The sequence below is a fragment of the Nannobrachium achirus genome, assembly GCF_963921795.1.
Source record: "Nannobrachium achirus genome assembly, chromosome: 16".
In the NCBI taxonomy this organism is placed as follows: domain Eukaryota; kingdom Metazoa; phylum Chordata; class Actinopteri; order Myctophiformes; family Myctophidae; genus Nannobrachium; species Nannobrachium achirus.
Genome location: NC_137823.1, coordinates 16,752,891 through 16,824,979, shown reverse-complemented (window position 1 = coordinate 16,824,979; position 72,089 = coordinate 16,752,891). Strand labels below are relative to the sequence as shown.

Sequence of the window (72,089 nt, the reverse complement as noted above, 5' to 3'; positions counted from 1 at the left end):
AGCAATTAATCAACTACTCACTGGTTGAGTGGTGACACATAGTGTGTCCATGAGCATGTTATGCAACTTTGGGAGAGTTGAAAAGGCTTTGGTGGTGTTCAAGAACTTCAATCAAGTCTATAATGTTTGTTTATATGGGTTGGTTGTTGACCGTGTGTGCATTCCTTAATTCCCATGGCTTGACTTGAAAACCTTATAATTTGGTACATATCCAAAAGTTGAGTGTTATTGATCCATGGAAATCTTCGCCTATATATATAGAGAGAGAGGCTTAAAGTACACAGGTGAAATTATCACTTGTGTACTCAGACAGTGTCTTGAAAAGCCAGACAGCATTATGTTGCCCTGGTACGCTCCAGAAAGACCACTTTCAACTTTTTCTGAATTTAGAGCACAATTTTATCCTTTTGCCTTAAAATACATTTCCACAACAATTACTTTATGAACGGGAGTAGTAGGGGGGAAAAGGCATTGCTGTGTTTTGATCAATGTTGTAAATTTAGATGAAATACATTATTGGTTTATTCATATTGTGATAGTTTGGTTCTGTGGTACAGTACAGCCAACTGGACCTCCCAAAAAAGACTTACAGTATGTCACCTAACTCCCATTCAGAATGACCTAATTTGTCTTTTTCAGGGGAGGGGGTCTAAAGAAATCTGATTTGCAATAAAACTGTACAAGCTATCTCCACACAACCACTGGTTATTGTTTAGTGGCATCTTAGGCAATGCAGTAACATCTTATTTGACATAATGTATGTTTTTTCTTGTAAATGAGAGAAAGTAAAGTCCCCACCACAAAAGTACAATTTCCGCCTAAACTAAAGGTGTGTTTAAAGACTAATATTTCAGCATTTCTTTAGGTAAATTGCATTCTGACTCTTTGCTGATGTAGGGTAAACACCTGGTTCACATCTCAGCAGATTTTATGAAGATAAGAGTAAGCATTCTCAAGTTATAGGCATTTTTGTCATCTTTGACCTGGGCGGATTTGCCATTTTCAGAGATTGGGGTAGGTCTAGAATAAGAATAGCCAAAAAAACACATTTCCGCCAAAAGTACAATTTCACAACAATCCATTTAATTAATGGGAGACCCTAAACATAAGAAAAAACATGGTTGTGTTTGGTTATACCTCGGGTAGGGGTATCTCAAAAACTAAGGCCTTTTTTGAGGGCTTGCTGCAGGACTACAAGCTCTCAACACCTCACGCTGCGAGGCGTTGTGAGCTTGTAGATCGGCGATTTTTGGCAGGGTTAGGGTTAAGAGGTTTTGTGTAGGGAAAAAAGTACAGAGAGATAGGTCAAGTTTATTTTGTATGGACGGTTCAAGTGGTTAAATATCTGGAAACACATATTTAGAAGTTTATCCAAGCAGCAGCATCTCTGGTGTGTTCCCAGCCTGTATTCACATGATTTCCATCCCCCCACGTATCTCTCTCTCTCTCTCTCTCTCTCTCTCTCTCTCTCTCTCTCTCTCTCTCTCTCTCTCTCTCTCTCTCTCTCTCTCTCTCTCTCTCTCTCTCTGGCGCAGTCACATAATCTGCATTCTGCAGTGATCAGAAGAGTGTAATTCTTCTCCTTAATTTGCACATTGTGACACATGCTGGTGCCAGGGTTATAGTTGGTTAATGTAAAAACAAAGTTCCTTTCTTGCACCCAAAGATTTGGTTCCCCCCTGTAGTAACTCTGAGGACCCCCTGTTGAAGAACCCTGTAGTAACTCTGAGGACCCCCTGTTGAGTTGAAGACCCTTCGGGCTAAAGGACAATACAACCTCTTTATCTCCCACAAAGCTATGAGACAAAAGCTGCTCTTAATGCTAAGCATTATGTTGCTTAGCATTTGAAGCATTTGAATGCTTAGTTATTCAACTTATTTATGTATGGGTAGTTGGGTACCAAATCTTTAGGTGAAAGATAACCAATACATTGATACATTGACCAATTGAACCCTATCCCTATCTTCAGCATTAGTGTCACAATGCAAATGAAGGAGAAGGCATTGATTGGATCAAGACAGGCCTTCTGGCCAAGCTGTGTAGTTGCTCCATGCTGGAGCGTGTCGATATTTCGACATAATATTTGTTCGACATTCCATTTGTTAGACGCAGAGAGCCGGAGACCTGTGCTCGGAAGAGCACTTCTTCTGGTTCTAAATTCTTCACAGTTATGCATGATTTTTCAAAACGTCTCAGCTTGTAGACCTGCTGTTTTCCAATTAACTAAATATCAAATATGTTTAAATTGTTCCTCGTTTTGCCGGGGACCCCCTTGGAACTTTGAGAAGCAGTGCTCTTTGGAACATGGCTAACTCCACCTCCCCTAAAAGTGTGCCACGCTAGTCTCCACGCCTCCATCCAATGAGAAACAGGAATACTATATCTGTCACTCCCCCCCTTGAGCGAACCAATCAATTCAATTCAATTCAAAGGAGCAATCAATGTTAGGGTCTGAACATCTAAATAATAGGTGTTGTGCTTGTAGTTGTCTTCAGAATCCCGGTTTCACCATGAAGGCTGCTTTGCTACTCTGCCTCTTCTGTCTGGCCGAGGCTGATGACCTCTACTGGAGGGTCCAAGCGCTGGCGGAGAGGGTGAGCCAGCTGGAAGGACTGAAGAGCACCTTTGGAGGAGAACATAAAGGTTAGTGCCGCGTTTTTTTATTTACTTTTTGAGCGGTGCAAGAGCTCCTCATTTTGTATTTCTCTATGAGTATACTGATACGCTGCAATAGCGCTGTGTGAGAGCCGAGAGGCGAGAGTCAAAGGAAGGGTGGCCAGATGTCCCCCTTTGCGTGGGACAGTCCCACATTTCCATGACCTTTCAGGCGTCCCACAAATTGAGACACTGTCCCACATTGTGACTGGCAGGCTCCAGTAATAAATTAATGGGCGGTGTTACTGTTGATAGCTGCACTGATTGTTGGTGAAGCCCTTAACGAGAGCTCACAGCAAGCTAGACTTGGACCACACTGGACACAACACTGCTCTAGAGTCTAGCAGCACCTGAATACATTTATAGGCTATGCTTTTATTGAATAACGCGGTCACGGACACATTTATTTTGTTAAGAGACAATATTCAAAGGAAGAGTTATTTGCAAGCTTGTTTTAAAAGTAACGGTTCAAAATGAAACAATGTAATTATTGTATTTTCAACCTATCCCAATCCTCCTAATAGTTGTCTTCCTGTTGTAAATCTCTCTCATTCTTTTCCTGCAAAATGTTGTTAAGCCTGTTAAAATCCCCTAAGCTACAGTATGTTAATAACAATAGGCCTAGGCAGTATTGGCATATGTTCGAACACCAGTAGACTCCCTAATCGGGAGATAAGCGACCGTAGGTGGCTTATCTCCACAAATAGGGCAAAAATGTGTTTTTCCAAAATCTTCCTGATCCATGTTGATGACATGAGTGTAGACATGCTGTGTAGTGATATTCGTGATTTTAGGGCAAAAACTGTAGGAGCAGTGTCCAAAAATGTGTTTTAAAAATCGGCCTGAAGGTGGCGCTAGCATAGGGCCATGTGAGAAATGAGGGGTGGGGTCTCTGCGTTGCCTTGGCGGATGAATAGGTACCGGCCCCGGCTCTCCCGGACGCTCCTAGCCCGAGTTACGGCATTTTATGTGCGCTGCAGTGGCAGGGGGTCCTCCACTGGGGGCGCCACCACTTTTGCATCCGTTCTGGAGCACCAGGAGTCGGTGGTCCCCGGGAATTCCCCGTGAGCAGCCCCGTTGGGGTGGTCATTTGGTCATTTTTGCACATTTGGTCATTTTTTACATCTGGGGGTCCCCCAGGGACCTGGGGGTCCCTGGGACTCCGGGGGTCCTTGGAGGTTGTAGTTTGGCAGGCAAGGAGTGTGTGTGTAAAATCTGGCATGGATCGGGTCAACGGGTGCGGAGATATAAGCAGGGAAAAAGTGTGACGTGTGACGTGTGACGGACTCACTGACTCACTCACAGACAGCCTGTGGAGGTAGTCTTCCTGTTGTAAATCTCTCTCATTCTTTTCCTGCAAAATGTTGTTAAGCCTGTTAAAATCCCCTAAGCTACAGTATGTTAATAACAATAGGCCTAGGCAGTATTGGCATATGTTCGAACATGACATCAAGGCATTTTGTAGCAACCAATACATTGATCCCTCCCACGCACCCGGCCCGCCCGTCCCACATTGTCCCACACAAGCGGTACTGTCCTTGTCAGCGTGCGTTCAGCGCGAATGTAAGCCATTTACCATGAGAGGGAGTGGGTTGTTGGCTGATTTACCACTGTTTCAGGGTTGTGGCACGAGGCGAAGCCGAGTGCCAAACAACCCTCGAATGCTTTTCTACCACTTCTACCATATAAATGAAAGAAAACACAGTTGTAACTTGCAAGGTTATTTAGTTACAATCAACTGCAACACAACAGTGGGCGGGGTCCATGAGCCAACTCAAGGTTGTTGACTGATTTACCACTGTTTTAAGCCAATCAGAATCCAGTATCTGAACATGTGACTACAAAAAGTGGTAGAATTTGCTGTAGACGGGCTGCACGCAGTTCTCCATTGGAAATGAATGGGATGCGCATGCTCACACACACAAGTTGACACAACACGCGCTGTGTCTGAATGAGCCTTCGGCCTGCTAGTGTGCGCTTTGAGGATCTTGTATCCCTTCACCCTGACTTAAAATGAAGACTTCAAGAAGTTGTAAACGTACAACATGAAATGTGTCTCAAATATTTCATCATTTCACATTCAGTTTTCTCTGTGATTTTCAGATATGCTTTCCAGACTGTCTGCGGGTGAATCCAAGATAGAAGAGCTCCAGAAGCTAGTGGAAGAATTGCAGGAAGACAAAGCCGGTATTGAGAATATTTAGCAAAACAAAAAAGTCTGATGTGATGCTGTCAACAATGATATTCCTCAGATACACATAGAAACTATCTATCTGTCTCATCTGCACATGTCCACACATGTTATGTTACTTCTACAGTTTGTTACTTCTACAGTATGTTACTTCTCCACTGTTCAGGCATCTTCTCGTCGTCCATGATTTTGTCTAAAAAATAGCTAGCTACGGTAGATCAGCTATTTTCACAACAGAACCATGTTATACAAAATGTAATGCCTCAACTCTTAGTGCTCGTAGGGTGGGGGCTCCCCAGTTACAAATATGATTATTCTAGGGGTCACGGCCTGAAAAGGTTGAGAACCACTCATTTAGAACACAATGATGTTCAGTGGATGCAGGCAGGAGAATGTTGACAAATTACTGAATTTGATGTTAATTACCTATGTGAGTCTTTATGAATGATGTATCCTGTATTGATTTCAGCCTGTCGTGCTCAGCTGTCCACCGTACAGTCCCAAGTGGCCACCGTACAGACCCAAGTGGCCACAATACGGACGCAAGTGGCCACCACAAAGACCCAAGTACAGGAACTGAGGAGTAAGTACAATATATTTAACTAGTAAGACGCCTCAGGGCGACAAGCGACTTCGCCCTAAAGGGGTCGCGCCATGTCTTGGCCATCTGGCCAGTGATGTATATCGGAACAGTTACCCATATATAGAGACATCTGGTACCCATATATAGAGATCCATGTACCGTATATGGAGATATGCTGTGAGAGACTTGAGTGTTTATCATAATTAATTATGTCGTATTATTAACAGCTGTTTTATGTTCCTGTGTTGACAGACAAACCACAGGTGGCCTTCTCTGTTGGTTTGGGTCTTCAATATGAATCAGTTGGACCATTTAGTTATGCCACCACTGTGGTCTATAAGAAAGTGTTCACCAACATCGGCAACGCCTACACTCCATCTACAGGTAGGTGGTGATTTTAACATTAACTCCATATAATTGGTCTTCACTAATGAACAGTACTAGTAGTACACTTTTTATATTTCTTAAAATGTTTGAATTATTTTAAAATGTAAGAAATGTATTAATAACAATATTAATATTATATTATATAATATTATATATATTAGCAATAAAAAAAACTAAAAAGTTGAAATGTGGAGATAAAATGTTTCTGGATTTTATTTATTATTATTAAATTAATACAGTCATGTAAGTAGATCTTCAACTGTGTGTTTCACATTGAAATCAGAATATTCTCACTGTGTGTGTGTGTGTGTGTGTGTGTGTGTGTGTGTGTGTGTGTGTGTGTGTGTGTGTGTGTGTGTGTGCGTGTGCGCGCGCGCGTGTGTGTGCGCGTGTGCACGTGTGTGTGTGTGTGTGCATGCGTGTGTGCATGCATGCATGTACGTGCGTCTGACAGGTATCTTCAGAGCTCCTGTTAAAGGAGTGTATCACTTCAGGTTCAACGCCGCGGTCTATGGGAAATCACCAGAGTGGGTGGACATCCAGATGTTTAAAAATGACCAGCAACTCATGTGGAGCGCCGGGTACAACAACCATGGGAAGTGGGAATCCATTTCTAATGGAATGATGGTGGAGCTGGAGGAGACTGACAGGGTTTGGATGAGATTGCCTCCTAACAAAAGGCTCTATGATGACCCAAACAACCTCAACATGTGGAGTGGTGTTCTGGTCTATTCTATGTAACACTGTTACTGTTACTGCTACCGTTACGTTTCCAAGGACCCCTTAGTTGAGAGAGATGAAGCAGGGACCCCCGCAACCTTTTCAGAGATTCCATATAGTTTAGTTTCATCTTTGGACAGCACAATCATCAGTGTATTTTGGGTTCATCTAAATTTGTGTTTCCAGATATTTAACCACTTGAACCGTCAATACTTAATAAACTTGACCTAGCACTCTGTACTTAGTCTGCTCTTTTCCCCCTCTACATAAAACCTCACAGTGCGAGGCGTTGTGAGCTTGTAGATCGGCTATTTTTGGCTAAAGTTCTCAGAATATGGACGCTAGGGTTCAAGTGGTTAATTTAGAAAAGGAGAACAAATGCTTCTATCACACAAAGATTTGGAGGACCCCCTGTAGTAACTCTGAGGACCCCCTCGGGGTCCCAGACCCCCAGTTGAAGACCCTTGTTATAGAGTGTATTTTATGTAAGACTGCTACTGGTACCATTACTACTGTACCATTTACTTTTTGTACCATTGTAGTTTACACTGCAATAATACTTTATATTGTAGTAGTGTTGTTGCTGGTTTGATTTCTCATGAAGGCATTTTATTAACCTCCAGATTGTGATCAAGAAAAACATAAAATTAATGAAGGAACAGATTTTAAGGAAGACGTCCAGAGAGCAATGTCTGCATTTTAAGGTTTGTTTTATATACATGTATGTTTGTTTTATTCTTCTCATTTAACCTCCCTGCAAGCCAAATGACGTCATGATGACATTATGATAACGTCCTCCGGTGGCTCCAGTGACGTTCAGAACTAGGCCAGATCACAGCCCATATGGGGATGATGTTGACGTCATTACCAGGACGTCATAGCCTATGGACCTTTTTGTTTGACAGGATTATTGTTATTGTTTGTAATGTTAGTTGAAATATGAGCATGTAAGGTTATATTCTGGGACATATCTGACCAGTTATGATATTTATCTGGCCTCGATCGGACCCTCTCAGATTAATCCAGGACGTCCAGTATTTAATAAAACAATGCTTTTGTTGGTATTAATACAGGGTTTTCAATACTAAATATAACGTTTTCATGATATGTTGTTAAATGGCATGGATCAATGATTCATTAGCATGTGTCAAACCCATAAACAGGGGAGACATGACACAAGAATGTGTAGGAAAACAGAATCTCACCAACTGTTCTGTTTAAGTGACGCTTATGTCTTTATATTTGGTGCAGTGTTGATTTTGTCTAATAAAACTGATGAAAAAATAATAGTTTTTTTTGTATCACTGATGAAAACGAAATAACTAAGCTATGATGACTGTGACTAAATATATGGACAATTTCATCAACAAATTAAAACTAGTAGCACTGATCACTCAGACTCTCAGTGCTGAGGTTCCAGGTTCCAATCTCAGTCCTCCTATGTTGCTGCATTACTTGGACCTTTTCCAAGTTTACAGGAAGAACTTATTACTAAATGGTGAAGTTAAACTGACTTTATTTAGTTCCGAATTTTAGCCTTGGAAAAAAAAGGTCAAATAACTCCAGGATGAACTGTATGAAGACTGGGATTCGAACATAACCTCTGAACTGAGAGTCCGATTGTTAGACCACTATGCCATCTCTGACTAGAAAAAGTCTCTGGTGCTTTTGATTAATTCTTTTGAACTTTAACTCTGTGGTTGCATGATGTTGCAAGGCCAATCATTGGTGTCAGGTTATGACATTAAGGCTTGTTGCTATATTACTTGGACCTTTTCAAGGCTAAAATACAAAATAATTACTCAAAACCACCAGAAAATGGTGTAGTGGTCTAAAGCTTAGACTCACAGTGCAGGGGTCCCATGTTCAAATCTCACTCTTCCTCCATTGCTTTAGCATTTCCTTCAAGGTTAAAGTACTAAAGAATTATTATGCAAAAGCACTGGTAAATGCTTCAAATGTGTGATGGTCTAGTGGTCTGTATTTAGATATTGATATTCATTTAATCAGACCCCAACCCCATAGGCCTACCCCAACCCCGTAGGCATATCAATACATTCAAAATATCACAATGTTTGAATATTCAAATAAAATATCACAATGTTTGAATAAACGTTTATTTACATAGAAAAGAGGAGGAATTTGACTTCTTTCAAGCCTATTGAACCAATCATCATCATCCCCACAAAGTGGGCCTACTAGTCTATAGAATAATAGGCTATTCATGTTGTTGTATTTTGTGTCGTCGTTGTGTTTATTTCAATGGTCCGCCGGACCGGTTGCAAGCCAACAAAATGCCTGTATTGTATCGACGTCATATGAACGTCCTCTGGTGGTGAGGTCTGAGATTTCAACGTCTGACTTGGACGGCGTATGCACGTCGTATAGACGGCGTGCGTCCGCTGGCCTGGTTTGGCTGTTTTTTTGTGCGTTTCCGATACAGAGGTCTGACTTGGACGTCGTATGCACGTCGTATGGACGGCGTCGCCCGCCGGTCGTGTGAGTGGGCGGAGGACAGTCTTTAGAAAAGGCGTCACATTAACAACGTATTTTATTCGTCTGTCATTCAATGTTATATGAGATACTTAAAGGGATATAACACTTTCAAAACTTTTTTTTCGTCTAATCAGGCTTGTATGAACACCCTGAACAGTTTTTAATTTGCTTCATTCAGTATTTAGATATTTGATGTAAATGTTACCACCTCCAACACGCCCAGGCCCTCTCCACATACACACCCATTGTAACTTCAAACTCCATTTTAACCATGATAGATTCATTAAAAACACCCATTATTTTTTCTGGTGACTCATAATACCCTCCTAATACGTGAGCAGACCGTGTTTTTTCAATAACCTTTTTCTTTTATTTTTAATAATTCTTTGGGAAAATGGAAAACATTAAATACAATAATATTTTATTGAAAATAAATGAAAAAAGTTATTGAAAAAACACGGTCTGCTCACGTATTAGGAGGGTATTATGAGTCACCAGAAAAAATAATGGGTGTTTTTAATGAATCTATCATGGTTAAAATGGAGTTTGAAGTTACAATGGGTGTGTATGTGGAGAGGGCCTGGGCGTGTTGGAGGTGGTAACATTTACATCAAATATCTAAATACTGAATGAAGCAAATTAAAAACTGTTCAGGGTGTTCATACAAGCCTGATTAGACGAAAAAAAAGTTTTGAAAGTGTTGTATCCCTTTAAATGGTTTCCTGTGGAAATAAGCTTAGTCTCTTCTAGGATCTCCTTTTAGTAGACCTTGTACCAGCTGAACTGTACCTTTTCCTATGCAAACCTCTAATACATTCTTCAATCAATCAATTGTGCAACATTTAATGGCTTTTGGATTGAAATTGAAGTATTTAGATAGCTGTAGCCTAAGTAACACATGCATGAAAACCAGCGATATTGTCTTGATGCCAAAAAAAAGTAGGCTAATGATCATGAGGATTTGAACATGGAATCTCTGTTTTAAGAGTCGCTTCATCAGACCGCTAGACCATGATAGCTCAGTCACACTGGACAAAAGCATCTTATTAATTTTCAATTGTTCATCTGTATTTCAGCCTTGAAAATATGTAACAGATGTTTTCTGTAGGACTGGGATTTGAACACTCACTCATTTGTTTTACTCAGTCAGAGTCTGTTCTTTTTTTCTTCCCAGATTTGTTTTGGGGCTTTTATACCTTTATTGATAGAACACTAGAATGGAAATAGGAAATGAACCAGTGCCACTGCCAGGCATCTATGCCTATGTAGCAATGCCTACCTGGTAAGTGTCTAGACCAGTCGGCCAGCCACACCACCCCAGAGTCTGATCTAAACCTCTAGTCTACTCTACACCATCACACTACCTAGTGCAGACTCTTAGTATTGAACCCTAACCCAGATAATGAATAGCATATCCATGCATGCACACTGCACAGTACACATAGAAGGGTTAGGCATAGGTTTTATTGAAATAACCACACCTGGTTACAGATGGACTGCTTTTTTGCATGTGCTACGTGCATGCATACTTGCATAGTGTGTCTGTTAATTGACACATACCTCATTTCAAGCTGTCTTCGTCGATATGTATACCTTGCATGTTGATACCTAGATATCGATACATTTTTGATATATTGCCCAGCCTTACTGACCATACTAGTCCTTATTCTGACGGTATTTCTCCCAACAATTTTCTCGGATCCCAGCATTCTTCTCGGCTCCCGGTGGTGGTGCAACCCACGACTTGCGTCGGCACAAACACACTTGCAATTTTCCCAACATTGTAAACTACAGTTCATTGGGAACAGGGAGCACAAACTCAGTTTGGGTCCCGGGCAAACGTCTAATGTCTCTTTGGGTCACAAGCTAAAAAATGTAAAAGCTCACTAAACCCAGTACTGTTTGTTTTGTATTCAAATACGAATTTCAACTTCCTATTGATTTTCCTATATGAACATCTGGATCCAGATCTTCCTAATAACCACTTCCATTTTATATTCATTTATTGCAATGAAATAAACAAAAATAGATCACAAGCTAGGCTAACAGGAACAGTGTTAGCCTAGGACATCATATACAGTACTCTTTTCTTTAACAGCAGTATAACAACTACAGTATTGTATGACATAAAAAGTAAGGTAAGTGATGTTTTTGGTGAAAACAAAATCATTCTTTTGTTGTTAAACGATTAAAGCACTATATTCTGATAGTAATCATTGGTACTGAGTGTTTGTTCAGTAACAGGAGCCCGAAACTGTTTGTTTTGATTTATCATTTTAAAAATGATTTTGTGAAATTAGCCAATCTACAAGCACACAACGCCTCACGGTGCGAGGCATTGTGTGCTTGCAGATCGCCTATTTTCACTAGTCTTGTGTGACAGTCTCACGATATATGGTGAAGCAGGGCTTACTTTACGAAAAATCGTACAAATTAGAAACTTGGGGATACGTGGTTTCTGCCTGACAGTGACGATATGTATCCATTGTTTACAACGGCTTTAACCACGGTCTTGAGGCATCAAGTGGACGTGCGGAAACCTGTTGACGCTTCTTTCAGAGCTGGGTTCTATTTTGGAGCGAGGTAAAAAAATTTAGTCACATCTGTAATTTAAGTGTTCTATATGATGAGAGCTTTACATAGCGAACAGGATAAGGAAAGCCACCATCAAACAGAATAACAGACCAGGCAGGGCGAATCCCAGGAGGGCATATAAGAGAAAATGTGCTGCTTCAGAGATGGGCATAGCCAATGATAAGGCTGCCGAACACTGCCTAATACCTGATGAAGACCCCCAAGGGTTGAAACGTTGTGTTAATAAAATTGTCGCTGGAGCTTTGGAACAGTGTGCCGACTTCCTCTTCTTCCATGCCGAACACTGTTGGAGCAGCGCCACGAAAGGTACAGCATTTTTATGTCAAACCTGTGCTGCACTGAACGTATGGGCGTCTTCACCTGTTTGGCTGTTTTAGAAACACAAGTCCGTTTTTGAACCAAACAGACAATGTAAACAGGCGGACTCCTTTGGATGCTCTCTCTCACTAGTCGCCTGCAAGCATCATGGGATGTGTGTGTGTGTGTGTGTGTGTGTGTGTGTGTGTGTGTGTGTGTGTGTGTGTGTGTGTGTGTGTGTGTGTGTGTGTGTGTGTGTGTGTGTGTCAGTCAGGAGGAGCTGTGTCTGTCAGTGTGTGGTGGTTCTGCGGACTCCGTGTTGGTACTGGCGGGCTCCACGTTCCCAGAATGCTTTGCGCCGTCTGCTCTGCTCATGTGCTCTGTCCTCTCCTGGTTCAGACAGCTGACCAGCTGGACCACGTCTGGGTGCTGGAAGCGACCTAAGAACAGCACAGAAAATATCATCACCAGTCAACAACAATTTTCAACCTGGTGACGTTTTAAAATATTTTCAGAAATAACAAAAAAAGGAAAAAAGAAAAAAAAAAACATTATCTGGTGACATAAGTAAATAAAATGTAGATGCGAAAATAGGTGGAAACAATTCAAAAATAAATACTACAAACGTCTATAGGACGACCCTTTATATCGGGCTGGCGTCGTTTTCAAAGTAGCAGGTAAATGGTAAATGGTGCATTTATTTAACGCCTTTATCCAAGGCGCTTTACAGAGATTGTGCAATGTGCATTGCATTCACCCATTCACACACACATTCATACACCGATGGCAGAGGAAACAATGCAAGGCACCAACCTGCTCACCGGGAGCAACTAAGGGTTCAGAGTCTTGCTCAAGGACTCTTCGACACCAACTCTGGGGGAGCCCGGGATCGAACTGGGAACACTTCAGGAACCCTCCGCGTTCTAAGACGGCAACTCTACCCCTGAGCCACTGCCGCCCCAGGCATTTAAAAAGCAGGCATTTATTAGCATCTGTTCTTGCTGCTACAATGATTTAGATGTCAGCAGACGCATTGGTAAGCGGGGATCTCTTATTCATCTTGACTTCTAGAAAGAGTTGTGTCAACGAGGGGACGCAAACACTACAGGTCATGTGTTTTATCCAGCGTGCAGGCTTCATCAACACCCACTATGAGGATTCAAAGTTTGTAACTATACAGAGTGGTGTTTGGAACCCAATGGCAAATGTTATTTGCCAAATTGCAATCGGCCATTCTCGTCTCTGAGCACACCAAAACAAATTACAAATCAACTGCAAGTTGGTTTTGGCCGCAAGTGATTTAATTCATTATTATACATATGCATATTCTTTGCTTCCATGATCCACCATTGCTGTAACGGCTCTGCGAGACTAGAGATACAGAAAGAACGCATGAGGTTTTTAACAGAGAAAAATAATGAGAAGGACAAACAGAAGAGAAAAGATGATGCTGACAGGGACAGAACGGCTAGTGTTCAGAACGGGTCAGATACGGCAGAGAGACACACGCCTCACCGTTGGTGGAATCAAAGAACTCCTGCAGTCTCCCAGGCGCTCCCTCTATCTGCTCGTACTCGTGGGCTTGGAGGATCATCTCCAGAAGGTCAAACTGTTTCACCAGCCTGGCCTCTGGGCTGCTCTGGTTCTCATACTCCTACAGAGAGACGAGAGTTTACTCAATCCGTCCGTGTGACTTCAGTCTCATCACCATCACCATTACTTCAAACCTTTGCCTCGATTCAGATTAATGAACTATAAAAAAAATAAAAAATAAAAGTCAAAAGAGCAGATCTACAAGCTCACGATGCGAAGCACTGCGAGCTTGTAGTGCTATTTTTACTATTTGTGTATGCCGCCATTGTACAAGGAAGTGGGTGATGAGAAATCGTTTTAGTCTTTTTTTGTTTTACTTTTTTTTTACACGTTTTGGTGTCAATTTGTTGATATATAAGGATAGAAAAGTGCTTCATTATTAAGTCAGTTATTGGTTCTACATATTGATTCAATGTTAGTTGTTTGCCTAGCCCTTAAATAAGGTACATTAGAATACTAACTATTTATGAATATTCAGAGAGAGAAAGAAAATTGCCAGGAAACACAAGCATGTACGCATAAACTGGCATATGGAAACACATGGAATCTGGTTTTAGATATATTAATATCAATAATGTATATACGGGCGGGTAATAAATTAAAAGAAAACCCAAAATAAATGAGGTGAGAAGCATAATGAAGGCAATTGGAATTCTATTATGCACCGTGGCACGAATACAAATGATGAGAAGGCCCAGATGACATTGATATCCAAGTGACCATTAAAGAGGGGTCATTACATGGCACGGATGACAGGAGCTTCAGTTTCCAAGAACAGTGACTAAAGCATTTGCATTCATGTGAAAGTCATTAGGAAACAGGGATTGGAAAGTCATTCGATGACCATGATGCTTAGTGCATGAGTTCAGGGTTTCTCATAGTGGGTGATTATAAATTATCTAAAGTTATATTATTATATATTTTTTGAAAATTATAAAAAAGTAAGAAAACGGATCAGATAGATAATCAGTTTTCTTCGTGACATACTTTATCTTAGGAGGAAGGTTTTACATATTTGACATAAATTATAAGGTACTGTAAAATAACAGTAACAATGTAATTCAGAGGTGTCATGGATGAAAAGGTTATTGACAGGGGTGCCCTGAGCCAAAGATGTTTGAGAACCACTGATTAGTGCACTGTAAAGAAAGCATCCTGCGATGCTTTTCTCCCACTTGCACTTGTCCCATTAACTTGAGTTATTTTTGAGTGAGTCGTCTTCATCCTGTGATGAAACATTCCAGGAAGACAACACCCCCATCTGCTGGATACAAGGGGTCACTGAATCATTCCATGAGTATGAAAAGTATGTGAAACATTATGTCATGTGTTCACAGTCACGTAACCCAGTTCATAGATTTTGGACAGACGTGTTAGACTGCATTCTCCACCAGAGTCATCAAATCACCCAATGAGTTAGAATGGTGATCCATCCCTCCAGTAGATTTCCAGAGAATAATAGTACGAACTATTCTACACCAAGGTGAACTGAAGCTGTACAAGCTGTCGCAAAACGGCACAAATTCGGTCTATTCACTCTCCGTCTTCAAGTTTGTTATAGGGTCTTTTTACAGATCTAACAGAGCAACACAGGTGCTCCAACCAAAAGATCGCATCGCGAGGCGTTGTGTGCTTGTAGATCGGCTATGTACATGAGTCAAGTGTTATACAGATCCACCTAAAGAAAATTGAATATTGTGTAAAAGTACATTTTCTTGAAACTTTTATATATTTCTTGAAACTTTCATATATTCTAGATAGATTGCAAATTCAGCGAATTATTCCAAACCTTTTTTGTTGAAAACTTATTTGAATTGTTATGGCATACAGCTCATGCATATCAAAAGTCCATATTTCAAAATATTACAATATTACATGAGACTACTCAAAACAAGGATTTATAACAGAGAAATATCAACCTTCTGAAGTCAGAGTTGCTTGAATTCCAGAGGGGAGTTTCCGCAGTCAGTTATGACACTATGGCATCTGCAATGCTTTTTTTTTTACACAATATTGTAATTTTATGAGATGGATCTGTATAGTGCTGCTGAGGAACAATAAACAAGATGACTGCAAGCAGCACACGCACGCACGCACACACACACACACACACACACACACACACACACACACACACACACACACACACACACACACACACACACACACACACACACACACACACACACACACACACACACACACACACACACACACACACACACACACACACACACACACACACACACACACACACACACACACACACACACACACACACACACACACACACACACCTCCCATAGTCCATAAAGCTCCTGCTTAAGTCCATCCTGCAGCAGACCTGTTAGATGTGTCATCGCTTCCTGAGGAGAAGAGAAGAGAAGAGAAGAGAAGAGAAGAGAAGAGAAGAGAGGTTATTAGGACCTTATTTTGTTGATTTGGGACAGAAAACTTGTAATTCAACTTTTAATCGTTTTTAAAGGAGTAGTTCACCCCCACAATGACTGTTCTTCTATTGATTACTCACGCCATGGAGACTTGAGTTCAATAATGTTTTTTTTTTTGTATTTGTTGCATTCCTAAGACAAAATTGTCATTATAGTAAATTTACCCCCATTGATTACAGATGGGGACCCGAATGGATTTGGGTCCCCATCCGGAATCAATGGTACATTTAGTGCTATCACAAAAAACAAAAACTACTATTGAACTCAAGTCTCCATGGCGTGAGTAATCAATAGAAGAAAGTCATTTTGGGGGTGAACTACTCCTTTAAATGTTTTTCAGAAATTAATACCCGGCCTAAAGAGGGTTACAGACGGAGCACGGTTGCTGCAGGGGCTCCCGCAAGGATCAGCGGGGACCGCGCCGCGGTGAGAGACAAACACACTCGCTCAGCGAGTATACGCCTTGTGGTATTTCACAAAGATGACCACAATCCATCTCTCGCCGCCCGCGTGCGCATGCACAAACGAGCACGCTCGCGGGGATTTCACGGGACCGCGACCGCTCGCCACACCGCCCCTAAACTTCTCTGCGCGGCCAAAATAGCCGCCCGCCTCCCATTGAAAATGAATTACTAGGAGGCGGTACCGTCTGGAAAACCCTCAATTCATCATACAAGTGTGTCACATAAAAGCAGAAACTCATAACACTTCGCAGTGGCAGGCTGTGATCTGTACATCTGCTATTTTTCACTACTTTTCAACCATTTTGAAAGTGAAACTGGTTAGCAGATCTCCATGGAAATCTGCTACTTTCACTACTTTTGAACAATCTGAGTCAAAGTGAAAGTGATTACGTCTGTCCGTTGGTTTCATCTGAATGGACTAATAACAACTACACAGGAGGTTAGCGTACCTGCTCCCGCCTGTGTTTCTCTGCTTTGCTGACGTTGTCTGACGGAGCGATGTCTCCTACGATACACTCTGCCATGTCATGAACCAGAGCCATCTTTATGCACCTGGAGGAGAACACCACGTTATTGTTACTAACATTATTGTTTTTATTTAACAAACCCCCATTCACTTTTTCAACATCACATCATATACTAAATACTATAAAGTGTTTGGTCCATATTTTGACTTCAGTCTTATCTCCTGGGAGGAGAATAAAGAAGTTTCAAAAAACTATTTGGAGACAAGTTTTAGATAGACTTTGATGCTCTATTAATTATTTATTATTACATTTACAAGAAGGGTTCACATTTTAGATTGTAATTAGATAAAATACATTTTGAGTGTTTAAATATTTTCATTTACTGTGTACAGGTGGCTAATGATGTATTTTTAGATACAATAAGCCACCGTTTTCTTTATTACTATTTACAGTAACACTACTAGCCCCCATAAGTCACATCTGCCCATGAAAGGATTGCGGTGCATCTTGGGAATGGGCTTATTGTGTGTAAAAAGACATATTTAGCCACTTGTATGCATGTCCCCAACCACTGGAATCAAAATCGTTAAAATCGCTAAAACGTTAGAAAGCAGTAAATGAAAACATTTTAACACTCATCTTAGTCTGCTCTTTTTCCCCTCGACACCAAAAAATAGCAGATCTAAAGCTCAGATCTGCTATTTTTAGGCTAAAGTTCTCAGAATATGGACACTAGGGTTCAAGTGGTTCATATAAAAAAAGGAGAACAAAAAATTTGGAGGACCCACTGTTTAACTCTGAGGACACCCTGTTGAAGACCCCTGATCTAAAATATGAACCCTTGTTGTAAGAGTGAGCCAGCATCCTTGCCTGTCCTTGTCCACTGTGGGGTCAGTGATGGTCAGAGCCATCAGAGCCATCCTGTACATGTGATCTGAGACACTCTCTGGTTCCTTCACCTTCCTGTACACCCAGCCGGTCCGCGGGACCCTCTGTCATAAAGACACACACACACACACACACACACACACACACACACACACACACACACACACACACACACACACACACACACACACACACACACACACACACACACACACACACACACACACACACACACACACACACACACACACACACACACACACACACACACACACACACACACACACACACACAATTAAATTAAATTCAAATGAGCTTTCGGTCGGTCATTCAATGTTATGTGAGTTTTAAAAAGAGATTGAAACAAGCCTTTGCTTTCCTGAGCTTATCCTTTTAGTTGACCTTGTACCAGTGAACTGTACCTTTTTTCCTATGCAAACTTCTAATACAAATTGGCATGAGAAAACATACGTTTTCATTGTGAAAGCAAGTGTCAAAATATAATAAGAACAGTTGAAAAAGGGGAACATATCGTATACAGTTGGAGGGGGTACAGCATTGTGTAAACAGAGCTATGTCACATTTTGGCGTTATGTACATGTTGTATACAGTATATAAAGCTCTTTGGAATTAATAGCAGCAATTATTTGCAGTCGCTTTGGGACAGAAAATATTTTTTTTCTCAAAACGATTTTACACACAAACACACATTTTTGGGAGGTGCAGGTGAAAGCCTACTTTTCTTGGTGGGAACACTCACGTCTAAAATACAATTTTTAGGCAGAAAAGAAAATATTTCACCTACTCCACAGCGCCCTCTACAGATCTTGTCAATAGAAATGTTTTTTTGATTGATTGATTGATTGATTGATTGATTGAAGAGTTTATTATAAGTTTGCATAGGAAAAGGTACAGTTTCATGACGGTACAGTTCACTGGTACAAGGTCTACTAAAAGGAGATCCTAGAAAAGACTAAGCTTATTTCCACAGGAAACCATTAAAGTATCTCATATAACATTGAATGACAGACAAATAGAACACAGTACTATGCAGTAGTAGATATGTAAAGGGGAAACAAATCCATTGCTTGACCAGATTTTCCCCCTCCAGTGAAATATTTTCTTTTCTGGCCAAAATGTGTTTTTTAGACGTGAGGTGGGGGGCTCAGTGTTGCCACTAAGGAAAGTAGGCTTTCAACTCCCCAAAGCCGTCTTTTGTTTTGGCGAGAAGCGAAACTGTCTTTTTTTTTTATCTCCTTCTAACGCTATGGACCAGAGCTAGATCCAAGCCACTCTATCTGCACTTAGAAAGCCTGGTGACGCGAGGTTAATCTGTACTTGGTCTGACCCAGAGCCTCTGGTCTGACCGAGTTAACGTGAATATTCTATCAATAAGTATGTTGAGTGTTATGCAGCTGAAGAGTCTTACTTTGAGCTGTCCAATGAGTTTCATAAACTGCAGCATGTTGTTCATGCTGCTTGTGTTGTTGCTGCTGCCGCAGGAGGGCGCCGCCATTACTACAACGTTAACCTCGCATCACCAGGAAAGCCTGGTCTTCGTTTACTAAACGGGCCGTTTGATCCGGTCGGGAGCGGAAGATCTCCTACGTTTTTCTGTAGTCCAAAACGGACTACACTTTGGCCGGAAACAACGACCGGAAACAGTTTCAACTCAGTTAGCGCATGCGCAAGTCGTTAGCCATGTAGTTAGCGCATGCGCAAGTACGGGTTAAAACTGTTTCCGGTCGTTGTTTCCGGCCAAAGTGTAGTCCGTTTTGGACTACAGAAAAACGTAGGAGATCTTCCGCTCCCGACCGGATCAAAAGCCCGAAATTGGAAGCCAGCCCAGGCTACTACAACGTCATGACGTTCGTACGCAGCAGCAGACGCTGATTACGTCACCCACATGCCATTGCCAATCAGAAGCATGCGGGGGCGGGGAGTAAACAGAGGGAGGGGGTTTGGGTTTCCCCCATGGTTTCCCCTAGCTCTGGTCCATCGCTTTCACCTCCCGCATTGCTCCCGGTGAAGCTCTGACAGACCCGTCGGGAAACGCATGGACTCGAGATTGTCGGCCCCGCCGAGCGCTCAATACTAGTGAAAATAAACAAAACCGTTTCACTACTCACCAAACCAAAGGTCGTTTTGCGCTGTTGAAAGTCTATTCTCCGCGGTGGTGAACCTCTCAGCACCCCACCTACTCTGTAAAATACATTATTTTTGTCATGAAATAAAACGCACACACCTCAGGCCACCTAGCGGCCACCGCAGATACAATGGTTCACAACCCGGAAATAAGCGGCGGTCGAGTTGGATGCACTTTATTTCATGCCAAAAATAATGTATTTTACAGAGTAGGTGGGGTGCTGAGGGGTTCACCACCGCGGAGAATAGACTTTCAACAGCGCAAAACGACCTTTGGTTTGGTGAGTATTGAAACGGTTTTGTTTATTTTCACTAGTATTGAGCGCTCGGCGGGGCCGACAATCTCGAGTCCATGCGTTTCCCGACGGGTCTGTCAGAGCTTCACCGGGAGCAATGCGGGAGGTGAAAGCGATGGACCAGAGCTAGGTTTCCCCCAGCGGAAAGCCCGGTGATGCGAGGTTAGGTTTCCCTAGAAAGCCTGGTAGGCGAGGTTAGGGTTTCCCAGAAACTCATAGTTTATTGGAATTCTATTCTAAACCGGTGTGTGTGTGTGTGTGTGTGTGTGTGTGTGTGTGTGTGTGTGTGTGTGTGTGTGTGTGTGTATATATATAATTTATATAACATTGTTTTCTCACTCAACAGTAAATTTAAGTGTATAGGGACTGTCGGTTATGACATCACCGCAAGATTCGGGGCTTAACTCCGCCCACTTTGGCGGCCATTGCCATTGCTAGGTCTTGGATGCATCAAGATCAGTCTGTACTAGTTCTACTTGTTGAGCAAGCAACAATACTTTTACTTCAATTGCTCTAGGCTTTGATTGCATTTCAATAAAACCATATTTGATCAACATAACGATCACACACATTTTACTGTTTATAGGGAATGTTATATTATTATAAACCGATCTTTATTTCCAAAGCAATGGATGAATGTGATGGCTGTTCTGATCTGCTTGTGCTCTTTCTGCGCTCATGCATGGACAGCCGAAGTCGTGATTTTATCGTGATATCTTTTTATTGGGAGACAATAATGAGCACCAGCAAATGAAAGCAGACATTCCAGTGAATATGGACAGGTTTACATTTTTATTTTTTGATGAAAATTGACCGAGTAATGGCCTGGTCAAATTGCAAGTGGTCTTGGCAGTGGCCCAATAACTGGCTTTAGGCACGCTATGTGGTGTAAAGTAATTAAGTACCCTACCGGTATATTTACTTAAGTACTGTACTTAAGTACACGTTTGAGTTATATGTACTTTGCCAATATTTTTACTTCTTCTCCACTACATCTCTGATCCAAATATTGTAACATTTTAGGCCTACTGTTTATAGGGAATGTTATATTATTATAAACCGATCTTTATTTCCAAAGCAATGGATGAATGTGATGGCTGTTCTGATCTGCTTGTGCTCTTTCTGCGCTCATGCATGGACAGATTTTAGCGTGATATCTTTTTATTGGGAGACAATAATGAGCACCAGCAAATGAAAGCAGACATTCCAGTGAATATGGACACGTTTAAATTTTTTTATTTTTTGATGAAAATTGACAGAGTAATGGCCGAGTCAAATTGCAAGTGGTCTTGGCAGTGGCCCAATAACTGGCTGTAGGCACGCTATGTGGTGTAAAGTAATTAAGTATATTTACTTAAGTACTGTACTTAAGTAGGCCTACACTTTTGAGTTATATGTACTTTGCCAATATTTTTACTTCTTCTCCACTACATCTCTGATCCAAATATTGTAGGCCTGCTTTTACTCCACTGCATTTATTTCAAAACTTTAGTTAGTAATGCTAGGCCTACTATACTTTTGATTATTATTACAAAACATCATTAACCACTTCAGCATATACATATATTTTGACCATTTGAAAATAGCCGATCTACAAGCTTACAATGTTAGATCCATGCTATTTTCAAAAGATGTTTTGATAACTTGAAAGGGACATTCTGCACAATGAGTAGGCCTACTTTTACTGTTGGTACTTTAAGTACATTTTGATACCATTACCAATACTTTTATACTTTTACTCATGTAAATTTTGAATAGGCCTACTGGACTTCGACTTGTAATAGAGTACACTTGCATTGACCAATCCATCTTATCTACAACCAGCGAACTGTCAATGCTGTTCTCCGGTCATCGCTTCCTTTTATCCAAGAGTCTTACAAGAAAGATAGCAACGAACATGGCGGGCGGAAGTGGCCGATTTTTGCAAGGCCCCGCCCAGTCCTCACCCCCTATAGACTATAGAATTAGGTACCTGCACAAGGGACAATTTAAGGACTTTTTAATAGGCCTACCTCTAAAATGACAAATTAAACATTGGCCAAATTGTCACATATTAGAGGCAGAAATTGTGAAAATAGCCATCTACATGCTCACAACACCTCGCGTTGGGAAGCGTTGTGAGCTTGTAGATCGGCTATTTTCACAATAGAACCGTGTTTATACAAAATGTCATAGAGGCCTACCTGAGAACCTACTCTTCTAAATCCCATTTACTTTTTCAACATCACGTGACGACGGTGATGTCATGGTAGAACTGTGTTAGAAGAAATAAATAAATAGTCCGGCGATGCTGTCAGGTTTGCGTCAGTGGGGGTAGCCGGAAATAGCGAAACCATAGTAGTAAAGCACTACTCCAGTTGAAACACCGTACACGTCATGCTCTGGTGAAATTTTACTGAGATTCCTTAGATGTCACAACATTAGTCATCAGTGTTAGCCTGACACTCAGCCTGAATTGACATTTCGTTTCACTTCATCGCCCAAACAAAAAAATTAAAGGGGTGTGGCTAACGATTCAGGGTCTGGAACTAGGCTACATCAGTGTGTTAATATTTAGTTTCAAAGTCTACTTTGCAAGCCAAACCCCAAAACCAAACCTCCAGTTCTATGCAACACAGCAGGGGCGGGGACATTTTTCTTATTTCCATATAACAACTCCAAGGTATGACATAGTTCAATGTTTAAAATGGGTGGTTCTCCCATTTAATTAAGGCTTGCGGGTGACAGGCTTCGCTGAATGGAGTTAACATGAATAAGATGCGTAAGGCTGGGTTTCACTGCCTTCACTGCTTAAAAACGAGTCAGGTTGTTCTGTTGACTGGTGGTTTATTAAAGCACACTTGCATGTGTCCAAAACCAACGTAAAACTGTAAATAAAGCATAAACAATACAAGAACATAAATAATAGAACATAAGCACAACATGTAACTCAAACATAAAGGAAATAATAATACAAATACAAACAATCCATTTACCTCACTGGCTGCATCCACGACAATGAAGGTAATGAGGACAAAATGCCCAAAGAGTACATGAACTTGTCAACACCACGCTGCTTACAAACACACGTCCGTCCGTCCGCACGGACATGTGCGAACACACTGAGCCTCTAGGGAGCCATTCACCGGCACAGCATATGGCAAACCTGGCCGGAATACACGTAAAAGGGCCACTTCCGGCACCTCACTTTGAGCAGAATAACTAACATTTAACAAACATAGAAAATAACAAATAATGACAAAATAGCTGTTAAGGCTGCAGCTACACTCCCCACCAAATCACTTCTGGGATTGGGGATTTCAAATTACCTTGAACTCTTAAGACATTGAAAAGTGAGAACCTTGAAATACTTTAAATTCACATGTCATTGAAACCCATAAACTTCTGTAATCAGTAACTCTTCAGTATACAACCATTCAAATACATAATTCAATAGACGCCAATATTGTGGCACAACACTTTGACCCTTTTACTTCTTTGAGACCTTGGAGTCTAACACAAATAAGCAACAGTTTTCACAGCATGTCTTTAGTCAGGCGGTCGACTGTTTTTGCCACTCACATTAGTATCTTTTAAGAGCCCTCTTTTCCTGCGTTCCTTAAAGTTTGCCCTTTCCTCCTTTCCTCTCCAGTTCCTTATTTCATGGCCCTGATCCTTCTTGGAGCTTTGGGATAACTTGTGGCTTTTAGCTGCTACTTTCTTGTCAGTAGGCTTCTTGGCTTTCTTGGGTGCTTTCTTTGTGGCTGCAGGCTTCTTTGCTTTCTTGGGTGATTTCTTTGTGGCTGCAGGCTTCTTTGCTGCCACCTTCTTGGGCTTCTTAGCTGCTGCAGGTTGCTTGTGTGCAGCAGGCTTCTTCACTTTAACTGCTTTCTTAACAACAGGCTTCACCTCTTTTGCTGTCTTGTTCATCTTGAGAGAGGCAGAAGCATCGGTGCCTTTGGGCTGAACCAGGGTTGTGGTGCCTTTTGCAGCCAAGCTCAATTCTAGTTGAGCTTGTGGGCCATATTGAATTTTGAGTCCAAACGCTTAATGTCTTCTCGGATCTGCTCCATTGCGTGTTCTCTGGCAAGGCACTCTGCCTTCATCTGCTCCAGCTCCCTTTGTTGCTGCTCCTGCTCTGCCACCCTCCTCAGCACTGCCAGTATGGCTGCAGCTTCCTACTCCTCAGGCCACTCAGAATCCTCATCCATCCCCTCAATGTGGACCTGAGCAGTCTGTACAATATACTTTGTGACTTTCTTACATTTGTCAAGCCTGCATTGCAGCTCACAGGTTGGAGTTGCAATTTCACAATGTGCATTGTAAATGCAATTTAATTCTTCTAGGTCTTTTTCAACAGCCTTTATACGTGCTTTCAAATTTTCAAGTGGGGCCCGGTTAACAACACACTTTTTGGTTCCCTTTGCTTGACTTTTCCATGAATCATAAATGCAATCAAACTTGGATAACAAACCCTTTACATTTTCGGTTTGCAAACTTTCTTTAAACTCTTTAATTTCCATCTTGGACTGGTTATTTAACTTTTGTAGGTGCCTTACTAGGTGCCTTATTTGTGCGGGTTCTTAACTTAATGTCCTTACTCACTTGCTCGAGTTTACTTTTGACATCTTTACTTTAACCCACACAACTTAACTTATACACCATACACTTTAAACTTATACACCATACACTTTAAACCATAGTCCAATGAAATGTCGATTTAACCTTGCATTTAATTTAAGACCTTAGACATTATGCAACACTTTAAAGACCAATAAACAAACTATGAATGAATGTCCTTTGTTCATTTGCATAATGCGATTTTTCTCTTTACTTGCTTTGAACAAATGTCACTGGTCTTAATGTCTCTTGAATGCATGATGGTAGTAGCACTAGTCAGTTCCTTTATGACTTTCTTTGAACTGTGCACTAACCTCTTCGTGATGAACAAAGCGTGTCTCTAGCTGGCAAAGGTAACGTGGCTTGACTGTACTTGTTTGGGCGAGAAAGAGTCTTTGACCTAGCCTGCTTCCAGACAAGAGACCCCGCCCACTCTCAGAGTGGACTCTTTCTCTGGTCTGGAGCTTAGTACATGAATCGGTTTTTATTTTCGGCTGTCCAATGAGCGCGTGGGGTGGGGGTGGGGGTGGGGTGGGTCTAACGAATATCCAATCCGTGCAGCAGTTGAAACGATTCAAACGAAGTTCACACACACAGAGGAAGGCACACACACACACACACACACACGCAGTAGTGATGGGCAATCCCGTTCATTTCAGTGATCGGATCATTTCGTTCACGTTCACGGTAAAGATCCGTTCAAAAGATTCGTTCAAATGATTCGTTCATAGCGTGATTGTCCTGTGAAAAACACAATCGCGGGAGCGTTTTTATTACATCGCGAGTACAGCCCGCCGTCGCGTCCTGTCTGCCGGCCGGGGCTTTTAGGGGGAGGGGCGGGGGTGTGAACGAAAGTGTGAACGACCCATTTCAGGGATTTGAACGAATCGTTCACGAGTCACGCTAATGATTCGAATCTTATGAACGAATCACTCATGAACGACACATCACTAACACGCAGGAGCGCACTGATTTCACCAAGCTGTTTAATGTTGATTACAAGTTTCGATCTGCATGATCGGTACATGCAGACCCCGCCCGCCCGCCTGCACACACACACACACACACACACACACACTCCCCCCCCCGCCCCCCCCCCGTGTGTGTGTGTGTGTGTGTGTGTGTGTGTGTGTGTGTGTGTGTGTTTGTGTGTGATTGTGCATGGCCTGAACAACAGCGCCCCTCCCTTAACATGTGTGGTCACAAAAGGTACTGTAGGCTAAATAGATATAGATACACCATAAAAATGCTAATATACAGCATATGATTTGTGAAAGTGACAAACGGGCTTCACAGTTGTGTCAGGTGTGTTCATATGCTAATGGTGATGCGATTTCAGATCAATTGCTCCAGCCACTGAGGAGAAACGCTGTGACAGACACTCACTCAGACAGACAGACACTCAGACAGACATTCGCAAAATTATATGTTAGATATATACAATTTGATGAACCTCACCCATGCCAATGCCTAGGTTGCCTACACCCCTGATGTAGTGTTTAGTGTGTGTGTTTGCAGGCCTATCTAGGTACTGTTTAGTGTGTTTATATCCTACCTGTAGTGTTTAGTGAGAGTGTTTCTAGGCCTACACTTCAATACCTGTAGTGTTTAGTGAGTGTGTTTGCAGGCCTACCTGTCATTGCCAACAGGGTGATGAGCAGTAGCAGTCTCATGTTGACAGACTGCTGTCAGTCTGTGTGGTCCCCTGCTTTGCTCCAGATGTCTATCAGTGTCCTTTGCTTTGCTCCAAGTGCTGTGTGGCCGTGTCAGTGTCCTTCTATGTGTTCATGTGTTCCGCTGCTACGTCATGTTCTGCTTTACGTTTTTAAACCCTATACTTTCCTCCATAGCTCCTCCCTCGCTCCCATATTAGGTGTTGGTCTTGATAGTCAACTAGGAGCAGTGATCTTGCGAGCACAGGTCAACTCTGGGTGAGCAATGCTGGTTGGGGGGAGGGGCATTGTTTGGTCACATGCCTTTAGAGATCTTGTGTACTGATTTGGGTGAAATTCAGATAAAATCTTAAGGAGTAATATAAAAAAATGGGTTTTACAGGAGGTGGCACTATAAAATGTAGATGTGAAAAATGCAGGGCAAAGGTTTGACAGGGCCTATAGTGAGTGTGCATAGCGCTTTACACTGATGGGTGGAGTTATAGGTAAAAACACGAATCAGCCTGTCATAGCACCACCTTCCTCGGTCTAGTGGGAATGTGGATGCAAAAGTCTTGATTTGAGGCATTTTGTGGATGGTAAGATACAGATAAAAAAACATATCTGTCACAGATTAAATATATATATATATATATATATATATATATATATATATATATCTGTGACAGATATTGTTTTATCTGTATCTTACCATCCACTTGAATGGAGAAAGATATTTTATTTCATTTTTTTATCTGGAGAAAGAGATTTTTTATCTGTTATCTGGTCCAGTGGGAATGGACCTTTAAGAATGCAGGCCCAGCGAGCAGTCACTAGTCAAACCCCAGAGACAAGCCTACACCCTCATGTGAAACCAACCAGCTGTAGGACTATATGGCCCACTCTATAGAAGTAGAACTGGCAAGAAAGTAATTTGGCTACACTAACTTAAGCCTTTGAGCAATAAACACACAATATCAGGTTCAGGTTCGGTTTATTAGTCAAATGCGTATCCATACAAGTACAGACAAACAATGAAATGCTTGTGCCAAGAGCACTCTCAGCCTTATTGCACACAAAACAATACGACAACAACAGGTCACCCAGGACAACCCAAAAAACAACAAAACAACCATACAGTGTGACAGTGTACAGTTTAAAAACTGCGTATATTGCACATGACTACCTACGTCTCGCTTCCATCTCTTCGTTAAGCAACCTGATTGCTTGAGCATAAAAACTATTACTGAAACGGGTGGTGTGAGATTTGATGCTCTGGTAACGTTTTTTTGATGGGAGGAGATAGAACAGGGAATGGGCGGGATGACAGCTGTCCTTTAAGATGTTCTCTGTCTTTTTCTTACAGCGTGTGTTATAGATTGTGTGTAGCTGTGGTAATTCTGTGCCAATGATTTTGGCAGCTCTCTTCACAATTCTCTGTAACTGTTTACTGTCTTGAGCAGTCACGTTACCAAACCACACTGTTATGCATCCTGTCAATACACTTTCTATGGTACAGCGATAGAAATTAACAAGAGCCTTGGTGCTTAGGCCAAATCTCCTGAGGCGCCGCAGAAAGTACAATCGCTGCTGCGCTTTCTTAAGGATACCTTCGCTGTTTTGAGACCATGTGAGTGAGTTTGTTATGTGCACCCAGGAATTTGAAACTGTCCACTATGTCTACAGGTGAACCATTTATGGTTACGGGACTGTGATTGACTTCAGATTTCCTAAAGTCAACGATGATCTCTTTTGTTTTACTAACATTTAGAGAGAGATTGTTATTCTGGCACCATAGGGTTAGCTCTTCAATTTCCCTCCTATAGGCCCTCTCATCATCGTTGGATATTAGTCCTATAACCGTGGTGTCATCTGCAAATTTGAGAATAGAATTATTGCCACACCTGGCAACACAGTCATAGGTGAACAGACTATACAACAAGGGACTGAGGCAACAGCCCTGGGGCGCTCCAGTCCTGGTCAATATCTTAGATGAATGCTTGTTCCCTATTCGTACAGATTGTGGCCTGCCTGTCAAAAAGTCAAACAGCCAGTTGCAGATACTACTGCCCAGACCAAGACCCCTGAGTTTCAACACAAGCTTAGATGGTACAATCGTGTTAAAGGCAGAGCTATAATCTATGAAGAGTAGTCTGACATAAGAGTTCTTATTCTCCAGATGTTTCAAGGCAATGTGTAGTGCGAGAGAAATAGCATCATCGACTGATCTATTAGCACAGTATGCAAACTGTAATGGATCAGTATTGGCAGGGATAATGTGCGTTATATGTGATATAACCATTTTTTCCAGACACTTCATAAGAACAGAGGTCAAAGCCACAGGGCGATAATCATTAAGACAGGTGACAGGTTTTTTCTTTGCTATGGGTACAATTATGGTTTCCTTGAAACACAACGGTACCACACACAATGACAGGGACATATTGAAAATGTCAGTAAAGACTCCCGAAAGCTGGTCAAAACACAACTTAAGGACACGTGAGGCAATCCCATCAGGACCGGCCGCCTTATGAGTCCCAACGCTTTTAAAAGTTTTACTCACATCTCGTTGTGTCACCTGCAGCTCCACCGCACCGGGTGTACCCCGCACCGGTGTAACTGGGTCCGTGTTGTGAGATTCAAAGCGGGCGAAAAAGTTATTCAATTCGTCCGGTAGAGAGTCCGAGGTGTTAATAACAGCCGGCTTCGGTTTGTAATCCGTAATCGCCTGCAGCCCTCTCCACATACGCCGTGCGTCACAGCCACTATAGTTGTTCTCCAGTTTGTCCCTATATTGTCTTTTAGCGTCTCTGATCGCCCTCCTCAGGTCGTATCTGGATTTTTTGTACCGTTCCTCATCCCCAGATTGAAAGGCGGCTCGGCGCTCCCTCAACTTCAGACGAGTATCCTGGTTCATCCACGGCTTCTCGTTGGGATAGGAGCGAACGGTTCGCGCTGGGATGCAACTATCCACACAGAATTTAACATAGCTGGTGACAGTGTCAGCATAGTTATCCAAACTTGTGGCTGAGTCTTTGAAGATGGACCATTCTGTCGATTCAAAGCAGCCCTGGAGTTTAGACACATTATCTGTGGACCAGCACTGTACAGACCTCACCCTGGGTTGCTCGCTCTTCATTCTCTGCTTGTAGGCAGGTAGTAGTAGCACCGCATGGTGGTCAGATCTCCCAAAGTGGGGCCGTTGGACCGCTTTGTAGGCATCCTTGATGGTGGAATAACAGTGATCCAGCGTCCTTACCTTCCTTGTTGGGCACTTAACGTGCTGGTAGAAGTGCGGCAACACCGATTTCAAGTTGCAGTGGTTAAAGTCCCCCGCCACGATTGAAATGGCTTCCGGGTGCTTATTTTCCTGCTTACAAATGACATCGCTCAGCTCGTCCATAGCTTCGGATGCACTCACTTCTGGTGGGATGTATACAGCCGTCAGCAACACACAAGGAAATTCTCTGGGTAGGTAAAACGGTCTGCACCGTAGTGTTAAGTGCTCCAGCACCGACGAGCAGTGGTGTGAGACTATATCCACATTAGTGCACCAAGAGTCGTTGATGTAAAACAGAACACCGCCCGCTTTCGTCTTCCCCGTGTTTGCCATCGAACGGTCCGTGCGGAACACAGAGAAGCCATCTAGCTGTACCGCCCTGTCAGGAACGTCAGCCTTCAGCCACGTCTCCGTGAAACAGAGCACACAGCAGTTCTTTATATCCCTTTCAACGCGTAGCCGGGTTCGGAGGTCGTCCATCTTGTTGTCGATCGCTTGGACGTTTGCCAACAGTATGCTGGGGATGGGTGGTCGCGAAGGGCATCCACGTAGCTTCACTAGTGAACCCCCTCGCTTCCCTCTCTTCCTCCTATGGCCACGCCATGGTGGAACCGTGCTGCTGTTGTTGTTATACAGTTCTCCCGGCAAATCCGGTCTGAAAACGTCCGAGGCAACAAATCTCAAGTCCAGTAACGTCTGGCGATCGTAGGTCATCGTACAGGACGCATTACGTGCAAAAACAGTGACATACAACATAAAAACCAGCAACAAGGCAAGAGCAGCTCTCAGCGTGTCGCCATGCCACGGCGCCATCATCATATTATAACCTACCCAGGGAAAGTAATAATAAGAAGAAAAAAAACAGCTGGGGCACAGGGCTCCTTCCAATAAAACAAAAGGATGATATTAAACAGTGAGCAATACTTACAACAATACAATATAGGCAGCAGTAAACTTAGCCTAGCCCCTTGACCCTTCTATTGTAGATACCATTTATGTTTGCATCATGTTGTTCACGCTAGTGTTCATTTTATGACCATTTCTTTATTTATTTAATGTCAGTCTTAGTCCAGCTTCCATCGCCCTTGTTAGTTTTTATGACATGGGACTTTTTGAAAAAGCCTATTCATTCTGGACTGATATTTTGCACGTACGGGACAGGAAGAACCTGTTCATTCTGGCCTGGAGTGACCATATATGGACATAATGTAACATACTTTGTGTTTTTGAAAAACCCTGTTCATTCTGGACTGAGATCACCATATATGGTAATTAAACGGACATTCTGTTTTTTTGAAAAACCCTGTTCATTCTGGACTGAGATCACCATATATGGTAATTAAACGGACATTCTGTTTTTGAAAAAGCCTGTTCATTCTGGACTGAAATGACCATATATGGGCGTGATACACACAAAGCCATTCATTGGAAGCGGTTTCCACCGCTTCAAAAAGATATCTTTCTCCAGATAAAAAGAAATCTCTTTCTCCGTTCAAGTGGATGGTAAGATACAGATAAAAAAACATATCTGTCACAGATTAAATATATATATATATATATATATATATATATATATATATATATATATATATATATATATATATCTGTGACAGATATTGTTTTATCTGTATCTTACCATCCACTTGAATGGAGAAAGATATTTTATTTCATTTTTTTATCTGGAGAAAGAGATTTTTTATCTGTTATCTGGTCCAGTGGGAATGGACCTTTAAGAATGCAGGCCCAACGAGCAGTCACTAGTCAAACCCCAGAGACAAGCCTACACCCTCATGTGAAACCAACCAGCTGTAGGACTATATGGCCCACTCTATAGAAGTAGAACTGGCAAGAAAGTAATTTGGCTACACTAACTTAAGCCTTTGAGCAATAAACACACAATATTATAACCTACCCAGGGAAAGTAATAATAAGAAGAAAAAAAACAGCTGGGGCACAGGGCTCCTTCCAATAAAACAAAAGGATGATATTAAACAGTGAGCAATACTTACAACAATACAATATAGGCAGCAGTAAACTTAGCCTAGCCCCTTGACCCTTCTATTGTAGATACCATTTATGTTTGCATCATGTTGTTCACGCTAGTGTTCATTTTATGACCATTTCTTTATTTATTTAATGTCAGTCTTAGTCCAGCTTCCATCGCCCTTGTTAGTTTTTATGACATTTAAAGAGGTGGTGCCATAGTTTTGTACTTTTTCTGTTTTTCATGTGTCTAGGAGGTTGAAAGTACCTCATTAGACCCCCTGGTGTGGTTTTTATGAGCAATTATTTATTCACTTGGTATTTGTTTGTTTTCTCTTGGAGGCTGCCACCTCTGGTCAAAAGTGTCAGTTAAAAAACACAGATATGATGACATCACAGAATCAACTCCTCCCCTAATTGCCATTCACCCAACACTGTGGGGTGTGGCTAACTCAGCTAGGTCACCACCCACCATGACATCCATGCATACTTGATGAACTGGGGGTGTGGCCACATAAAAACCCAATTTTAACTCTTTCTTTTAAATTGAGGATTTCGGGTAATTGTGAGAACATTAGGCTCTATATGTAAAGAATAGGGGAAAAGGGTGGGGGTGGGGGTAAAGTAAGGGGGGGGTTGGGTGATCACACATGATGAGGTATAACTTGCAAGGATCTTGCAATCGTGGAATGAGCAACACAGCTGAATAGAGAGATCTCTCTCTATAGCGTTGCTGCCAGAGCAGTATAATCAGAGAGTGGTGTCACCGAGGGGTCCGAAAATGAACTCGTTACGTCACCCATTTCAGCTCTAAAGTGATGCAGCGTCGCGAATATCGGCATTTTTAGGTAAATATACAACATTAGAACGGTTTTAAAGTATTTTACAGTGACAACTAAAGTCTATGTAATATTTACTTGGTACTATTGCCAAAAAACGATGTAAAATAACATGGTTAATAAAATTCGAATAAGATATCAGGAAATAACCTGTGATATTTTTTCTTTCATTTGTCTGAATCGATTATTTTTATAAAGGTCAAAGTTGTTAGGAAATAATGTTTTGAGCTGCTGCTCTCATTCATTTAGCAGACTTCCGGTTAGATATTTGTCACTATAGAAGCTCCTCCCGAGCCGCCATTGGACTCGCCCCATGAAGTGAACGTAGTTGGCCTAACTCTCCATTCTAGGGCTCTGGTTGCTGCTACTCAAAGATTGTCCTTTTTTTAATGGCCGATCTAGCCTGCCCGTCTCTGCAAGAGCTGGCGGCTTGGAGACGCTCGCTAACGTTCTCCCAGTCGACGACGTTCCAGATGGCTTTGACATAGTCGGGCCGGACGTTCTTATACTGCAGATAGTAGGCATGCTCCCACACGTCGATACCAAGGAGGGGGATGAGGCCCGTCGTTCCCTGCAGAGGGTCCTGGTTAGCACAGGCGGCGATGCGGAGCCTCCCGCTCTCCCCGTCGTAGCCCAGCCAGCCCCAGACTGAGCCCTGCACTGCCACGGCGGCAGCCGACATCTTCTCCTTCATCTCCCCGAAGGAGCCAAAGTCCTTCTGGATGGCGTCCATCAGCCTGCCCCACGGCTCCCCGCCGCCGTTCGGCGAGAGGTTCCACCATGACATCCATGCATACTTGATGAACTGGGGGTGTGGCCACATAAAAACCCAATTTTAACTCTTTCTTTATACTTTTTTGGAAAAAAAATCTTCATCCTAGTATAATCATAATACCTGATAATCATGTTTTATATGTCTATCAGTGTCCTTTGTTTTGCTCCAGGTACTGTGTGGCCGTGTCAGTGCTCCCTGTGTTCATGTGTTCTGCTACTACGTTATGTTCTGCTTTACGTTTTTAAACCCTATCCACCTGTTTCCGCAAAGATTTACCGGAGCATTATGTGTAGGACACTTCTGGTAAACAGCAGACATACAAGCTCACGTCGCGTCGCAGATGCAACCGTTGTGAGCTTGTAGATCACACTCGGTTGTGGCGGCGGAAGCTCCGTGCAGCTTCTGCGCAATGCACTATGGGATGTTGGAAAGTTGTGGATACTTTACTCCCTCCCACCCATATTAGGTGTATTGACAGTATACACAAGGTGTAGCCTATACTTCTGTTTTCATGAAAGATGTTGAGGCACCTATGCATGCAACTAGTCTCAAATTGCAATGAGTTGCAAGACATATCAGCGGTCTGGACATGTGCCTTTGGGGAAATGATTGCAAGTAGTTGTAACTATTGCAGTTGCAACTTGTTGCATTGCAAATCATTGGAGTGGACTGGCTTACACAAAGGTTTCCACTGTCAATAACCCAAAGATTTAATACCATGTTTTTAGCATACATGATTCTAAGGTAATTATGAATTATGAAATTGGCCCATCTGTGAGTCTCCATCCTCGGTTGAAAGTTCCTTGGAAGCAACGCAGTTATGTCCAATGTAGCAGGGTCCCCGGCCGTCCGATCATCATCCAATGAATAAAATAATCCCAAAACCAGCCACACTTCAGTTGCTTGCTTGACACTTAAATCCTTTTGTAGACCTTTGTAGCTATCTGTACTGACATTTTCCTAAGACAGCTTGAGCTAGACAAGTACTCAAATGTTGTTTTTAATAGGAATTGCGAAGCAATCACAATTTTTCTATTTGAAGAAGCCGCCGGAGCTGGACAGTAAGCAACATAACACTTTACTGCAGTTACTGCCGTAAAACGTATCGCTACTGGTTACCATAGCGACGTGTAGACTACTCTCAGTGGGGATTGGACCTGGGAATACATTTTACATCACTGTCGTAAACGTTTGTTTAATTAATATATACTATATTAATTAAATTGTACTGGCAAGTGCATGATTGTATTCATGATCACTCCTTTACTGTATTAATATAAACAGACAGTATGTCAGGATTGATACATTACTTAGTCATTGATACAGCATCATTTTCAATAGCAGTTTTAGTTAAGATATAAATAAAAAAAATAAACGTGGTTCAACATAGGCCTAATCTTTATTCCAAAATAAAGCTTTTCTTTTACTTCTTTAGCATAACGTTTTTTTTTCCCCTTTCATTTCCACTCCCCTCCTGCTTTTTTAAAAGCTCTTTTTCTTTTTTAAAGTTACTGCAGTGCTGTGAAGAATCCTGACAGCACAACTGTAACATTACGGGCATATTTGGCATAACTTCACGTTAATGCTTTGAACAATAATTACGTGGGGTTAAAGTATGCAGCTGGTGGAATTGACATCATGAAGAGAAGAGCCCACCGGAGAAAAAAGTGAAAACCCGACGCTAGAAAAGCACTGTCTCACGGAAAATCCTATTATCTTATCAAATTATTAAACAAATGCCACGTTAACTGAAGTAGAATAGCTGATGATGAGCTAAACATATGTGTTTTATTTCGCCGTTTTAATATTTAAATCTTATTCTGAAAGGCTGCATGCAGCAGCTGTCCTGCCTACAGCTGCTACTGAACTAACAGCCTAGGCCTAGGCTACTGTAGGTTTATTGTTCAGCCTATAAATCTCTCAAAATCAACTATGGCTTATATTGTTTAGCCTATAAGGCTCCCAAAAAATCAGAGTTGCAAGCTATTAATCCACCTTGTCATGGCGCGTCGGCATCTAGATATAGGCTAGATTGGAAAGACGCACTATAGCCTAGGCCTATAGGCCTACGTGCGAGCGCAACAGATAAAAAAAACAATTGAATAATCCTCTAGCAGTGTAACAGTAGGGCTACTGGGCATGGTAACCTCACGTTAATGCTTTAAACAATAAGTTACGAGGGGTTAATGAGCTCAGCTGTTATAGCTGCAGCTGGTGGAAGTTGGAACATTATTAAGAGAGGAGGATGCGCTCGCCGGGAAGAAACCCGACATTAGATAAACAGGTTCTCACAGATAATCCTATCATTTTATCAAATTATTAAACAAATGCCAAGTTAGCTGAAGTAAAATAGCTGATGATGAGCTAAACATGTGTGTTTTATTTCGCCGTTTTAATATTTAAATCTTAAGATGAAAGGTCCATGCAGACGGCTGTGTCTGCCACGCTTTGCGAGACAGACTGCGGTTTTCCCAACGGCCCTGAGCGCAACGGTGGGGCCGCTCTGCACGGTCCAAGTGAACACAGCAAAGCGCTCCTGGCCCCCACCATTGTACCGGAGTACGTTGGGAAAAACAACGCGGTCGCCGCTGTGTCCGTGCGCAGCGCTCAGACGCACAGGGCAGGCACAGCAGCGCTCAGCCGCGCACCAGAGAAAGAAAGAAGAAGGAAAGGACAATATATGTCGGGCTTGTCATGCATTATAGTGCTTAAAATAAAGATTGTTCACTCGACTCGAGTCGAGTCTGGAGTCTTTGAGGGGCGAGTCCGAGTCGAGTCTGGAGTCTTTGAGGGGCGAGTCCGAGTCGAGTGAAGAGTCTCCAAAAACGTCACTCGAATTGCCGCGAGTCACGAGTCTTTAACTCTGTTGCACTATTATGAACTGTGGGTATCTTGAATGCTCTTTACTTATGACGTCATTATTGCCTGTCAATCACAATCAATGTGGGTGTGTGTGTGACAATGCTTATTCAATAAAGTGTTCACGGCTGCGCCACTCATCAGTTACGCCAGTCGGGATGTGAACCCCAAGCAGTGCGTTTGTCTCTCATTATTCTCCGTGCTAGTCCAAGGCTTAGCCAGACCTTAGCTGCCTAGATATGGCTGTGCCGCCAACAGGTTATGGGCCTAGGAAGGATCTCGGAAGCCGATGGAATCGTTTATGTTTCGACGGAGATGAGAAGAACTACGAATTATGGGAAACAAAGTTTCTCGGGCACCTGCGGCTCCAGGGGCTGAAAAGCACAATATTGAATCCGCCTGTACCTGGCGACGACGAGAGTGAAGAAGAAGCCGCCGCGAGAGCCGCAGAAGACGCCGATAGAAATGAAGAAGTGTACGCTGAACTCATTCAGCTGTTGGACGACCAAAGTTTGTATCTGGTCATGAGGGATGCTGCAGACGATGGGAGAAAAGCGTTGAAGATTCTGCGGGATCACTATGCTGGTAAGGGGAAACCACGAGTGATCGCCTTGTACACAGAGCTCACGTCTCTCCAGAAAGCTGCTAATGAGAGCATCACCGATTACATTATACGAGCAGAGACAGCCATCACTGCACTGAGGAATGCAGAAGAGACTTTAAGTGACGGTTTATTAATCGCTATGATTCTGAAGGGGCTGCCAGAGTCATTTAAACCGTTTTCCATCCACACTACACAAAGTGACGAGAAGATCACCTTCGCCGAGTTCAAGACAAAGTTGCGGAGCTACGAGAGCACTGAGAAGTTTAGTGCAAGCTCCGGTGACGACAGCGTGATGAAAGTAAGAGGAAAAGACGTGAAGCTGCTTACCTGTTTCACCTGTGGGAAGCCAGGGCACCGGGCTCGTGAGTGCAGCAGCAGCCGTGGTGCTGGCCACAGGGAGCAGAGGCAGTGGTGCAGTTTCTGCAAAAGTTCCACGCACAACGATGCCAACTGCAGGCGGAGAGGACGGCGCGACAACGCGAAGCAGGCCGTGGATGATGAGGACCAGGAGCACCACACGTTTGCCTTCAAGGTGGGCGACAGCGACCGGGGCGGCGGACTGAAGCAGAGGGGGCTTATGGTCGACACCGGTGCTACGTCGCACATCGTGACCGACGAGGGCAAATTCAACAGTTTTGACGACAGCTTCGAGCCAAGAAAGCACGTTCTTGAGTTGGCTGATGGAGTGAGGGCCTCTGGCATTGCGCTGAAGAGAGGTGCTGCAAAAGTTTGGCTGAAAGATGACACGGGTCGAGAGGTGGAGACGATGCTGACGGGGGCGCTCTACGTTCCATCCTTTCCCCAAGACATTTTCTCAGTCAAGGCAGCAACATCCAACGGAGCCACAGTCGTGTTCAAAGAGGGACAGAGCAAGCTCATCCACACGAACGGTACGACATTTGACATCAAGGTTTATGATAGGTTGTTTTATTTAAACACCGTTAATGAAACAAATGTTGATATTGATGAATGTCATGGGTGTTTTGATATTAAAACGTGGCACGAAATTCTAGGCCACTGCAACTATGAAGATGTGTTGAAATTGCAAAATGTCACAGAGGGTATGGCAATTAAAGGCAAAATTGATAAATCTAATTTCTCATGTGAAGTGTGCACTGAAGGTAAATTTGCTCAGAGCAGAAGCAGAGAGCCAGATGCAAAGGCAAAAGTTGCACTTGACCTTGTACACACAGATTTGTCAGGACCCATTGATCCTACTGCTAAAGATGGTTTCAGGTATACTTTAGCATTTACTGATGACTATTCAGGAGCAGTTTTTGTCTATTTCTTAAAAGCTAAGAGTGACACAGTCAAGGCTACTGAGAAGTTTATTGCTGATGTGTCACCTTATGGGAAAATTAAATGCATGCGGTCGGATAATGGTCCCGAGTATACTTCTGGCCAATTTCAAACACTGCTAAGAACAAATGCTATCAGGCATGAGACCTCAGCTCCTTATTCACCCCATCAGAATGGGACAGCTGAGAGAAATTGGAGAACATTGTTTGAAATGGCAAGATGCATGCTCATTGAGAGTAACCTACCAAAGGAGTTGTGGACATATGCAGTCATGACTGCTGCTGTTATTCGTAATAGGTGTTACAACAGACGTGCAGGTCAGACTCCATATCAAATGTTGACAGGAAAGAAGCCTAACCTTTCTAAGATGAGAACATTTGGGTCACCATGCTATGCTTACAAGCAAGACAAGAAAAAGTTGGACTCAAGGTGTATCTGGTGTTCTTTCCTAACACAGGTAAAGTAGTCAAAAATAGACAGGTAAAATTCATTACAAAAAGTGTCATTGAGATTCAGACTCAAACTGAGCAGGACATTTGTGATGATGATTTCAGTATCAGAGCTGTAAAACCAAAAGTTGAAAAGGTAAAAGAAATTCCAAAAGAATCTCAGGAACAAGACACAGAGTCTGATATGGTTAACATTGAGACCAGTGAAGGCCTAAGTAGCCAGAGCACTTCCTATCCAAAAAGGGAAAGGAGAGCTCCAGAATATTTAAAGGATTATGAGTGTCAAGTAAAATGTGTTGACCAAGAAGAACTAACCCTTGATTATTGTTATAGAGTCATTTGTGATGTTCCTTGCACAGTGAAGGAGGCTATGACATCACCAAATTCAGACTTGTGGTTTAAAGCTATGGAGGAGGAAATTGATTCTTTGAAAGAAAATGACACATTTACCCTGACCACACTGCCAAAAGGTAAACATGCAGTGGGGGGCAGATGGGTTTACACAATTAAAGACAACCCTGTAAAAACGTACAAAGCAAGGTATGTAGCAAAAGGTTATAGTCAAGTGTCTGGGATTGATTATAAAGAAACCTTTTCTCCAACCGCAAATATGACATCGGTACGTAGTCTAATGCAAATTGCAGTACAACACAATTTAGAGGTGCATCAAATGGATGTAAAAACTGCATATTTGCATGCTCCTATAGATTGTGAGTTGTATATGGAACAACCAGAGGGATTTGAGGTTAAGTCAGAGAAGGGGGAGAAACTAGTCTGTAAACTTAACAAATCACTCTATGGTTTAAAACAGTCAGGACGGAATTGGAATAAAATGCTCCATGATTTTCTTAGTGAAAATGGTTTTGTTCAAAATCCGGCTGACCATTGTGTTTACAACAAAGAAACATCTAAAGGTGAAAAGATTATTTTGATAATCTGGGTTGATGATCTTATCATTGCAGGAAGCAACAGTCAAACCATTCGAAATGTGAAAGAAATGTTGGGAGCCAAATTTAAGATGAAAGATCTTGGCAAACTTGAGAACTTTCTTGGTATTGATTTCACACAGACAGATGGTGAAATAAAGATGAACCAGAAAAGGTACATCATGAAAATTTTGCAACGGTTTGACATGTCTGACTGCAAGGCAAGATCCACTCCATGCGAGTATAAACTACAATTTGACAATGAAGGTGAACTTGTTGATCAAAAGAGGTATCGTGAAGTTGTAGGCAGCTTGATCTACGTAATGACATGTACTAGACCTGATCTAAGTTATATTGTCAGTAAGTTGTCTCAACACTTATCCGACCCAAAAGAACAACATATGGTAACTGCTAAACATGTGTTAAGATACTTAAAAGGAACTGTAGAACAGGAGTTGTGTTACAAGAGAAGTGATTCAAAACTTAAACTTGTTGCATATTGTGATGCTGATTGGGCAGCCGATCAAAATGACAGAAGAAGCACAACTGGGTATTGTTTTAGTCTTTGTGAGACAGGCCCTGTTATTTCTTGGAAGTCTAAGAAACAGCCTACAGTAGCTTTATCCACATGTGAAGCAGAATACATGGCGTTCACGGCTGTTCACATGGTGTTCACGGCTGCGCCACTCATCAGTTACGCCAGTCGGGATGTGAACCCCAAGCAGTGCGTTTGTCTCTCATTATTCTCCGTGCTAGTCCAAGGCTTAGCCAGACCTTAGCTGCCTAGATATGGCTGCGCCGCCAACAAACTCGAGTCCCCATCTCTGCTGTGCAGCTAGGAGACGCTCACTAACGTTCTCCCAGTCGACGACGTTCCAGATGGCTTTGACATAGTCGGGCCGGACGTTCTTATACTGCAGATAGTAGGCATGCTCCCACACGTCGATACCAAGGAGGGGGATGAGGCCCGTCGTTCCCTGCAGAGGGTCCTGGTTAGCACAGGCGGCGATTCGGAGCGCCCAGCTCTCCCCGTCGTAGCCCAGCCAGCTCCAACCCGAGCCCTGCACCGCCACGGCGGCAGCGGACATCTTCTCCTTCATCTTCCCAAAGGAGCCAAAGTCCCTCTGGATGAAATCCATCAGCCTGCCCGGCGGCTCCCCGCCGCCGTTCGGCGAGAGGTTGGTCCAGAAGACGGCGTGGTTGACATGGCCTCCTCCGTTAAACCTCAGCGCCGGCTGGAGGGCCACCTGTGCCGTCACGTCGCCCCTGGCGAGCGCCTCCCGGTACTTCTCCTCGGCGACGTTGAGGTTGTTGACGTAGGCGGCGTGGTGCTTGCCGTGGTGGAGCTGCATGATCTCGGCGCTGATGTGTGGCTCCAAGGCCCCGTAGTCATAGGCGAGGTCGGGGAGCCTGTGCTTCTGCCTTGAGGCGGATAATTGGTGTAGTGTCTGGCTACACAGGCTGGCCGCGCTCCTACGAAACTGACTAACTCGGGATAGCATATGTTCGCCGGGAAAACTTAAGAATGCACATACAAACTCTGTATTCAGCATTTTAAGCTTTTTGAAGCGCCAGTCGCGTCAGTCTTTCCCAAACATAGAATGCTCCATATTTGGGCAAATGTGACATAATCAAATGTGGTGTCAGTCTCCCCCAAATATAGGATGCTCCATATTTGGCAAACATTAACGTCAAAAAATATGACATCAGTCTTGACCAAATTATAGAATACAGTGGCAGTTTGGCTTAGAAGCTGACTACATCATTTCCTCTTGTATAACAATCAACACACATTGTGTATTAGCATCTGTTTTGTTCACGGGTTAGGTGCACATGTAAAATGGCCATGCCGGGAGGCATTGCCCTCCAGGAGAAGGTCAGTCGGTTGCTCAGAAGGCCGCACAAAAAGCCCGTTCTGAAACCCAACCGGCCGCTGGTCCTGAAAGACTCCGTCGCCAATCGTAAACCGGAGAAAGGAGAGGCCTCTTGCATCACAGAGATGTCCGTCATGCTGGCCTGCTGGAAGCAGAACAGCTTTGTGGAAGCTCTGTGCACCAGCGAGACGCAGGCCTTCTATTCGTGTGTTGAGAAGACCCGAGCTCACAAGAGGTCCAAGTCGGAGCAGAATGACGGCATCCAAAAAGGAAGACGCCTGTCCACCCAGCAAGCAACAGCACTGCTGAAGAGATATCCCAACATACGCACCGAAGTCTAGCTTCAACGTTGTCAGGCCAAGGACCCCTTATAGCTGAGAGATGAAGCAGGGACCCCCACTACCTTTTTCATAGTTTCCATATAGTTTCATTGTTTGACAGCACAATCATCAGTGTATTTTGGGTTTTGTCAATTTGTGTTTTCAGATATTTAACCACTTGAACCGTCAATACTTAATAGATTTGACTTTAAACTCTGTACTTAGTCTGCTCTTCTCCCCCTCTAGAGTAAACCTCTTTGCCGAAAACAGCCGATCTACAAGCTCACAATGCATTGTGAGCTTGTAGATCTGCTATTTTTGGCAAGTGGTTAATATAAAAAAGGAGGAAAAAGGTTTCTCTCACACAAAGATTTGGAGGACCCCCTTGTCTAGGTACAGTGTTTCCCAACCTGGGGTCTGGCAATAAAGACCATGGCAAGAATAAAAAATTCACCTACGCGTTGCGGCACATAATGCCTTCTTCAGGGTGACCTGGATCAATCTATGGAATAGTTAGAAAGGTTAAATTAAAAAGATTTTCCCCCTTTGTGTTCAATAAAGCTCTGACGATCCATAATCATATTGGACAGCTGCCTGTTATATCCTGCCATGGTTTATACTGTACATTCCCTTGTCACTGCTTAAATGTCCTAAAATGATTTCCTTCTCATTCACTAGTATTCATATATTATTCACTCTCACAGAGGGACTGACTTGTCAAATACACAAGATCTACAAGCTGACAACATGTCGTGATGCAAAGTATTGTCAGCTTGTAGATCTATTAATTTTGTCGAACATTTGTTCAGTCCTGATGCAGGACAGTTAGTTGGCATGGATAATGCTAGGGTCACTTTTCCCCTTGGTGATCAATACAACTAAATGCATATCAGATTAGGTCTTTTTAGTGTCCTTTTGGTCCGTGTCTTTACTATGACATAAAATACTGTCCTGGCTTTGATGCATCTCATTCAACCAATACCTGTCTTTCCACAGTTACAGGGGGGAATACTGACCCAGACCACTGGAACCTGCTGCTGACTCAGCTGTCAGCTGAGTAAACTTCAGGCAACATTCTAGAGGAAGAAGTGTTGGCACCACTGACTGACTTCCTGTATTGAGCAGAGTGTTTGTCGCTTCACTCGGAGACAAAATGGCTTCCAAGTTATCTCTTCGAGAAGAGGATTATTCCTGTCCGGTGTGTCGTGACGTCTTTACAGTTCCTGTCCTCCTGTCATGTAGCCACAGCTTCTGTAAAGACTGTCTGCAGAATTGGTGGAGACAGAAGAATATAAAGGAATGTCCAGTTTGTAAGAAAATACATTCAAAGGGTACTCCACCCATTCACCTGTCTCTGAAGAACCTGTGTAAGGCCTTCATGCAGGAGAGACAACAGAGAGCTTCAAAACGTCAGAAGATTTCGTCACTGTGTGAGGATCTCTGCCGTCTGCATGAAGCAAAACTCAAACTGTTCTGTCAGGAATGCCAGCAGCCACTGTGTGTCGTGTGTCTTCATTCAAAAGAACACACCGACCACACTTTGAGGCCCATCGAGAAAGCTGCACTGGAGCACAAGCAGGAAGTCCAGAAATCACTGAAGCCTCTACAGGAGAAAAGGAAGTTGTTTATTAAAGCTAAAATAAACTGAGTCTGTGACCAAACGGCAGAACTCCTTAAAGGGGAAGACCACCCATTTTCAATATTGAAATATGTCATTAATATACCTTAGAGGAGTTGTGTGGAAATAGAAAAAAAGTTCCCCCTCTTCTGTGTTGCCTAGAACTGGAGGATTGATTTTGGGGTTTGTATTGTAAATTACAACTTGATGACATCACACATTGTACTTTACAATACAAACCTCAAAATCAATCCTCCAGTTCTAGGCAACACAGAAGAGGGGGAACTTTTTTTCTATTTCCACACAACTCCTCTAAGGTATATTAATGACATATTTCAATATTGAAAATGGGTGGTCTTCCCCTTTAAGGTCCAGGCCCAGAGCACAGAGAGGCAGATTAGAGACCAGTTTAAGAAGCTTCACCATTTTCTACATGAGGAAGAGGAGGCCAGCATCACTGCACTGAGGGAGGAAGAGCAGCAGAAGAGTCAGATGATGACGGAGACGATTGAGGGCCTTCAAACAACATCAGAGCCATAGAGGAGGAGCTGAGAGAAGAACGCATCTCGTTCCTGCACAACTACACCCTGCTCACGCTGCAGGACACGCGGCTGGTCTCGGGAATAGACGCGGCCAAGCACCTGGGCAACCTGACCTTCAGAGTCTGGGACAAGATGAAGGACATCGTCTCCTACACGCCCGTCATCCTGGACCCCAACACCGCCCATCCAAGATACAGCCTGTCCGACGATCTGACCAGCGTGGGCGACGGAGAGAGCCGGCAGATTCCTGACAACCCAGAGAGGTTCGACACGTTCCCCTTTGTCCTGGGCTCCGAGGGCTTTAACTCGGGGACCCACAGCTGGGACGTCGAGGTTGGATACAACGCCAACTGGATGCTGGGTGTTTTATCCGAGTCTTTTCCGAGGAAGGGAAGGACGATGGGTAAATTCTGGAGAATAGGGCTCTACGAAGGCAAGTACACGGCATGCTCCTCGCCAGAGTTGGTCAAGTCTCTCTCGGTGACGCACAGACCTCGGAGGATCAGGGTCCAGCTGGACTGGAATAAAGGGAAGCTGTCTGCACCAACACACTTGCAATTTTCCCAACATTGTAAACTACAGTTCATTGGGAACAGGGAGCACAAACTCAGTTTGGGTGCCGGGCAAACGTATAATGTCTCTTTGGATCATGAGCTAAAAAGTTAAAAAGCTCACCAAACCCAGTGCTGTTTGTTTTGTATTTAAATACGAATTTCAACTTCCTATTGATTTTCCTATATGAACATCCGGATCCAGATCTTCCTAATAACCACTTCCATTTTATATTCATTTATTGCAATGAAATAAACAAAAATAGATCACAAGCTAGGCTAACAGGAACAGTGTTAGCCTAGGACATCATATACAGTACGTCTCTTTTCTTTAACAGCAGTACAGTAGGACATCTCTTGTGTCAACTTCAGTATTGTAACATAAAAGGTAAGGTAAGTGATGTTTTTGGTGAAAACAAAATTATTATTTTGTTGTTAAACGATCAAAGCACTATATTCTGGTAATCATTGGTACTGAGTGTTTGTTCAGTAACAGGAGCCCAATATCAAATGCATATCGTTGTCGGGTGGAAACCTTGTATGTCCAAAACTGTTCGTTTTGTATTCATAATTTTAAAAGTGTGCTTGTAGATCGCCTATTTTCACTAGTCTTTTGTGTGACAGTCTCATATGGTGAAGCAGGGCTTAACTTTACAAAACAAATGTACAAATTTGAAACTTGGAGATACAAGGTTTCTGCCTGACAGTGACGATATGTACCCATTGTTTACAACGGATGTGACCACGGTCTTGAGGTGTCAAGAAGTGGACACGCGGAAACCTGTTGGCGCTTCTTCCAGAGCTGGGTTCTATTTTGGAGCGAGGTATAAAATATGTAGTCACATCTGTAATTAAAGTGTTGTATCTGATGATAGCTTTACTTAGCGAACAGGATAAGGAAAGCCACCATCAAACAGAATAATAGACCCCATAGCTTTAGACAGGGCGAATCCCAGGATGGCATATAAGAGAAAAGGTGCCGCTTCAGAGATGGTTTCCTAGGCATAGCCAATGATAAGGCTGCCGAACACTGCCGAATACCTGATGAAGACCCGTAAGGGTTGAAACGTTGTGTTAATAAAATTGTCGCTGGAGCTTTGGAACAGTGTGCCGACTTCCTCTTCTTCTATGCCGAACACTGTTCGCCTTAACATCCAAACGAGTCGGAGCAACTCAACAAAAGGTACAGCATTTTTATGTCAAACCTGTGCTGCACTGAACGTATGTGCGTCTTCACCTGGCACAAGACGATGTAAACATGGTGTGTGTGTGTGTGTGTGTGTGTGTGTGTGTGTGTGTGTGTGTGTGTGTGTGTGTGTGTCTGTCAGTCAGGAGCTGTGTCTGTCAGTGTGTGGTGGTTCTGTGTACTCCGTGTTGGTACTGGCGGGCTCCACGTTCCCAGAATGCTTTGCGTCGTCTGCTCTGCTCATGTGCTCTGTCCTCTCCTGGTTCAGACAGCTGACCAGCTGGACCACGTCTGGGTGCTGGAAGCGACCTAAGAACAGCACAGAAAATATCATCACAAGTCAACAACAATTTTCAACCTGGCGACATGTTTTAAAATATTTTCAGAAATGACAAAAAAAAACATTATCTGTTGACATAGGTAAATGTAATGTAGATGCGAAAATTGTGTGGAAACAATTCAAAAATAAACACTATAAACGTCTTTAGGACGACCCTTTATATCGGGCTGGTGGTGTCATTTTCAAAGTAGCAGGTAAATGGTAAATGGTGCATTTATATAACGCCTTTATCCAAGGCGCTTTACAGAGATTGTGCATTGCATTCACCCGTTCACACACACATACACTGATGGCAGAGGAAACCATGCAAGGCACCGACCTGCTCACCGGGAGCAACTAGGGGTTCAGAGTCCTGCTCAAGGATACTTCGACACTAACTCTGGGGGAGCCTGGGATCGAACTGGGAACACTTCAGGAACCCTCCGTGTTCTAAGACGGCAACTCTACCCCTGAGCCACTGTCGCCCCAGGCATTTAAAAAGCAGGCATTTGTTAGCATCTGTTCTCGCTGCTACAATGACTTTAGATGTCAGCAGATGCATTGGTAAGCGGGGATCTCTTATTCATCTCACAGAGCCATTGACTTCTAGAAAGAGTTGAGTCAATGAGGGGACGCAAACACTACAGGTCATGTGGTTTATGTAGCGTGCAGGCTTAATCAACACCCACTATGAGGATTCAAAGTTTGTAACTATACAGAGTGGTGTTTGGAACCCAATGGCAAATGTTATTTGCCAAATTGCAATCGGCCATTCTCGTCTCTGAGCACACCAAAACAAATTACAAATCAACTGCAAGTTGGTTTTGGCCGCAAGTGATTTAATTCATTATTATACATATGGATATTCTTTGCTTCCATGATCCACCATTGCTGTAACGGCTCTGCGAGACTAGAGATACAGAAAGGAACGCACAAGGTTTTTAACAGAGAGAAAAAGAATGAGAAGGACAAACAGAAAGGAAAAGATGATGCTGACAGGGACAGAACGGCTAGTGTTCAGAACGGGACAGATACGGCAGAGAGACACACGCCTCACCGTTGGTGGAATCAAAGAACTCCTGCAGTCTCCCAGGCGCTCCCTCTATCTGCTCGTACTCGTGGGCTTGGAGGATCATCTCCAGAAGGTCAAACTGTTTCACCAGCCTGGCCTCTGGGCTGCTCTGGTTCTCATACTCCTACAGAGAGACAAGAGTTTACTCAATCCGTCCGTGTGACTTCAGTCTCATCACCATCACTTCAAACCTTTGCCTCGATTCAGATTAATGAGCTATAAAAAACATATAAAGTTAAAAGATCAGATCTACAAGCTCACAACGTGTCGCGAATCTCGCGATGCAAAGCGTTGTGAGCTTGCAGTTCGGCTATTTTTACTATTTGTGTATGCCGCCATTGTACATTATTCATTCATTATGGCCTTACTTGTGTCACAAAATAGATACTGTATAACAATGATGTAGAGCCATGAAACCCCAAAACATCAATTATGTTAACGTATTGTTATTATGGTAATTATAGAAATCCACATACAATCATTCACATGATTTCATATTTATTGAATATGCTAAAGCTTTTTTCTTGTTTTAACCAATAGCACTTAATATACCAGCCTTTAGAATATTAAATCTTCTTTGGAAACCTATACCACACGTCCTAACAAGAACTTATAATCTAGTTTATCCTGCTCAAAAGCACATTTAATGTAGTAACACACCTGAACTCCTGGCTCCTTATAAAGAAAAATGTTCTCTTTAAAGGACAAATTTGATTGTTTTAGAGATTCTTATTTCAGTGTTTGGGGGCATGCGTACAAGTGGCTGAATATGTCATTTTACACAGGATAGGCCCAAGATTCCCAAGATACAACGCAACCCCTCATGGTTCGATGTGACTTATGCGGGCTAGTAGTGTTACTGTAAATAGCAATAAAGAAACTGCTGGCTTAGTGTGTCTAAAAAGGCATATTTAGCTACTTGTACGCATGCCCCCATGGGTACGCATGCCACACATTTTAGCACAGTAAACGCGATAAAACAATAGAACAAAGCAAATGCAAACATTTTAACACTCACTTTTTCTTTTCTTTAATTACAATCTACAATATGTAACAGAGTAGGATTACCAGAAGGAGTCGGCTCCTCATCTTCCTCCGGCTCCTCCTCTTCCTCTTCCTCACTGGAGGAGGTGAGATGGGGTGACTCATTAGCCTGTGGATCCCGGAACCCCTATATGAAAATGTCAATGTCAGCTAAACTATAATAATAGCACTTAATACCGTATGAGCCCGAATATTTTACGACTCCGATTATAATACGACCCCTATTTTTCAATCATCATTTTGGAGAAAAAAAATATGTTGAAGGCAAAAAAAACACATCTACGTGATATTAATAAAAAGGGAAGAAAAAAAGTACAGTAGTTACATAGCAAAACAGTAGTTTTCCCCCGAAAATATATGTTTTAATTAGTTTAATCCTCTGGATCAGACAGAGGAGAGAAATAGCCTTAGAAAGCGCAGTGCATCTTGGGTAGGAAGATGACCGCGAGCCTATAGTTCTACTCACATAATAGGCTGGCTTTCGTAATTCTGCCCATTTAAAATATATGTACCCAATCGAAACTCTTAATTACATTGATAAGGTCCATGTTAACTAGTTTGTTGAAGCTTATTCATTATAATGATCGAAATCGCTATCAGCTCGCGGCGCCGTACTGCACGCTCGCCGTGCCTCGCAGTGCGCACCGAGTTGAAAGCCTGAAGCAACGTTCTCCCACTGCATAACTCCACCCCCGATAGCAAATAGTGAATGATTTTTTCTGGTTGGCCAGTCAGGGAGTCTCAGGGACCAATCAGAAGGCTGACAAACGGTCCATTACATCACCGTTGGCACTATAGGCTATTATACTCACATTAAGGTAGGCATCTTCCCATAAAGCCTTTTTTTTTTTTGCGTCGTCTGCTCTGCTCATGTGCTCTGTCCTCTCCTGGTTCAGACAGCTGACCAGCTGGACCACGTCTGGGTGCTGGAAGCGACCTAAGAACAGCACAGAAAATATCATCACAAGTCAACAACAATTTTCAACCTGGCGACATGTTTTAAAATATTTTCAGAAATGACAAAAAAAAACATTATCTGTTGACATAGGTAAATGTAATGTAGATGCGAAAATTGTGTGGAAACAATTCAAAAATAAACACTATAAACGTCTTTAGGACGACCCTTTATATCGGGCTGGTGGTGTCATTTTCAAAGTAGCAGGTAAATGGTAAATGGTGCATTTATATAACGCCTTTATCCAAGGCGCTTTACAGAGATTGTGCATTGCATTCACCCGTTCACACACACATACACTGATGGCAGAGGAAACCATGCAAGGCACCGACCTGCTCACCGGGAGCAACTAGGGGTTCAGAGTCCTGCTCAAGGATACTTCGACACTAACTCTGGGGGAGCCTGGGATCGAACTGGGAACACTTCAGGAACCCTCCGTGTTCTAAGACGGCAACTCTACCCCTGAGCCACTGTCGCCCCAGGCATTTAAAAAGCAGGCATTTGTTAGCATCTGTTCTCGCTGCTACAATGACTTTAGATGTCAGCAGATGCATTGGTAAGCGGGGATCTCTTATTCATCTCACAGAGCCATTGACTTCTAGAAAGAGTTGAGTCAATGAGGGGACGCAAACACTACAGGTCATGTGGTTTATGTAGCGTGCAGGCTTAATCAACACCCACTATGAGGATTCAAAGTTTGTAACTATACAGAGTGGTGTTTGGAACCCAATGGCAAATGTTATTTGCCAAATTGCAATCGGCCATTCTCGTCTCTGAGCACACCAAAACAAATTACAAATCAACTGCAAGTTGGTTTTGGCCGCAAGTGATTTAATTCATTATTATACATATGGATATTCTTTGCTTCCATGATCCACCATTGCTGTAACGGCTCTGCGAGACTAGAGATACAGAAAGGAACGCACAAGGTTTTTAAGAGAGAGAAAAAGAATGAGAAGGACAAACAGAAAAGAAAAGATGATGCTGACAGGGACAGAACGGCTAGTGTTCAGAACGGGTCAGATACGGCAGAGAGACACACGCCTCACCGTTGGTGGAATCAAAGAACTCCTGCAGTCTCCCAGGCGCTCCCTCTATCTGCTCGTACTCGTGGGCTTGGAGGATCATCTCCAGAAGGTCAAACTGTTTCACCAGCCTGGCCTCTGGGCTGCTCTGGTTCTCATACTCCTACAGAGAGACAAGAGTTTACTCAATCTGTCCGTGTGACTTCAGTCTCATCACCATCACTTCAAACCTTTGCCTCGATTCAGATTAATGAGCTATAAAAAACATATAAAGTTAAAAGATCAGATCTACAAGCTCACAACGTGTCGCGAATCTCGCGATGCAAAGCGTTGTGAGCTTGCAGTTCGGCTATTTTTACTATTTGTGTATGCCGCCATTGTACAAGTACAAGTATTTAATCCTCTGGATCAGACAGAGGAGAGAAATAGCCTTAGAAAGCGCAGTGCATCTTGGGTAGGAAGATGACCGCGAGCCTATAGTTCTACTCACATAATAGGCTGGCTTTCGTAATTCTGCCCATTTAAAATATATGTACCCAATCGAAACTCTTAATTACATTGATAAGGTCCATGTTAACTAGTTTGTTGAAGCTTATTCATTATAATGATCGAAATCGCTATCAGCTCGCGGCGCCGTACTGCACGCTCGCCGTGCCTCGCAGTGCGCACCGAGTTGAAAGCCTGAAGCAACGTTCTCCCACTGCATAACTCCACCCCCGATAGCAAATAGTGAATGATTTTTTCTGGTTGGCCAGTCAGGGAGTCTCAGGGACCAATCAGAAGGCTGACAAACGGTCCATTACGTCACCGTTGGCACTATAGGCTATTATACTCACATTAAGGTAGGCATCTTCCCATAAAGCCTTTTTTTTTTGCGTCGTCTGCTCTGCTCATGTGCTCTGTCCTCTCCTGGTTCAGACAGCTGACCAGCTGGACCACGTCTGGGTGCTGGAAGCGACCTAAGAACAGCACAGAAAATATCATCACAAGTCAACAACAATTTTCAACCTGGCGACATGTTTTAAAATATTTTCAGAAATGACAAAAAAAAACATTATCTGTTGACATAGGTAAATGTAATGTAGATGCGAAAATTGTGTGGAAACAATTCAAAAATAAACACTATAAACGACTTTAGGACGACCCTTTATATCGGGCTGGTGGTGTCATTTTCAAAGTAGCAGGTAAATGGTAAATGGTGCATTTATATAACGCCTTTATCCAAGGCGCTTTACAGAGATTGTGCATTGCATTCACCCGTTCACACACACATACACTGATGGCAGAGGAAACCATGCAAGGCACCGACCTGCTCACCGGGAGCAACTAGGGGTTCAGAGTCCTGCTCAAGGATACTTCGACACTAACTCTGGGGGAGCCTGGGATCGAACTGGGAACACTTCAGGAACCCTCCGTGTTCTAAGACGGCAACTCTACCCCTGAGCCACTGTCGCCCCAGGCATTTAAAAAGCAGGCATTTGTTAGCATCTGTTCTCGCTGCTACAATGACTTTAGATGTCAGCAGATGCATTGGTAAGCGGGGATCTCTTATTCATCTCACAGAGCCATTGACTTCTAGAAAGAGTTGAGTCAATGAGGGGACGCAAACACTACAGGTCATGTGGTTTATGTAGCGTGCAGGCTTAATCAACACCCACTATGAGGATTCAAAGTTTGTAACTATACAGAGTGGTGTTTGGAACCCAATGGCAAATGTTATTTGCCAAATTGCAATCGGCCATTCTCGTCTCTGAGCACACCAAAACAAATTACAAATCAACTGCAAGTTGGTTTTGGCCGCAAGTGATTTAATTCATTATTATACATATGGATATTCTTTGCTTCCATGATCCACCATTGCTGTAACGGCTCTGCGAGACTAGAGATACAGAAAGGAACGCACAAGGTTTTTAACAGAGAGAAAAAGAATGAGAAGGACAAACAGAAGAGAAAAGATGATGGTGACAGGGACAGAACGGCTAGTGTTCAGAACGGGACAGATATGGCAGAGAGACACGCCTCACCGTTGGTGGAATCAAAGAACTCCTGCAGTCTCCCAGGCGCTCCCTCTATCTGCTCGTACTCGTGGGCTTGGAGGATCATCTCCAGAAGGTCAAACTGTTTCACCAGCCTGGCCTCTGGGCTGCTCTGGTTCTCATACTCCTACAGAGAGACAAGAGTTTAAACTGTTTCACCAGCCTGGCCTCTGGGCTGCTCTGGTTCTCATACTCCTACAGAGAGACAAGAGTTTACTCAATCTGTCCGTGTGACTTCAGTCTCATCACCATCACTTCAAACCTTTGCCTCGATTCAGATTAATGAGCTATAAAAAACATATAAAGTTAAAAGATCAGATCTACAAGCTCACAACGTGTCGCGAATCTCGCGATGCAAAGCGTTGTGAGCTTGCAGTTCGGCTATTTTTACTATTTGTGTATGCCGCCATTGTACAAGTACAAGTATTTTCCGGACTATAAGGAGCACCGGACTATAAGGCGCACTGTCAATGAATGGTCTATTTTCGAACTGTTTTCATATATAAGGCACACTGGACTATAAGGCGCACATAATAGACGCTACCGTTGCGTTATGCATCCAACAGATGGAGCTGTGCTAAAGGGAATGTCAATGTCAATGAATGATCCATATATAAGGTGCACTGGACTATAAGGCGCACTGTAGTTTTTTGAGAAAATTAAAGGCATTTAAGTGCGCCTTATAGTCCGGAAAATACGGTACTATACAGGGTTGAGTGCGTGATGAGACAAATCGTTTTGGTGTCAATTTGTTGATATATAAGGATAAAAAAGTGCTTCATTATTAAGTCAGTTATTAGTTCTACATATTGATTCAATATACTTTTGGTTATTTGCCTAGCCCTAAATAAGGTACATTAGAATACTAACTATTTATGAATATCCAGAGAAAGAAAATTGCCAGGAAACACTGTCAAAGCATGTACGCATAAACTGGCATATGGAAACACATGGAATCTGGTTTTAGATATATTAATATCAATAATTTATATACGGGCGGGTGATAAATTAAAAGAAAACCCTAAATAAAGGAGGTGAGAAGCATAATGAATGCAATTGAAATTCTAGGGTTCAGGGTTTTTCATAGTGGGTGATTATAAATTATTAAAAGTTATATTACTGCACGCTCGCCGTGCCTCGCAGTGCGCACCGAGTTGAAAGCCTGAAGCAACGTTCTCCCACTGCATAACTCCACCCCCGATAGCAAATAGTGAATGATTTTTTCTGGTTGGCCAGTCAGGGAGTCTCAGGGACCAATCAGAAGGCTGACAAACGGTCCATTACGTCACCGTTGGCACTATAGGCTATTATACTCACATTAAGGTAGGCATCTTCCCATAAAGCCTTTTTATATTTGGCAGAGTTGCTTTGCGTCGTCTGCTCTGCTCATGTGCTCTGTCCTCTCCTGGTTCAGACAGCTGACCAGCTGGACCACGTCTGGGTGCTGGAAGCGACCTAAGAACAGCACAGAAAATATCATCACAAGTCAACAACAATTTTCAACCTGGCGACATGTTTTAAAATATTTTCAGAAATGACAAAAAAAAACATTATCTGTTGACATAGGTAAATGTAATGTAGATGCGAAAATTGTGTGGAAACAATTAAAAAATAAACACTATAAACGTCTTTAGGACGACCCTTTATATCGGGCTGGTGGTGTCATTTTCAAAGTAGCAGGTAAATGGTAAATGGTGCATTTATATAACGCCTTTATCCAAGGCGCTTTACAGAGATTGTGCATTGCATTCACCCGTTCACACACACATACACTGATGGCAGAGGAAACCATGCAAGGCACCGACCTGCTCACCGGGAGCAACTAGGGGTTCAGAGTCCTGCTCAAGGATACTTCGACACTAACTCTGGGGGAGCCTGGGATCGAACTGGGAACACTTCAGGAACCCTCCGTGTTCTAAGACGGCAACTCTACCCCTGAGCCACTGTCGCCCCAGGCATTTAAAAAGCAGGCATTTGTTAGCATCTGTTCTCGCTGCTACAATGACTTTAGATGTCAGCAGATGCATTGGTAAGCGGGGATCTCTTATTCATCTCACAGAGCCATTGACTTCTAGAAAGAGTTGAGTCAATGAGGGGACGCAAACACTACAGGTCATGTGGTTTATGTAGCGTGCAGGCTTAATCAACACCCACTATGAGGATTCAAAGTTTGTAACTATACAGAGTGGTGTTTGGAACCCAATGGCAAATGTTATTTGCCAAATTGCAATCGGCCATTCTCGTCTCTGAGCACACCAAAACAAATTACAAATCAACTGCAAGTTGGTTTTGGCCGCAAGTGATTTAATTCATTATTATACATATGGATATTCTTTGCTTCCATGATCCACCATTGCTGTAACGGCTCTGCGAGACTAGAGATACAGAAAGGAACGCACAAGGTTTTTAACAGAGAGAAAAAGAATGAGAAGGACAAACAGAAGAGAAAAGATGATGGTGACAGGGACAGAACGGCTAGTGTTCAGAACGGGACAGATATGGCAGAGAGACACACGCCTCACCGTTGGTGGAATCAAAGAACTCCTGCAGTCTCCCAGGCGCTCCCTCTATCTGCTCGTACTCGTGGGCTTGGAGGATCATCTCCAGAAGGTCAAACTGTTTCACCAGCCTGGCCTCTGGGCTGCTCTGGTTCTCATACTCCTACAGAGAGACAAGAGTTTAAACTGTTTCACCAGCCTGGCCTCTGGGCTGCTCTGGTTCTCATACTCCTACAGAGAGACAAGAGTTTAAACTGTTTCACCAGCCTGGCCTCTGGGCTGCTCTGGTTCTCATACTCCTACAGAGAGACAAGAGTTTACTCAATCTGTCCGTGTGACTTCAGTCTCATCACCATCACTTCAAACCTTTGCCTCGATTCAGATTAATGAGCTATAAAAAACATATAAAGTTAAAAGATCAGATCTACAAGCTCACAACGTGTCGCGAATCTCGCGATGCAAAGCGTTGTGAGCTTGCAGTTCGGCTATTTTTACTATTTGTGTATGCCGCCATTGTACAAGTACAAGTATTTTCCGGACTATAAGGCGCACCGGACTATAAGGCGCACTGTCAATGAATGGTCTATTTTCGAACTGTTTTCATAAGGCACACTGGACTATAAGGCGCACATAATAGACGCTACCGTTGCGTTATGCATCCAACAGATGGAGCTGTGCTAAAGGGAATGTCAATGTCAATGAATGATCCATATATAAGGTGCACTGGACTATAAGGCGCACTGTAGTTTTTTGAGAAAATTAAAGGCATTTAAGTGCGCCTTATAGTCCGGAAAATACGGTACTATACAGGATTGAGTGCGTGATGAGACAAATCGTTTTGGTGTCAATTTGTTGATATATAAGGATAAAAAAGTGCTTCATTATTAAGTCAGTTATTAGTTCTACATATTGATTCAATATACTTTTGGTTATTTGCCTAGCCCTAAATAAGGTACATTAGAATACTAACTATTTATGAATATCCAGAGAAAGAAAATTGCCAGGAAACACTGTCAAAGCATGTACGCATAAACTGGCATATGGAAACACATGGAATCTGGTTTTAGATATATTAATATCAATAATTTATATACGGGCGGGTGATAAATTAAAAGAAAACCCTAAATAAAGGAGGTGAGAAGCATAATGAATGCAATTGAAATTCTAGGGTTCAGGGTTTTTCATAGTGGGTGATTATAAATTATTAAAAGTTATATTACTGCACGCTCGCCGTGCCTCGCAGTGCGCACCGAGTTGAAAGCCTGAAGCAACGTTCTCCCACTGCATAACTCCACCCCCGATAGCAAATAGTGAATGATTTTTTCTGGTTGGCCAGTCAGGGAGTCTCAGGGACCAATCAGAAGGCTGACAAACGGTCCATTACGTCACCGTTGGCACTATAGGCTATTATACTCACATTAAGGTAGGCATCTTCCCATAAAGCCTTTTTTTTTTTTTTGCGTCGTCTGCTCTGCTCATGTGCTCTGTCCTCTCCTGGTTCAGACAGCTGACCAGCTGGACCACGTCTGGGTGCTGGAAGCGACCTAAGAACAGCACAGAAAATATCATCACAAGTCAACAACAATTTTCAACCTGGCGACATGTTTTAAAATATTTTCAGAAATGACAAAAAAAAACATTATCTGTTGACATAGGTAAATGTAATGTAGATGCGAAAATTGTGTGGAAACAATTCAAAAATAAACACTATAAACGTCTTTAGGACGACCCTTTATATCGGGCTGGTGGTGTCATTTTCAAAGTAGCAGGTAAATGGTAAATGGTGCATTTATATAACGCCTTTATCCAAGGCGCTTTACAGAGATTGTGCATTGCATTCACCCGTTCACACACACATACACTGATGGCAGAGGAAACCATGCAAGGCACCGACCTGCTCACCGGGAGCAACTAGGGGTTCAGAGTCCTGCTCAAGGATACTTCGACACTAACTCTGGGGGAGCCTGGGATCGAACTGGGAACACTTCAGGAACCCTCCGTGTTCTAAGACGGCAACTCTACCCCTGAGCCACTGTCGCCCCAGGCATTTAAAAAGCAGGCATTTGTTAGCATCTGTTCTCGCTGCTACAATGACTTTAGATGTCAGCAGATGCATTGGTAAGCGGGGATCTCTTATTCATCTCACAGAGCCATTGACTTCTAGAAAGAGTTGAGTCAATGAGGGGACGCAAACACTACAGGTCATGTGGTTTATGTAGCGTGCAGGCTTAATCAACACCCACTATGAGGATTCAAAGTTTGTAACTATACAGAGTGGTGTTTGGAACCCAATGGCAAATGTTATTTGCCAAATTGCAATCGGCCATTCTCGTCTCTGAGCACACCAAAACAAATTACAAATCAACTGCAAGTTGGTTTTGGCCGCAAGTGATTTAATTCATTATTATACATATGGATATTCTTTGCTTCCATGATCCACCATTGCTGTAACGGCTCTGCGAGACTAGAGATACAGAAAGGAACGCACAAGGTTTTTAACAGAGAGAAAAAGAATGAGAAGGACAAACAGAAGAGAAAAGATGATGGTGACAGGGACAGAACGGCTAGTGTTCAGAACGGGACAGATACGGCAGAGAGACACACGCCTCACCGTTGGTGGAATCAAAGAACTCCTGCAGTCTCCCAGGCGCTCCCTCTATCTGCTCGTACTCGTGGGCTTGGAGGATCATCTCCAGAAGGTCAAACTGTTTCACCAGCCTGGCCTCTGGGCTGCTCTGGTTCTCATACTCCTACAGAGAGACAAGAGTTTACTCAATCTGTCCGTGTGACTTCAGTCTCATCACCATCACTTCAAACCTTTGCCTCGATTCAGATTAATGAGCTATAAAAAACATATAAAGTTAAAAGATCAGATCTACAAGCTCACAACGTGTCGCGAATCTCGCGATGCAAAGCGTTGTGAGCTTGCAGTTCGGCTATTTTTACTATTTGTGTATGCCGCCATTGTACAAGTACAAGTATTTTCCGGACTATAAGGCGCACCGGACTATAAGGCGCACTGTCAATGAATGGTCTATTTTCGAACTGTTTTCATATATAAGGCACACTGGACTATAAGGCGCACATAATAGACGCTACCGTTGCGTTATGCATCCAACAGATGGAGCTGTGCTAAAGGGAATGTCAATGTCAATGAATGATCCATATATAAGGTGCACTGGACTATAAGGCGCACTGTAGTTTTTTGAGAAAATTAAAGGCATTTAAGTGCGCCTTATAGTCCGGAAAATACGGTACTATACAGGGTTGAGTGCGTGATGAGACAAATCGTTTTGGTGTCAATTTGTTGATATATAAGGATAAAAAAGTGCTTCATTATTAACTCATTTTGTGCCCGCGATTTTCGGTCGCAATGATGTCCAGAGTGCCTCACGCAGGCTCCATCCGCTTGCACTCTCTTATTTTGAAAGCCAGAAGTGCCACAGCGTGATCACTTCCGGTCTGACGTCATCGGGTCGTGCGCCGGAACCGATCATTGTTTACGTGGTGCCATGCTGGATTGCAATGGAGCGTTTATACATGTGTTATATAAGCGAGCATCTGCCTCCATCTTCGCTTCTAAAGTGTTGTTTTGAGATAATGGACATTAAAGATGAGATCGGCCGTCCACCTCAATGTTATGGGATGACTATTGTGTGCTCGTGGAGCCGTGATGATGACAAATCAGCGCGGATTTTCGTCTCCGGACATCCGGCCATTCTACTCGGTAATGTACTCAACGTTACAGTAATTTATTACTTTTTGCGCGACATCACGCATTCGGCACTGTAAGTACTCTAGTACTTATTGCGTGACATCACGCAAACGGCACTAGATGAGTTAAGTCAGTTATTAGTTCTACATATTGATTCAATATACTTTTGGTTATTTGCCTAGCCCTAAATAAGGTACATTAGAATACTAACTATTTATGAATATCCAGAGAAAGAAAATTGCCAGGAAACACTGTCAAAGCATGTACGCATAAACTGGCATATGGAAACACATGGAATCTGGTTTTAGATATATTAATATCAATAATTTATATACGGGCGGGTGATAAATTAAAAGAAAACCCTAAATAAAGGAGGTGAGAAGCATAATGAATGCAATTGAAATTCTAGGGTTCAGGGTTTTTCATAGTGGGTGATTATAAATTATTAAAAGTTATATTACTGCACGCTCGCCGTGCCTCGCAGTGCGCACCGAGTTGAAAGCCTGAAGCAACGTTCTCCCACTGCATAACTCCACCCCCGATAGCAAATAGTGAATGATTTTTTCTGGTTGGCCAGTCAGGGAGTCTCAGGGACCAATCAGAAGGCTGACAAACGGTCCATTACGTCACCGTTGGCACTATAGGCTATTATACTCACATTAAGGTAGGCATCTTCCCATAAAGCCTTTTTTTTTTTGCGTCGTCTGCTCTGCTCATGTGCTCTGTCCTCTCCTGGTTCAGACAGCTGACCAGCTGGACCACGTCTGGGTGCTGGAAGCGACCTAAGAACAGCACAGAAAATATCATCACAAGTCAACAACAATTTTCAACCTGGCGACATGTTTTAAAATATTTTCAGAAATGACAAAAAAAAAACATTATCTGTTGACATAGGTAAATGTAATGTAGATGCGAAAATTGTGTGGAAACAATTCAAAAATAAACACTATAAACGTCTTTAGGACGACCCTTTATATCGGGCTGGTGGTGTCATTTTCAAAGTAGCAGGTAAATGGTAAATGGTGCATTTATATAACGCCTTTATCCAAGGCGCTTTACAGAGATTGTGCATTGCATTCACCCGTTCACACACACATACACTGATGGCAGAGGAAACCATGCAAGGCACCGACCTGCTCACCGGGAGCAACTAGGGGTTCAGAGTCCTGCTCAAGGATACTTCGACACTAACTCTGGGGGAGCCTGGGATCGAACTGGGAACACTTCAGGAACCCTCCGTGTTCTAAGACGGCAACTCTACCCCTGAGCCACTGTCGCCCCAGGCATTTAAAAAGCAGGCATTTGTTAGCATCTGTTCTCGCTGCTACAATGACTTTAGATGTCAGCAGATGCATTGGTAAGCGGGGATCTCTTATTCATCTCACAGAGCCATTGACTTCTAGAAAGAGTTGAGTCAATGAGGGGACGCAAACACTACAGGTCATGTGGTTTATGTAGCGTGCAGGCTTAATCAACACCCACTATGAGGATTCAAAGTTTGTAACTATACAGAGTGGTGTTTGGAACCCAATGGCAAATGTTATTTGCCAAATTGCAATCGGCCATTCTCGTCTCTGAGCACACCAAAACAAATTACAAATCAACTGCAAGTTGGTTTTGGCCGCAAGTGATTTAATTCATTATTATACATATGGATATTCTTTGCTTCCATGATCCACCATTGCTGTAACGGCTCTGCGAGACTAGAGATACAGAAAGGAACGCACAAGGTTTTTACCAGAGAGAAAAAGAATGAGAAGGACAAACAGAAAAGAAAAGATGATGGTGACAGGGACAGAACGGCTAGTGTTCAGAACGGGACAGATACGGCAGAGAGACACACGCCTCACCGTTGGTGGAATCAAAGAACTCCTGCAGTCTCCCAGGCGCTCCCTCTATCTGCTCGTACTCGTGGGCTTGGAGGATCATCTCCAGAAGGTCAAACTGTTTCACCAGCCTGGCCTCTGGGCTGCTCTGGTTCTCATACTCCTACAGAGAGACAAGAGTTTAAACTGTTTCACCAGCCTGGCCTCTGGGCTGCTCTGGTTCTCATACTCCTACAGAGAGACAAGAGTTTACTCAATCTGTCCGTGTGACTTCAGTCTCATCACCATCACTTCAAACCTTTGCCTCGATTCAGATTAATGAGCTATAAAAAACATATAAAGTTAAAAGATCAGATCTACAAGCTCACAACGTGTCGCGAATCTCGCGATGCAAAGCGTTGTGAGCTTGCAGTTCGGCTATTTTTACTATTTGTGTATGCCGCCATTGTACAAGTACAAGTATTTAATCCTCTGGATCAGACAGAGGAGAGAAATAGCCTTAGAAAGCGCAGTGCATCTTGGGTAGGAAGATGACCGCGAGCCTATAGTTCTACTCGCATAATAGGCTGGCTTTCGTAATTCTGCCCATTTAAAATATATGTACCCAATCGAAACTCTTAATTACATTGATAAGGTCCATGTTAACTAGTTTGTTGAAGCTTATTCATTATAATGATCGAAATCGCTATCAGCTCGCGGTGCCGTACTGCACGCTCGCCGTGCCTCGCAGTGCGCACCGAGTTGAAAGCCTGAAGCAACGTTCTCCCACTGCATAACTCCACCCCCGATAGCAAATAGTGAATGATTTTTTCTGGTTGGCCAGTCAGGGAGTCTCAGGGACCAATCAGAAGGCTGACAAACGGTCCATTACGTCACCGTTGGCACTATAGGCTATTATACTCACATTAAGGTAGGCATCTTCCCATAAAGCCTTTTTTTTTTTTTTGCGCCGTCTGCTCTGCTCATGTGCTCTGTCCTCTCCTGGTTCAGACAGCTGACCAGCTGGACCACGTCTGGGTGCTGGAAGCGACCTAAGAACAGCACAGAAAATATCATCACAAGTCAACAACAATTTTCAACCTGGCGACATGTTTTAAAATATTTTCAGAAATGACAAAAAAAAACATTATCTGTTGACATAGGTAAATGTAATGTAGATGCGAAAATTGTGTGGAAACAATTCAAAAATAAACACTATAAACGTCTTTAGGACGACCCTTTATATCGGGCTGGTGGTGTCATTTTCAAAGTAGCAGGTAAATGGTAAATGGTGCATTTATATAACGCCTTTATCCAAGGCGCTTTACAGAGATTGTGCATTGCATTCACCCGTTCACACACATACACTGATGGCAGAGGAAACCATGCAAGGCACCGACCTGCTCACCGGGAGCAACTAGGGGTTCAGAGTCCTGCTCAAGGATACTTCGACACTAACTCTGGGGGAGCCTGGGATCGAACTGGGAACACTTCAGGAACCCTCCGTGTTCTAAGACGGCAACTCTACCCCTGAGCCACTGCCGCCCCAGGCATTTAAAAAGCAGGCATTTGTTAGCATCTGTTCTCGCTGCTACAATGACTTTAGATGTCAGCAGATGCATTGGTAAGCGGGGATCTCTTATTCATCTCACAGAGCCATTGACTTCTAGAAAGAGTTGAGTCAATGAGGGGACGCAAACACTACAGGTCATGTGGTTTATGTAGCGTGCAGGCTTAATCAACACCCACTATGAGGATTCAAAGTTTGTAACTATACAGAGTGGTGTTTGGAACCCAATGGCAAATGTTATTTGCCAAATTGCAATCGGCCATTCTCGTCTCTGAGCACACCAAAACAAATTACAAATCAACTGCAAGTTGGTTTTGGCCGCAAGTGATTTAATTCATTATTATACATATGGATATTCTTTGCTTCCATGATCCACCATTGCTGTAACGGCTCTGCGAGACTAGAGATACAGAAAGGAACGCACAAGGTTTTTAACAGAGAGAAAAAGAATGAGAAGGACAAACAGAAAAGAAAAGATGATGCTGACAGGGACAGAACGGCTAGTGTTCAGAACGGGACAGATACGGCAGAGACACACGCCTCACCGTTGGTGGAATCAAAGAACTCCTGCAGTCTCCCAGGCGCTCCCTCTATCTGCTCGTACTCGTGGGCTTGGAGGATCATCTCCAGAAGGTCAAACTGTTTCACCAGCCTGGCCTCTGGGCTGCTCTGGTTCTCATACTCCTACAGAGAGACAAGAGTTTACTCAATCTGTCCGTGTGACTTCAGTCTCATCACCATCACTTCAAACCTTTGCCTCGATTCAGATTAATGAGCTATAAAAAACATATAAAGTTAAAAGATCAGATCTACAAGCTCACAACGTGTCGCGAATCTCGCGATGCAAAGCGTTGTGAGCTTGCAGTTCGGCTATTTTTACTATTTGTGTATGCCGCCATTGTACAAGTACAAGTATTTAATCCTCTGGATCAGACAGAGGAGAGAAATAGCCTTAGAAAGCGCAGTGCATCTTGGGTAGGAAGATGACCGCGAGCCTATAGTTCTACTCACATAATAGGCTGGCTTTCGTAATTCTGCCCATTTAAAATATATGTACCCAATCGAAACTCTTAATTACATTGATAAGGTCCATGTTAACTAGTTTGTTGAAGCTTATTCATTATAATGATCGAAATCGCTATCAGCTCGCGGCGCCGTACTGCACGCTCGCCGTGCCTCGCAGTGCGCACCGAGTTGAAAGCCTGAAGCAACGTTCTCCCACTGCATAACTCCACCCCCGATAGCAAATAGTGAATGATTTTTTCTGGTTGGCCAGTCAGGGAGTCTCAGGGACCAATCAGAAGGCTAACAAACGGTCCATTACGTCACCGTTGGCACTATAGGCTATTATACTCACATTAAGGTAGGCATCTTCCCATAAAGCCTTTTTTTTTGCGTCGTCTGCTCTGCTCATGTGCTCTGTCCTCTCCTGGTTCAGACAGCTGACCAGCTGGACCACGTCTGGGTGCTGGAAGCGACCTAAGAACAGCACAGAAAATATCATCACAAGTCAACAACAATTTTCAACCTGGCGACATGTTTTAAAATATTTTCAGAAATGACAAAAAAAAACATTATCTGTTGACATAGGTAAATGTAATGTAGATGCGAAAATTGTGTGGAAACAATTCAAAAATAAACACTATAAACGTCTTTAGGACGACCCTTTATATCGGGCTGGTGGTGTCATTTTCAAAGTAGCAGGTAAATGGTAAATGGTGCATTTATATAACGCCTTTATCCAAGGCGCTTTACAGAGATTGTGCATTGCATTCACCCGTTCACACACACATACACTGATGGCAGAGGAAACCATGCAAGGCACCGACCTGCTCACCGGGAGCAACTAGGGGTTCAGAGTCCTGCTCAAGGATACTTCGACACTAACTCTGGGGGAGCCTGGGATCGAACTGGGAACACTTCAGGAACCCTCCGTGTTCTAAGACGGCAACTCTACCCCTGAGCCACTGTCGCCCCAGGCATTTAAAAAGCAGGCATTTGTTAGCATCTGTTCTCGCTGCTACAATGACTTTAGATGTCAGCAGATGCATTGGTAAGCGGGGATCTCTTATTCATCTCACAGAGCCATTGACTTCTAGAAAGAGTTGAGTCAATGAGGGGACGCAAACACTACAGGTCATGTGGTTTATGTAGCGTGCAGGCTTAATCAACACCCACTATGAGGATTCAAAGTTTGTAACTATACAGAGTGGTGTTTGGAACCCAATGGCAAATGTTATTTGCCAAATTGCAATCGGCCATTCTCGTCTCTGAGCACACCAAAACAAATTACAAATCAACTGCAAGTTGGTTTTGGCCGCAAGTGATTTAATTCATTATTATACATATGGATATTCTTTGCTTCCATGATCCACCATTGCTGTAACGGCTCTGCGAGACTAGAGATACAGAAAGGAACGCACAAGGTTTTTAACAGAGAGAAAAAGAATGAGAAGGACAAACAGAAAAGAAAAGATGATAGTGACAGGGACAGAACGGCTAGTGTTCAGAACGGGACAGATACGGCAGAGAGACACACGCCTCACCGTTGGTGGAATCAAAGAACTCCTGCAGTCTCCCAGGCGCTCCCTCTATCTGCTCGTACTCGTGGGCTTGGAGGATCATCTCCAGAAGGTCAAACTGTTTCACCAGCCTGGCCTCTGGGCTGCTCTGGTTCTCATACTCCTACAGAGAGACAAGAGTTTAAACTGTTTCACCAGCCTGGCCTCTGGGCTGCTCTGGTTCTCATACTCCTACAGAGAGACAAGAGTTTACTCAATCTGTCCGTGTGACTTCAGTCTCATCACCATCACTTCAAACCTTTGCCTCGATTCAGATTAATGAGCTATAAAAAAAACATATAAAGTTAAAAGATCAGATCTACAAGCTCACTAGAAGAATCTTTGGTGCTTTTGATTAAAGAATTATGCAAAAGCACTGGTAAATGCTTCAAATGTGTGATGGGTCTGTATTTAGATATTGATATTCATTTAATCAGACCCCAACCCCATACCCCGTAGGCATATCAATACATTCAAATGGGGATTTCAGTGTCAGGTTCACATAAAATATCACAATGTTTGAATATTCACATAAAATATCACAATGTTTGAATAAACGTTTATTTACATAGACAAGAGGAGGAATTTGACTTCTTTCAAGCCTACCTATTGAACCAATCATCATCCCCACAAAGTAGGCCTACTAGTCTATAGAATAATAGGCTATTTATGTTGTATTTTGTGTCGGCGTTGTGTTTATTTCAATGGTCCGCCGGTTGCAAGCCAACAAAATGCCTGCTTTGTATCGACGTCATATGAACGTCCTCTGGTGGTGAGGTCTGAGATTTCAAGTCTGACTTGGACGGCGTATGCACGTCGTATAGACGGCGTGCGTCCGCTGGCCAAGTAATGGCTGTTTTTTGTGCGTTTCTAGGTGTTACAGAGGTCTGACTTGGACGTCGTATGCACGTCGTATGGACGGCGTCGCCCGCCGGTTGTATGAGTCGGTGGAGGACAGTCTGTAGAAAAGGCGTCACATTAACAACGTATTTTATTCGTCTGTCATATGTGTTATATGAGATACTTAAATGGTTTCCTGTGGAAATAAGCTTATCTTTTCTAGGATCTCCTTTTAGTAGACCTTGTACCAGTGAACTGTACCGTCATGAAACTGTACCTTTTCCTATGCAAACCTCTAATAAATTCTTCAATCAATCAATCAATCAATTGTGCAACATTTAATGGCTTTTGGAAGTGTTTAGATTGCTGTAGCCTAAGTAACACATGCATGAAAACCAGCGATATTGTCTTCATGTGGTGCCAAAAAAGGTAGGCTAATGATAATGAGGATTTGAACATGGAATCTCTGTGTTAAGAGTCGGTTCATCAGACCGCTAGACCATATCTCAGTCACATTAGACAAAGCGTCTTAGTAATTTTCAATTGTTCATCTGTATTTCAGCCTTGAAAATGTGAAGGTTTTCTGTAGGACTGGGATTTGAACACTCACTCATTTGTTTTATTCAGTCAGAGTCTGTTCTTTCTTTCTTCAAAGATTTGTTTTGGGGCTTTTATACCTTTATTGATAGAACACTAGAATGGAAATAGGAAATGGGAATCAAACCAGCACCGCTAGGCATCCATGCCTATGTAGCAATGCCTACCTGGTAAGTGTCTAGACCAGTAGCCCAGCCACACCACCCCAGAGCCTGATCTAAACCTCTAGTCTACTCTACACCATCACACTACCTAGTGCAGACTCTAATATTGAAGTCTTTAGATGACTGGGACCCCACAAGGTTTTGATTGAAGGCTTTATTAGAAGTTTGCATAGGAAAATGTACAGATTCATGACGGTACAGTTCACTGGTACAAGGTCTACTAAAAGGAGATCCATGAAAAGACTAAGCTTATTTCAACAGGAAACCATTTAAGTATCTCATATAACATTGAATGACAGACAAATAGAACACAGTACTATGCAGTAGATATGTAAAGAAAAGGGGGAAAAAAAGAAAAGAAAACAGTAAATCTAAACAAACAGTAAGTATATACAAGGAATATACAGTAAATGTAAACAAACAGTAAGTATATACAAGGAATATACAATTATACAAGTATATACAAGGAAGGGGCAGGGAGGGTAGGGTTGGGCTAGGTTTTTTACCAGTTGCGAACGGCTGCTGCCTGTAAGTGGTTTTTCAGGGCAATTTTAAAGGATGCTAGTGATCCACAATCCTTTATGGCCTTCGGTAAGGCATTCCACATTTTTGTGGTATAGCAGAAGAACGAGTTCGACCCTTTCTTTGAGTTGACTCTGGGTTGAACGTGATCTGTGGCACTGCCTCTGGTGTTGTAGTTATGGACATCCTTAACGTTTATAAAGTATTTTGACAGGTACTTGGGTATCATAGTGGTGTAGTGTATCTTGTACACCAGGCCCATTGCAAGTTGCTGTACTCTGTCATCTACTCTGAGCCACCCCACTCTTAACTGGTGAGTAGCGGTGAGGTGAGTCTGATAGGGAAGGTTAAGCAGGACCCTAATTAGTTTATTTTGGGCTGTTTGGAGTTTAGTTTTAAGGGCTTGTGGGGCGTCACGATACCATACGTGGACTCCGTAGTCAAATAGGGGCTGGATTATTGCACCAGCTATGGTCTTCAGTGTGTTGAAGTTGACCATTGGGGCGATCCTCTGTAGGAAACGAGTTCGTTGGTTGATTTTTTTATTACTTTTGAAGTCATCTTTTCGCTGGAAAGATTAGCTTCAAGGATACATCCTAAGTAAGAGATTTCGTTTTTTCGTGTTATGACCTTGTCACCCACTTTGATTGTGAAGTCATCTACCTTTTTGAGGTTATGATTTGATCCAAAGAGGATGGACTCGGTTTTTCCCAGGTGAATTCCGGTGGTTCAGGTTCAGGTGGTTCCGTGTTCAACACCAGTCTGACCATTAAGTCTGGGCGATATTAGGAAAACCTTAGATATTCGATAACGTTGTTGAGTACCTTGATATTACTCACAATATCAGTTAATACAATTGCATTATATAATTTGTAATGTTTTACTGCTTTAGGTCTACTGCCTGCCTAGCCTCAGGATACTGCCTGCCTAACCCAGATAATGAATAGCATATCCATGCATGCACACTGCACAGTACACATAGAAGGGTTAGGCATAGGTTTTATTGAAATAACCACACATGGTTACAGATGGACTGCTTTTTTGCATGTGCTACGTAACGTGCATGCATACTTGCATAGTGTGTCTGTTAATTGACACATACCTCATTTCAAGCTGTCTTCGTCGATACGTATACCTTGCATGTTGATACCTAGATATCGATGCATTTTTGATATATTGCCCAGCCTTACTGACCATACTAGTCCTTATTCTGACGGTATTTCTCCCAACGTTTTTCTCGGATCCCAGCATTCTTCTCGGCTCCCGGTAGTGCAACCCACGACTTGCGTCGGCACAAACACACTTGCAATTTTCCCAACATTGTAAACTACAGTTCATTGGGAACAGGGAGCACAAACTCAGTTTGGGTCCCGGGCAAACATCTAATGTCTCTTTGGGTCACAAGCTAAAAAGTTAAAAAGCTCACCAAACCCAGTACTGTTTGTTTTGTATTTGAATACGAATTTCAACTTCCTATTGATTTTCCTATTTGAAGATCCGGATCCAGATCTTCCTAATAACCACTTCCATTTTATATTCATTTATTTAAATGAAATAAACAAAAATAGATCACAAGCTAGGCAAACAGGAACAGTGTTAGCCTAGAACATAATTTACAGTACGTCTCTTTTCTTTAACAGCAGTACAGTAGGACATCTCTTATATCAACTACAGTATTGTATGACATACAAGGTAAGGTAAGTGATGTTTTTGATGAAAACAAAATTATTTTGTTGTTAAACGATTAAAGCACTATATTCTGATAGTAATCATTGGTACTGAGTGTTTGTTCAGTAACAGGAGCCCAATGTCAAATGTATATCGTTGTCGAGTGGAAACTGTTCGTTTTGATTTATCATTTTAAAAATGATTTAGTGAAATGAGCCAATCTACAAGCACACAACGCCTCACGGTGCGAGGCATTGTGCGCTATTTTCACTAGTCTTGTGTGACAGTCTCACGATATATGGTGAAGCAGGGCTTTACTTTACGAAAATCTTACAAATTCAAAACTTGGAGATACATGGTGTCTGCCTGACAGTGACGATATGTACCCATTGTTTACAACGGCTTTAACCACGATCTTGAGGCGTCAAGTGGACGTGTGGAAACCTGTTGACGCTTCTTTCACATCTGTAATTTAAGTGTTCTATATGCTGAGAGCTTTACATAGCGAACAGGATAAAGAAACCAACCATCAAACAGAATAGACCCGCTTCAGACAGGGCGAATCCCAGGATGGCATAAGCTGCTGCTTCAGAGATGGGTTCCTACTCCTAGCATAGCCAATGATAAGGCTGCCGAACACTGCCGAAGACCTGATGAAGACCCACAAGGGTTGAAACGTTGTATTAATAAAATTGTCGCTGGAGCTTTGGAACAGTGTGCCGACTTCCTCTTCTTCCATGCTAGCTGGGAAGGAATTCGTAAATATTGGGCACTTGGTGACAAGTTGTTGATTTTTGGTATGGTGTTAGGTATGGGTATAAGGTTTTCAAAAACCATCGCAAACAAATTGGGCTCGCCCCCTAGTGGTCTGTTTGCAATGAATCAAATATTCGATACATCAGTATATGGTTCAAACCCCAAATAATTGATGAAAGAGATTTTTCAATGGATTCTGTTACTATTGGGTATGATAAACAACATACTAAAAATTCAGGAAAAAATATCCACCGGAAAGGCACCATTTTCAAGATGGCGTCCACGATGGCTGCCGGGAGCTGAAAATGCCTATAAACTGGGTTTTAATGTGTAAAAAGTCATAATAAATCTGCACTGTGAAGAGTTTTAGATTTTTGGTATGGTGTTGGGTATGGGTATAAGGTTTTCAAAAACCATCGCAAACAAGTTGGGCTCGCCCCCTAGTGGTCTGTTTGCAATGAATACAATAGTAGATCTGTCAGTATATGGTTGAAACCCCAAATAATTGATAAAAGAGATTTTTCAATGGATTCTGTTACTAGTGGGTATGATAAACAACATACTAAAAATGTAGGAAAAAATAACTACCGGAAAGCCATCATTTTCAAGATGGCGTCCACGATGGCTGCCGGGAGCTAAAAATGCCTATTTAACGTATAAAAATTCATATAAAATATGCACTTGGTGAAGAGTTTTTGAATTTTGGCATGGTGTTAGGTATGGGTATACGGTTTTCAAAAACCATCGCAAACAAGTTGGGCTCGCCTCCTAGTGGTCTGTTTGCAATTAATCAAATATTAGATAGGTCAGTATATTGTAGACCACTAGGGGGCGAGCCCAACTTGTTTGCGATAGTTTTTGAAAACCTTATACCCATACCTAACACCATGTCAAAATGTAAAAACTAGTTACCAAGTGCATATTTTATATGAATTTTTAGACATTAAATAGGCATGTTTAGCTCCCGGCAGCCATCCCGGACGCCATCTTGATAATTATGGCTTTCCGGTAGTTATTTTTTCCTAAACTTTTAGTACTAGTACTTACCCGTTCAAAGATATGAGCTCCGAAATGATGTGCAGTGTGTGGGTTATGGGGTGTGCACTGTGCACACAGTATATGAGGGATGGAAAGTAACTTTCTGGTGCTTGCATGATAATATGTAGGAGCATCAATGTAAGAAATACCAGTTTCGTTTAAAGGCTACAGAGATACTGTGTACGGATCTACATGACAACATCTGAAAGAGGGCCAGCCAACACCCCCCCCCCCCCCCCCCGCCCACCCACACACACACACACACACACACACACACATACACACACACACACACACACAGGGTTGTTAAGTAACGGATTACATGTAACGGGATTACGTAATCAGATTACAAAAAACAGGTAACTTGTAAAGTCTCTGGTTACATTTTGAAATGTGTAATCTGGATTACAGTAACGGATCTGAATGATGGGGGTTACATACTGGATTACATTCTCCCCTTGCCCTCATCAATTTTACAAATAAGTTATAACGCCAAACAATAAAATAATCAAGTCGAATCAGCGTAAAGTACTGCCACTTTGTTTAAGTAAAATTCTGTTGTCCTTTTCCTAATTTCATAGGCTCAATATCATTGTCTAGTTATCAATGGTAAAACTTGTTTTATTTAATTAAATAGAGTTTTGCTAAAAAGTAATCCAAAAGTAACTGAAAGTAACTAGTAGTTACTTTTTAAATTGTGATAATCAGATTACGTTACTGACTACATTTTCTTTGCAAGTAACTTGTAACTGTAGGGGATTCCTTTTTAAAAGTAACCCTAACAACCCTGCACACACACACACGCACACACACGCACACGCACACACACACACACACACACACACACACACACACACACAGAGCTGGTTAAACATGTTGCCCCATGCTAGATGCAGAATAGATATGCCTCATGCTAGATGCAGAATAGATAGTGGTTACACCATAAAAATGCTAATATACAGCATATGATTTGTGAAAGTGACAAACAGGCTTCACAGTTATGTCAGGTGTGTTCATATGCTAATGGTGATGCGATTTCAGATCAATTGCTCCAGCCACTGAGGAGAAACGCTGTGACAGACACTCAGACAGACAGACACTCAGACAGACAGACACTCAGACAGACAGACAGACAGACAGACAGACACTCACTCAGACAGACATTCCGAAAATTATATGTTTGATGTTGTTTATCATACCCAATAGTAACAGAATCCATTGAAAAATGTCTTTTATCAATTATTTTGGGTTTCAACCATATACTGACAGATCTACTATTGTATTCATTGCAAACAGACCACCCGGGGGCGAGACCAACTTGTTTGCGATGGTTTTTGAAAACCGTATACCCATACCTAACACATACCAAAAATCAAAAACTCTTCACCAAGTGAAGATTTATTATGAATTTTTACACATTAAAAACCAGTTCATATGCATTTTCAGCTCCCGGCAGCCATCGTGGACGCCATCTTGAAAATGATGGCTTTCCGGTAGTTATTTTTTCCTAAACTTTTAGTATGTTGTTTATCATACCCAATAGTTAGTCCCCCCAGGAATCCGCGGAGAAAAAATCTTTATTCCGCGGAGAACAATCCTGATTCTGCGGAATTCTGCGGAGAACATTTCTTGATTCCGTGGACATTAAAAAACAACCTAAAATGACCAGTTATCAAGCTAAAAATTATATAGTTCTAATAATCAAGTAAAACCCTTCATGAAATAGCTACAATTAATTGTAATTAGTGGTTAGAATAATCGAATAATCATTTTTGAGAATAAAAATCTAATATAAAATCTATTATTTTTAATTGCTATTGTTCTTAATAATTACTTTCTGTTGCAAAGACTATATTGTCATCCAAACCATGCCCATAGTAACCACATTGTAGAGGATAGCCTACCTACTACCTAGTATGGGTGTAATATTTATTTATTCTCTTCTGCATTAGCATTGTTATTGCCAGGACCATAGAGGCATAGAGGAACTATAGTTCAGGACACAGTTTCTGTCAGGAACGAATGTGGGACCGGACCAATACAACGTCAGTGCAACTAGCAGGAGGGAAGCTAAGCTATTCCCCCAGGCTCTGTATGAGGTTGCCACTGATCAAACCATGTACAAATCGTTTTATAATAGTAGTAATGACTACTCCCGCCGCTCTGCTGCCACTCGCGACTGTTATTCCGCGGCCGTCAGAAAAGTCCTCGAATGGCCGAGAAATCCGCGGGTGGTCGCGAGTTCCGCGAAAATTTCCGTTTTCGCGGATTCCTGGGGGGACTAAATAGTAACATAATCCATTGAAAAATCTCTTTTATC

The 72,089-nt window shown here is 42.6% G+C and overlaps 3 protein-coding genes across 3 annotated transcripts; all 3 read right to left on the bottom strand.

Annotated features, from left to right (window-relative positions):
- Nucleotides 1-12,195: 12,195 nt before the first annotated feature.
- On the bottom strand, nucleotides 12,196-50,888 carry LOC308300844 (5'-deoxynucleotidase HDDC2-like; the record flags this gene model as incomplete). Its single annotated transcript, XM_080744741.1, has 7 exons — nucleotides 50,836-50,888; nucleotides 48,044-48,146; nucleotides 17,770-17,891; nucleotides 16,882-16,984; nucleotides 15,816-15,884; nucleotides 13,441-13,579; nucleotides 12,196-12,365 (listed from the first exon to the last, which is right to left on the bottom strand). The coding sequence occupies exons 1-7, from the start codon at nucleotides 50,847-50,849 to the stop codon at nucleotides 12,196-12,198; spliced, it is 720 nt and encodes a 239-aa protein (XP_080600867.1). The 5' UTR covers nucleotides 50,850-50,888.
- Nucleotides 32,946-33,368, bottom strand: LOC308300306 (superoxide dismutase [Mn], mitochondrial-like; the record flags this gene model as incomplete). The annotated part of the gene is made up of 1 exon (XM_080744124.1): nucleotides 32,946-33,368. One exon carries the CDS (start codon nucleotides 33,366-33,368, stop codon nucleotides 32,946-32,948), a length of 423 nt encoding a protein of 140 aa, XP_080600250.1.
- LOC308300305 (superoxide dismutase [Mn], mitochondrial-like) lies at nucleotides 40,258-40,995 on the bottom strand (the record flags this gene model as incomplete). The annotated part of the gene is made up of 1 exon (XM_080744123.1): nucleotides 40,258-40,995. The coding sequence occupies one exon, from the start codon at nucleotides 40,993-40,995 to the stop codon at nucleotides 40,258-40,260; it is 738 nt and encodes a 245-aa protein (XP_080600249.1).
- Nucleotides 50,889-72,089: the final 21,201 nt, after the last annotated feature.